The sequence below is a fragment of the Neophocaena asiaeorientalis genome, unplaced genomic scaffold, assembly GCF_003031525.2.
Source record: "Neophocaena asiaeorientalis asiaeorientalis breed wild unplaced genomic scaffold, Neophocaena_asiaeorientalis_V1.1 scaffold26, whole genome shotgun sequence".
Lineage (NCBI taxonomy): Eukaryota > Metazoa > Chordata > Mammalia > Artiodactyla > Phocoenidae > Neophocaena > Neophocaena asiaeorientalis.
The window spans coordinates 7986916-8059004 of record NW_020173108.1 but is presented as its reverse complement, the minus strand read 5'-3'; positions in this window follow the sequence as shown (position 1 = coordinate 8059004).

Genomic DNA, 72089 nt, shown 5'->3' with positions numbered 1-72089 from the left:
CTGCTTTCACAAGGCCCTTCCTAAAGAGAGGCTCTCGAGGTAACGCTCTAACACTGGTGTACTCTAGGATGCACCCAGCATCTCGGAGCACAAATCATGTTGGTAAATAGCGTTTAATATATAAATCAAATAACATGTTCATTATCTCCAAGGACCTTGAAATTAGCACTGGAAATTAAGTTGAGTTTCAGGCTGCCTCTGTTCTGCTTTGAGGAAAACAGCAGGGAATTGGAAATATTTTCATGGGCACCAATTATACTGTCATTTGGGAATGTTCACCCTAGTGAAACGAGTGATTTATACATCTTAAAAATCGTAATGATGATTAAAACAAAAAATAACTGTTACTTTTTTCTTTTTAACATCTTTATTGGAGTATAATTGCTTTACAATGGTGTGTTAGTTTCTGCTTTATAACAAAGTGAATCAGCTGTACATATACATATATTCCCATATCTCCTCCCTCTTGTGTCTCCCTCCCTCCCACCCTCCCTATCCCACCCCTCTAGGTGGTCACAAAGCACCGAGCTGATTTCCCTGTGCTATGCGGCTGCTTCCCACTAGCTGTCTATTTTACATTTGGTAGTGTATATATGTCCATACCACTCTCTCACTTTGTCCCAGCTTACCCTTCCCCCTCCCCATATCCTCAAGTCCATTCTCTAGTAGGTCTGCGTCTTTATTCTTGTCTTGCCCCTAGGTTCTTCATGACCTTTTGTTTTGTTTTGTTTTTTAGATTCCATATATATGTGTTAGCATACAGTATTTGTTTTTCTATTTCTGACTTACTTCACTCTGTATGACAGTCTCTAGGTCCATCCACGTCACTACAAATAACTCAATTTCGTTTCTTTTTATGAACTGTTACTCTTTTTTCAGTAATATTTACAATTGGACAGGTAGATCATATCAATGGAACTTAAATCATGAAGGAAGTTTTCTCATATGCTCTTTTTTCCTGGCACAGCAGGAGGAATATTCTAGGTTCAGTGCCTATTTCTCAGGAACTGATATACTCAGGACAGCTCACAGTAGGTACAAAGTGGGACGTGCTTTAAAACAGGCACATTTGCCGTTTTCCACTCCCATTTATTAGAATATTATTAAATTGTTCTATACCCATAGGCATTGTATTTGTGTGACAGGACCGTGTTCTAGATAATAATTTTTGTTTGATTTTCTGAAGTTTTTTCCAAGCAGGTAGGCAGCCTCTTAGTGTTTTCCCACTTCAGGATGTTTTCATAGAGCCCAAAGCAGAAGCCACCTAAAGGTTGTTTCTGTCCCTTTTGTAACAGCATAATTTCTTTGAAGGAATGATGGTTATGCTTCAGAGGGAAGAAGGAGAAAATGGGCCTCTCAGGAGAAACCAGTGCAAATCTTGTGTGTGCTGTGGCAGGGCAGATGACATTTGCAGAACCCTAGGGGAAGGGAGAGCTGCAATAAGGACTGCAATAGAACTCAGAATTGGATTTAAATGTACTCGTAAAGAATACATTTAATATCTCCTACACCCTAGGTTATGGGATAAGATTCATACCCTCTCATCTTTTATGTGTCCTAGCAATTATGTGATACCTTACATAATAGTTTGCTTAGGTCATTCTGCTAGAGTGTAAGCCGCAAGGGTGTACTAATTAGTAAGCCTCTATCTCAGCTTCAAATGTCCCCTTTCATGTTCTACCTTGTGCTGAGACTCTACAGTCAAGGATCTGCTTTGCCCTACCACCTCTCTGTTAGGCTCTGCCAGGAAGGAAACTGGAGGGAGATGGAAGCCTGGAAAAGGACGAAGGCGCACTTACCTTACTGCTTCCTTCATGTTCTTGTCAGTGTCACCCCAGGAACACTTCTGCATCTTAGCTGTGGTGGGTCATTCTAGCAGGAGCACTTGATTTACATTTGCACTTTCCCAGAACCAGTGGCATTGTGTCCTCGCAGAGATCCAGCTCCCGTCAGCCAAGCTTCCCTTGGCAGAAGTCTGGTCACCAGCCTCACACAGCCTTTCTCTGAGTTGAGACACTAGCACCTGCTGGCTGACCCCTCCTCAGAGGTCTGAGTGGCAAATCTGTGGGTCCGCATCTTCAAAATTCTAAGTTTTAAAAATTCTAAACTTTTTCCTCTGATCCTTCAGTTCTAGGGGCAGAATATGTGTCCTACTACTACATTTGTGATACTCAGACATTTATTTTATTATGATTTTTCGGTTCTTCAAGAGCTAGTTCACTATTCTATACACTGTTTATATGATATTCTCTCTGATAAAGTAACCCATGTGGTTTCCATCTCCTGACAGAATCCTGACAAGCACAAAGGGAATTTCTCCTGCATCCTCTACCTTTTCCCTTCTTGTCTAGAATGGTGTCTTACACTTACATGCTCAGTAGTTTTGCCTTGGTTTGATTTAATTTGCTGCCATAATATGGCAAGAAATTTGCCTTTAAAGCAGAATGGTGAAGACCAGGAGCTTTGGAATTTGATGGTGTTGGGTTCAAATCTTGGTTCTGCTACTTAGTAACTATTATTTTAAGTGAACTATTTCATCCTTCTAAGCCTTAATTTTCTCATCTGTGAAATGTACACAATAAAGTGTCCACCTCTTGGTGTTACGAACATCAAATGGGCCATTGAATGCAAACATCTGAGTAACTAGTAAGTGTTCAATAAATGATTGTTACTATTATTTGTAAAAAAAGAGGTGAAATTCAGAAGAAGAAGAAAAGTGAGTTTGCAAAGTACAGAGCCTTGGAGGAAGGTGAAAGAAGGGAATAAATGGGACAAAGTTAGGAAAACAGAAAAGAGCTGAGTGTGTGTTGGGGTTGGGGGAAGGGGAATAGGTGGTAACATAGGGAGGAAAGTGAGTAAATGTGTAAAGGTGCCTAAACTGATTTTTAGCCAAATTTTTCGTCCTATAATGAAGGGTCCATAGTGTGCTTCATTTTGTCCTTTGTCCATTTAAAAAACCATGACAAGTCACAATGATGTTTAATTTAGTCAGCTTAAGATAATTGAATTTTTGAACATCAAAATTTTTTTCATGTTTAACTGCTTATGGTAGAAACCTTTCTAATGGAGATTACATATTTCATTACCTTCTTTTATTCTTTTCACTGACTTACACTTTAGGAGAGAAATGTTACTTCATACCTTGATAACACGTCAAATGTTTCTTCTTATCTCTTCTCTAAACTGTTCCCTTTTTTTCCTGTTGAATTTAAGAGTCCATGTCCTTAAACATGGATCTCGTAGCAATTCTGTCACACCCTTAAATTGTACTGTGAAAGCATAACATTCTTATTTGCTCAAGCGGATGCTTGGAACCATCTCACTTTTGTGGAATGACAGGCTACAACTTGCGAACAGTGTTCACGAACCAATAATTGGGCTGAGCTCATGTCATGTGATCTTTCCCTGGTATGTTTTCTAGTATTTGTATGTTATGCTGGATGCCACGTATAAGTTAGTCTCTGCCCTTGCAGAGCATGCTGGTAAGTTGGACAATAACATTTCATGTCTTCAGAAGAGGTCTCATATGGACCAAACCACTCAGTGCATGTTGTTGTTGACAAGTTAAGTCAGTAAATGATGACACTAACTTGAGTTGACCTATAACAATTGCTCTGGTTTGTTTGTTTTTTTTAAAAAAGAAGCCACATGCTTGCTGTGACACATGCACACCATTAGTGCTGGTCAATATGCATGTTATACCGATTCGTTTGTCCCTACGCTGAGTGGTTCCAGGTTGCTGTGAGGTATGACAAGGTCGGTGGTGAGAGCAGACACAAAAAACTGTAAAATAAAACCCAGCTCATGTCGTATATATGGATCTATGTATGTATATACACATATACATGATAGATATAAAAATATATATGTGTGTGTATCACACACGTTTTCTTCACTTTTTTCTGTTGTTGTTTTTTAAGTGTTCATGGACTCCTTTCTCCCTGTTTGCCCATCAACTCTTTCTCTCTGTTGTAATCTGTTGTCCCCTACTGGAAAGAGAGGGAAAAAGTATGCTGACTGCTGTGGGTCCTGAGAAACTAAAACCAGAGATGGGGCTTTCTCTTATCTGCAGTCCTAGTGACTGTACAAGGAAAGGAAGCACCAAAATGGTGTGGGTGTAGGTGTGTGTGTTTGAGAAAAAGACAGAGAGAGAGAAAGAGAGGGGCGGGGGGAGATGTAATGGTCAATCCATAAGACTGTTAGAGGCACCAGGGCAACAGGAGATGGGTATCAGTATGGACAGAACCAGTGAAGATGTGAACTGAGGTAGCCTGGTTAAATGTAAGTGACTGTTGATGACATTGGCTGGTCATTTAAGAACAAAGGATAAGTTTGTGTGAATGGACACAAACAATTTAAAGGACCTAGGACAGAGCAGGGTGCATTTGCCAATCTGCCTTTTTCCAGAAGAACCCCCCAAACTCTCTTGAACTACAGTTTTCTGTTTAGAGTCTGCTAGGGATTAGAGATCTAGATAATAAAATTGTTAGACTGCTGTTCACATTAAAGATAAAACAGCTGTGAATGAGATTATGTTTGTAGAAGTGCATGGGATTTAACCCACAGATGGTTTGATATGTACAGTGAGTTCTCACAGGTTGTCATTTCATGTTCTTTCAGGAGAGTAAGGATTTTCAGGTATGTGACTTTCATATACGGAAATAGTGAATTATTATATATAATTATTAAAGATGTTTGTTGAACAAGACTGAGAGGACTGCGGAGAATTATGAAGCTTTCACAACACAAGTAAAGTATAATTTCATAATTACTTGGAAATTTTACATTCAAGAAGTTATAAAATAATGGCAGTGAGATAGTTAGGAAGAATATATATAACCACATGAAGAAAAAAGTACATTTAAAATAGTAGCCTTTATTAGAATTTTATGTGCAAATTATAGCAAACACGTAACTAAATATTTAATTAGAATTAAATAAAAGTATTATACTGTAAGAGCTCTGCACTAAGCAAGAGTTTAAAATTCAATATGTCAGTTAAAATAAATCAAAGGGTAAAAATTGCACTTATATGAAAATTATTAGGAATACATTTCCAATTAAGGAATCTATGAGTCCTTGCTCTGAATGTCACCTTCTCATTCCCTCTGGTTGTGCCCAAATTCACACTTAATAAATTTCATTTAATTTATTTATTAATTCATTCAAAAGACGTTAGTAAGGTGCCCACCATATGCCAGAACTAGTCTAGCCGCAGCTGATAGAGCTATTAACAAGGTAGACATGGTTTTGTCCTCCTGGAGTTTACATTCTTGTGGAGGAGACAGAAAATAACCTCGTAATCCAAGAAATACATCATATGTTTTCAAAATAAGATCTCGAGAAAAAATAAAGTAGAAAAAGGAAGTGGAGAGGGAACATACAGGGACTGGTCTGTTGTATATCAGAAATGGTGGTGAACAAAGGCCTCCCTGAGGAGATCAGAGTGGATCAGAGTCTTGAATGCAATGAGGAAGTGAACCGTGAAGCAATTGAAGCTTCCCAGGTGGAGGCAACACCCAATCAAAGGACCTGAGGCAGAAATAAGCCTGTCATGTTCAGGGAAGAGCAAGAAGACCTTAGGCAGACATGGAATGAGGGAAGGGAAAATGGAAGGAGATGAGTTTGGAGAGAAATATCAATGACCTCGTACTATCTATTACACACACTTAGTCTCCTAAAATGGCAGCCAAATGTTTGATCACAGTTCTGCAGTTGGGCTGGTTTAGCTGAGGGGTTCTTCTGCTACCTGTGTCTAGGCTACAGTCACCTGGTGGCTCAACAGTGACTGCTGGTCTGAGATGGTCTCACTCACATATCTGAAGGTTGGTGCTGGCCCTTGGCTGAGTTATATGTCCCCAGCCAAAGTTTCTTAACATGGTAGTGACAGTATTCCAAGAATATGAACCCCAATTCCCAAGCACTTTCCAAGCCTTTGTTTCTTGATGCCCCAAAGACCAAAGCAAATCACATTATCAGGCATAGAGTCAAGGTGAAAAGAGGATGTGCAGGGCTTAGGATACTTGGAGGCATAATTCATCGGAGTTATGAGTATGAAAATATACCACAGAAGGCGTGAAAGGGTCAGGGGACTTTATTCCTTCTTGTATTTTGACTCTTCTATTCCTTTTATCTTCTTTCTTTATGCTCTAGACTGTGTTATGATTTTCCCAAGAGTTTAGATGAAGTCCCTGCCACCCTCTAGCAATTAAAAATGATCCCAAGCCTTTCTACACAATGCAACACACAAAACGTGATTATATTTAAATGTACCACTAGGGTAATTAGATGAAGTATTTGATGCTAGAGGTTACCAGCCCTGGTCTCTGGGGGAGCAGCGACAGCCTATACCCCATGTGTGGCAAACTAATGTACTCTGGTATGCTACTTGGGAAGTCCTGAACCCCAAATTCTTCTTCTAATATCTTACTTAAGACCCACAAGTTTTAGATCCGTAATAATAGCTAACACTGATTTGGATGACACTTTATTCCTATCCAATATTCATTATCCTCTTCTCTCCTGCTTCATAGAAGACAGATGTTGTTTGGGAGAGCAATATGCTTTTCCCAAACAACGAAGCCTGATAGATCTAAGCCAATCATAGACATTGTTTCCTTCACTTTCTTAGTTTGTTTGAACTCGTAACATCTCATTATTACTGACCCAGCTAAGGAAGAGATAAGGGAAGCCTGCTAGAGAGATTCACTTAATTGAGAATTTTAACTTTCCTAATTAAAGGGACAAAGGGTATTTGAGACATTCTTTATTATTTTTTCTTGCACATAGACATGATATCTGGAGATGTGACACCCATCTTGACAGAAAGAGAGAAGTATTGGGAGGTTGCCAGAGATACTGGCCTTCAAATCTCTATTAGTTTCTTAAAGCTGCTGCAACACATTTACCACAGACTGTGTGACTTGCAACAGCAGACATCTATTCTCTCACAGTTCTAAAGGGCACAAGTCTGAAATTAATGTGTCAGCAGAGCCATGTTGCTCATGTATCCTTCCTTGCCATTTCAGCTCCTGGTGGCTCTGGGCAATCTTCAGCTTTCCTTGGGTAGCACACATGTCCCTCCAATCTCTGCCTCTGTCCTCACATCACCACTGGTACTTGACGCTCTAGCCTTGTGTTCTGCTGCTGGGTATCGTGGAAGCATGTGTTGATATCAAGGTGTCATAAGATCAAAAGAGCTGATGTTGGGCTAACACCTGGGGGACAGCTTCTCAGGAACTTGTCCGCAGAGCACATGTCTGCAGAGAACTTATGAAAGGGCTCTGTGAGAGTTGGAGGTTGTTTTGTATCATAGAAAACCTAACCTGTCTTGACTCATACACTGTCTTTGGTGGGTAAAGGAGGGGAAGAGGCTTTAATTATTTATATGTTAATATTCTTCACACATGTGTCTTCTCATTTAATCATATATCTGTTTGATAGACAAGGAGACAATGGCCCAGAGAAGTGAAGTTGCACAAGGGCACGCAGCTCCTAAGGTGGCAGGGCTGGGGCTTAAACTCGGGTCAGAGTCCACGCTCCTAGAGTTCATACTCCACTGTCCCCAGCAGTATTCGCTCACTCACTAGGTGGGACACTGAACTCTTTTCCTCACCAACATCGTGATCCTCCTATACCTGGTTAGTACCAGTTGTGTTCGTGGCCTCATCCCAGATGGTAATATGCCAAATTTAGCCATAGAAGAGGTGGTTTTCCTGATGTTATGGAACTTTTGTATTCTGCTGGTTATGACGATGTGAAAAAAACAATTAAAAGAACAATCAGCTTAGATTCACTTTGTTATACAGCAGCAACTAACACAACGATGTAAAGCAATTACACTCCAATAAAGATGTTAAAAAGACCCAATGCAGCCAAATAAATAAATAAATAAATAAATATATTTTTTTTAAAAAAGCAAAAAACCATGTGGTATGCCAGATTTGGTCTGCGCCATCATTTCTGGCCCTGCTGTACAACATTGCCCACTTCCTCCCTACCCTTAATTATTTTCAAGTAGGTCCAAGATATCATTTTTTATCTATAAATATTTCAGTATCTCTAAAAGATAAGGATCCTTTAACAATAATATAATATTGTTATGTATACTGTATTATATATTATAATATAATCATGACTCCGTGATACTTGAAGTTATTCCTTAATATTAAATATCCAGTTAATGTTCAAAAAAACAGCAATCAGCTTATAGTTAACAATACTGTATTTATTGTTACTGAGAAAATTGGTAACAGAGTAGATCTCATGTTACTTGCTACAATAAAATGTTCTTACTACAATAAAAACAAAAAACAAGAGAAATTGGCTTTCTCACAAAATATACACAGAAATGCAAATGCACACGTGCATAGTGTCATAGGCTAACTGCTCTGTCAAGTACCAAATAGGCACAATATTTATTCTAGTTATTTATAATGTATATGATTTTAATTTACAAAATGACATTGAGTGGCCACCTTATTTGTGGTTTAATTACATTCCAGTGATGTACACATAACGAATCTATGGAAGGCATGTAAAATGAGATTAGTCCATGTAGAATGAGGTACATTTAAATGACCCATTTCATTGCAATCCCCCTTCCACGCTGACTGGTTTAGCAGAAATTGTCGTTTGTCCAAACTACGCCAGTGATCCATTCTGCTGACTTCTCTCTCAGTTGCCTTTGGAAGTCACTACATTTCCCTTCAAACAACTCCAACTGTTGTAGCAACCACACTTCACAAAGCGTTGTGTAACACCAAGTTCTTGTCCCTGAAATAAAAGTCTGGTTACATTCCTCGCGAATGCCTTCCTTCAGCTGGGTGGAATTGAAACTTATCTGTTTTCATCTGTTCAAATAACTACCAGGTCACACACAGAGGCCACAAAGGAATCAACAGAAATAGTTGCTGCTCAACACTTCGGTGGCTCCAGCCAATGCCATTAGAAAGTAGAATGCATTTTCCTGCCATAAGCCACCTACTTTGTAATTTTCCCTGTGCCTTCCATATTCAAGAAGCTGTGATTCAAAAAACAAATGCAATTTCCATGTTTATATTAAAAGTCTACTCCAGATATTTTCATTGAATATTTTATCTTTTCTGAAGTGTAGGAGTTTCAGATGTAGATAAACAGGACTCTAGGCCAGGGTTCCCCAACCCCCGGGCCGTGGACCAGTACCGGTCCGTGGCCTGTTAGAAACTGGTCCGCAGAGCAGGAGGTGAGCGGCAGGTGAGCAAGCGAAGCTTCATCTGCCGCTCCCCATCGCTCACATTACTGCCTGAACCATCCCCTCCTCCGCCGTGGAAAAATTGTCTTCCACTAAACTGGTCCCTGGTGCCAAAAAGGTTGGGGACTGCTGCTCTAGTCTAAGACCTCTGGTCTCTAGACTTGGTTTGCATTTGATAAAAATTAGAGCAGTCAGATCTGTAGCAGTCAGATTTGACTCTAGTTCCTGATAAAGTAAGACTTTACCAGTTTAAATCCTACTTTAAAGGACATCAGGATAACCAACTAGAATTTGTAAAAATTATTAATGTTCTTACAAAATGAAAAAAGGAAACACTTCCCAAATTTCTTGGTGCTTTCACTCTAACATAGGCTCCTTAAGTTGTGCTTAACATATAAAGCATTGACTGATATTTGGAGACATCTGATTAAATGCTTACTGGCTTAGGGGTGGTGAGCATGAAATTAAAAGTAGCAGAAAATAGCAATGATGACTACATACTACCAAGAGAAATTTAAGTGGCTTTACGTTACATCCCGACACCAACTTTTTTCTAGTTGTGCGTTTCAACAGGATGTGCATTCAGCTTTACTCCTTTGTTAAGTAAAGTAAAGGATTCCTTCCCAATTCACATAGTGCCATGCCCTTGTTTTGCCTATGCCACCACAGAAAGGACCTAAAACTGAGTGTGAAATATTTTGGTCCTGGAATACTACCGAAAACTACATGTACGTGCTTCCTAGCAGAAGCCATGTACTTATCTCATCAGTAGATTATGAAATTGGCATTGTTTGTATATTTGAACATCTCAAAGCTCCCAAAGAGTCCAGTTTATATGAAAGATAATAAATCGTAGGACAGCTGCTATTCATAGAAATAAAATTATACTTTACATGATGTTAACAAGGGTTATTAATAGGAATCTTTTTTTTTTAATTCAGACTTTGATGTATGTTTTGGTACTTGATTGCTGCATAAAACCTATTCCAAAACTTAGTTATGTAGAATGAAAAACAGATAAAATAAGAGGAAATATTTGCAAACCATGTAGCTGATGAGGGGTTAATATCCAAAATATATAAGGTTCTCAAGTAACTCAATAGCAAGAAAACAAATATTGTCTAGGTCCATCCATGTTGCTGCAAATGGCAATTTTTTGTTCTTTTTTATGGCTGAGTAATATTCCATTGTATATGTATATGAACTTCTTAAGCCAATCATCTGTTGTTGAGCATTTGGGTGTTTCTATGTCTTGGCTATTGTAAATAGTGCTGCTATGAACATGGGGGTGCATGTACCTATTTGAATTAGTGTTTTCATCTTTTTCAGATGAAAAAGATAGAGTGGTATTGCTGGATCATGTGGTAGCTCTACTTTTAGTTTTTTAAGGAACCTCCATACTGTTTTCCCTAGTGGCTGCACCCTAGTAGGCTGCACCTACAACAGTGTAGGATGGTTTCCTTTTCTCCACACCCTCTCCAGTATTTATTATCAATATTTGTAGACTTTTTGATGATGGCCATTCTGACTGGTATGAGATGATACCTCATTGTGGTTTTGATTTGCATTTCTCTAATAGTTAGCAATGTCAAGCATCTTTTCATGTGCCTGTTGGCCATCTGGATATCTTCTTTAGAGGAATGCCTATTTAGGTCTTCTGCCCATTTTTTTTTTTTTTTTTTGAATATGTTGTTTGTTTCTGTGATATTGAGTTGTAGGAACTGTTTGTATATTTTGGATATTGACCCCTTGTTGGTTGCATCATTTGCAAATATTTTCTCCCATTCCATAGGTTGTTTCTTCGTTTTGTTGATGGTTTCCTTTGCTGTGTAGAAGATTTTAAGTGTGATTAGATACCATTTGTTTATTTTTTGCTTTTATTTCTTTTGCTTCAGAAGACAGATCTAAGAAAATATTGCTATGATTTACATCCGACAATGTTTTGCTTATGTACTCTTCTAGAAGTTTTATGGTGTCATGTCTTATATTTAAGTCTTTAAGCCACTTTGAGTTTATTTTTGTATATGGTGTGAGTGACTGTTCCAATTTCATTGATTTACATGTAGCTGGCCAGCTTTCTCAACACCACTTGCTCAAGAGACTGTTTTTCCTCACTGTATATTCTTGCCTCCTTTGTCATAGATTAATTTACTATAGGTGTGTGGGTTTATATCTGGGCTCTCTATTCTGTTCCATTGATCTGTATGTCTGTTTTTGTGCAAATACCATGCTGTTTTGATTACTGTAGCTTTGTAGTATACTTTGAAATCTGGAAGGGGTACTCCTCCAACTTTGTTCTTTTTCCTCAGGATTGCTTTGGCAGTTCTAGGTCTTTTGTGGTTCCATATAAATTTTAGGATTATTTGTTCTAGTTCTGTGAAAGATGTCATGGGTATTTTGATAGGGATCACATTAAATCTGTAGATTGCTTTGGGTAGTATGAACATTTTAACAATATTAATTTTTCCCATCCAAGAGCATGGGATATCTTTCCATCTCTTTAAATCCTCTTCACTTTCCTTTATCAATGTTTTATAGTTTTCAGCATATAGGTCTTTCACCTCCTTGGTTAAGTTTATTCCTAGGATTTTTTTTTTTTTTGGATATAATTTTAAAAGGGGTTTTTTTTTTTTTTTTTTTTAGTTTCTCTAAGAGAATAGATCTTAAATGTTCTCACCAAAGGGGCAGGGGGGAAACAGATAACTATATAAGGTGATGATATGTTAATTATCTTGGTTGTGGTAATTATTTCACAATGTATACATATATTAAAACATCCTTTAATATATGCAATTTTTTGGAAATTTTACCTCAATAATGCTCAAAAAAAGTAAAAATAAAACAATTATTTGCTCATGAGCTTGTAATTGGACAGGATTAGGTGTGGTCAGTTTGCTTCTATTCTGTGCTATGTCAGTTGGCCCAAATGATGCTGATAGATTCATTTATAAGCTGGCTTACTCATATGGTGAACAAATTGTTTGATGTCAGCTGGTAGGTCAGCTAGGGCTGTTGGTTAGAAGCCTTGATTCTTGTTCACATGAACTTCTCTGTGTAGCTGCTTGGGCATCCTCTGAGCATGGGGGCTGGGTTCTAAGAGGGAGAAAGCAGAAACCACTAGTCTTCCTAAAGATTCAGACTCAGCCTGGCACAACATCATTTCTGCTGTATTTTACCAGTCAAAGAAATCCCAGACCAGCTAAATTTCAAGAGGGTGAAGGAATAGACTGCATCTGTTAGGAAAGTGGCATGCATGTATAAGAAAGTAATAAATTGATAGTGTAAATCTTTGCATACAAGCCCTCACACCATAATTAATAGAGGACAATAGGTTTGAAAGGAGGAATGAGTAACATTAGACATTTGATTTCTGGTCAAATAGTCCCCTGTCTTTATTTCAGGAGATTTTAGAAACTCCCTTTTTAATTGTTGACTAGTCATTTTCTCCTTTGTAAATGTCAGCTACCAGTGTTTATTTGAAAGATAGAGAAGACTGATGTCTATCATGAAAGTCTATCAGACACAGAGAACACAACTAGTTTGAAGATGGGGTACTTGAAACCACAGCCTGGCTCTCCATTAATACCTTCTGATTTGATAGGGCTCAGGAGTGCCTGAAAATCTGACTAGTTTCCTGGATTGTAATATTTTTCAGTATGACTATAACTAATATTTGGTGCTTTTTTTGCTAGAGATTGAAAAGGAATATTTAGAAATCAACTTATGAAATAGTGATATAGGAAACACAAAATAGCTGAGTTTGCTGGATTATAACTCAGAATACAGGAATAAATGCCTGCATTCACAAAAGTAATATTTTTGCCTAATTCCTTTAGGGAATTTCATCTGAGAGGGTGGTTTCTCTCTAGGCAAAACTAAAATAAACATTTTGTGGTGAAGCTACTGCTCTCAATGTCAGCTTGAGTATTTCAAGCTCGGTATAATATGGTTAGTAGTCTTGAGAACATCATATCAGGGTTTGTCAGCCTTGGCAGTGTTGACATTTTATCCTGGATAATTTTATGTTATAGGGGGCTGTTCTGTGCCTTGTAGGATGATTAGCATCAACCCTGGCCTCTACCCACTAGATGCCAATAGTTCTCACCAGTTGTGACAACCAAAAATGGCTCCAAATATTGCCAAATGTTCTCTGGGATAAAATTGCACCTTTCTGAGACCACTGGGTTTTAATAAATTGATAATCAGAAAAAAATTTCCCTAAGGCTACTTTCTTTGTCTCAATAGTGTTCTTCTATCTGCCCTTTCATAGTTGGAGGTATCCTCTTGCCTGAGATTTGTCTTCCATTTAAATGAAAAAAAGCTTTCTTCAATTTAAAATTTAAATTGATATTTCAAGAAATATAAATGGATGTGTTTGCTTATTTTTATGCATTTACTCCAGTGCTATTTTTGGATGTCCCCAATAAGTGACTTTCTAATTTAATAATTTTAAGAAAGGAATTTATAAAGTAGAAAATATAAGCAAGACTTCATGTATCATAGTGCCAGAAAGAACCTTCACTATCACCTATCATAGACTCATATGACAGTAGAGCTAGAAGAGCTTTAGATAGCGTGCTGTTCAAAAAATTCTTATTGACAAAAAAAATCAAGGCTTAGAAAGTCATTTGACTTGGTCACATCTTCAGACTTACTCACAAATAGAATCAAAAGTAGAAGCCAAAACCTCTCTGTTTTGAGCCCAGCTCTCTTTTCACTATCCCATGGTGCTTTTCAAGGGAGTCCTCCCTTATTATCTTCACGGTGCAGTATTTTTACATAAACATATGCTGCAGTATTTTTAGACAGTACCCTATAGCACTGTGGGTGTAATATTGAAAAGCTGCAGGAAAGGAAGAGCTAGCAAGGAATGCTTATTTTAAGGAAATTTCATGTCTGTGGAGTCTGTTATGATGAGGTTTAACCATACTAATAATCACTTGGATATGTATTTTCTATTTCCAGTGTTTGGCTATAGATATACCTATATATGAAACCACCTCCTGCTCTGTTCTCCCACTCCCAATAGCGCTGAGAGGTTATTTGACATGCTCTTGAGAGTGTAATTTACCCACCTGTTTAAGAAACAGGCAAGTCTATTTCCAAAGTTTCTTCTTAGGGTGACATTCACACTGTAGCTTGAATATATTTTGACTGGTTTCCTGTAGAAACTAGGCCTGAGGAGCGAAATCAAAAGAGGGGCTAGCTGTAGCGTGTCTTGCCCAGATGGAGAGAAGAGTCCAGAGAAAAGGCTGCCTTGGAGAAGTCTCAGAGCCAGAACTCTCTTCTCCAAGGTTCTACTGTTTCTCCTTTCTAGAATCCTCCCAAAACTCTCTGCCCCTGTGCTGCCCTTTTGCTATTCCTGATGCTATAAAAATTTATTCTTTTAGTTCAGCCAATCCATTTTTCATTTGGCCTTTAAAAATTAGGATAACTCTTCTAAACACCCCTTTCTTGAGAGGCAGTTTACTGATGCTAGCAAGTGACTCAGGATGGGTACACTCTAAAGGAAGATAAGACATATTCATCTTATTCTATAGATGGGGAAATACAGGCGCAAGAAATGAGTGATGTGTCCGAAGACTCAAACATCTTAAGCCCTTAAGCAATAATGCTGATGATTCAGTGCTTTACACTAGACCCTACCCTTCCAATACTTCTTAATGCATGATCCTTAAGATGAACTAGAGAGGAGCAAAATACTCAGCATCTCGTCTGCTGAAAAAAAGAAAATCTGAGATATGGGAGTCAAAAGTAAATGTTCATAGTGTGAGAGGAAGTAGAAGGTATTCTTCACTATCTTTCTCCCTCTTCTCTTCAAACAGTATTTTTAAAGATAACTTATTTTAAAAATAGAGACTGTCATTGTTATTCTCAAATTTGATTCAAAAATATTGGTCAGGATCAGTGCTCTAGTAGAAAGATTGGTATTCATGAATTCTCACCAAGACAGTTTCTGTAACAGCCGGCAAGTGAACCACTTCAAATTCTTTGGGATATAGGCAAGGGATATATGCTTGGATGGGTAGGTGAATGGATAGGTGGATAGATAAACAGATGAACCATAGATAGACAGAAAACTTAGGATTCCTACTACATTATTAAGTATATAAATCTAGCTTTTGGTTGGTTAGAACATTCTTCTGAGGCTATATATGCCTTTTCTTACTCCTGTTTCTTCATTGGTACATAGTCTCCTTCCCCCTTCCCCCAAGTGTAATCAGTATCTATTTCCACTTGGGAAGGGGTGAAGACTTTGAGTTTCTAAACTCTTTACTTAGGACACCAAAGAATGATGCTGAACTCTGAAAAGGAGCAAAGGAAGATCACCAAAAAGAGGAAAGTACAGGTTTCTCTATTTTAACCATTGGTACTTTTTAGGGAGTCAAAGCAACTAGGTACTTAAAATTATTTAATGATTACAAAAAGTTTGAATGGATAATAAAGCGTATCTTACTGACCTTCTAATGTCACTGACCTATTCTCATTTGGTATCCATTATTTATGTTCATTTTAACTAATAATCCATTTACTGGTTTGAGTATATATACATATATTTAAGCCCAAAGCATAAAAGCTTCTTTTTTTCCAACAACTTTGAATAGTTACTAGTTAATATCTTCTCTGTAAAAGGCTTGTTTATGATTGGTACCAAGAGGTTCCCAAACATTAGTTCTCTATGTACTCTTTCCATTTTAAATTTTCTCTAAACACCAGAAACAATTCTGTTTAGGTCATTTAGAACAATGCATTGTATTTTTAACAGTTTACATAAGAAAAAAATTTGTTGTCAGTTGTCAGAATGCAACAAAATTGTTAGATCGTCTTCTGAAATGATGGGGGAAACATTTTTAAAGACTAATGTACATAGACATTTATCATAGTCTTATATATAAAGAAAAAAAAGTGGAAACACTCCAACACAGTAGATTAAATTGTGGTACATCCAAACAGTGGGACACTGTACCCTGAAAAAGCAAGCCTTCAAACATTCATTATTTGAGAAAATGCTCACCTAAAATGGCACATGTCGACTCTTGAGGTGAAAGGGGGTATGTGTACAAAGATTCTTCTCTACCCATAGGACAAGGCCGCTACTAGCCCACTGGCCATTCTGCTGGAGGCTGAAGTTTTGGGTATGGCCAAAGAAAGAGGCAGTAATTCTAGTGTCTACATAGAAGGCTTCTTTGAATTTTCACACTTGCTCTTGAAACTCTTGTCTCTCTAGATTCTCTCTCTTAAAAGTACATGGTAGGAAAAAAAAAAAAAAAAGTACATGGTGAGTGTAGGGGTCCAGGAGAAAGGGAACAACAAAACTGTTAGTCTAATCCTAAACCAGAGGGACTGACGTAGCCCCTTGTTGCCTATCAGATATGGTGAAATTCCCTGAGGATGGGATTCTACAAAGAAGCATAAAGCTAAAGGCTAATAGTAATAACAAGAGTAGCTGCTTTGAGGTTTTGGGAGTTTATGGTCCCTGCTGTCTGCCAATCTCATGCATGATACTTTTATATTAAAAAAAATCAGTCTACCAAACAGCATGCATGATACATATGAAATATCTCAACGATGTGATGGATATAACAAAACATTAAGAATGGTTATCTCTAAACGGAGAAAGCATGGGTAACTTTTATTAGTTTTTCTTTAATCTTTTCTGTATTTTCTATAATGATTTTTTTTATCAGAACAATCACATACATGCAGACGTTTACGCACAAACATACATGCCCGAAGAATAAAAAAGAAGTAAGTGTAGAGTATATTTCAAATTCTGTGGGTGTAAGTTTCAAGGCAAGATCAAAAAGCATAGCTCAAATATGTTCATTGCTTATCTGAGAAAATAACACACTGTGATTCTGTTGAATATTAGAGTAGATCAGTGTTCATCTGGTCGTAATTCTGTGTGACGGATATATCCTTAGAATTTCTAAACAAAGCATAGCTCATTGTTTTGGGTCTGCCCAACAGTATACTCTTCCTTAAAAAGGTTGTTTGTTTCCTGCTCAAGCATGAAAAGAGCAGCTCACTGAGCAAAGATAAAGATCTCTTTGCTCAGCTCAGTTCTCTCAGGGCCAATGATACAGGAACTGGAAGCCAAAATGTCAGGACCGCCAACATTTCTCCCAGTTCCTCACCTTAGTGAAGCCAAATGAGGATTTTTTCAGTTTGATTTGGAGGGGCATAGTCACAGGAGGTAGCAGCCACACACAATGAGAATAGATTAGGCTGGCCCATTGTGGGTGACAGATAATTGTCCCTGCAACAGCTCCTTCAGGGCCTGGAGGTGTTTTCAGCCAGATTCTTAGCATGTATGGCTTTCCATCTCCAAACTCCTGCCCATTAACTCTGTCCTTCCTCTCTTCAGGGGGATCTCAGTTGAGCTACTGATATAATTCTGCACAAAATACTAACCCTCTTAGTGTCCAGATGAAAAGCTGAGAACTGAGAGAAAGGAAAAAATGAGTAGAATTGGACCTTTTTGTGTCTCACCACTGAAAATTTCTGGTCTGTTTCCAGAAATGTGTGTCTACTAGTGCCAGATACTTCTGGGTGCTCAGTAACTGTTCATTTTGGTGCTCAGAAATCTAAGCACCAAATTCTATATTTTGGTGATTCTAAGTTGTCTCCAGATCAGTGATGTTTCTGAGGCAGTTACGGAAGTTTGGAGAGCTATGGATGTTGCTTTACAGATTCAGACCCCACTCCAGCCTCCCCAGGAACCTCTGAAGCATCACTCATCTGGAGATGGTCAGGTTGTCTCAGTCAGTACTGAGGCTAATGCCAGACTATAGAAGCAGCCCCAGGAGGCACACTTTGTTAACCCAGAAGACCTTTAATTTAGTGAGAATCTGTGGATGGTCATGTGACTTGAAATCTGGACTTTGTAGCTAGAAAACACATTGGAGTAGACAGAATTCTGAGATGGCCCCCAGGATTCCAGCCCTCCTTGTATACATGCCTTGTGTAATTCTCTCCCCTGAGTGTGGACAGAAACTGTAAACATAATGGGATATCATTCCCATGAAGAGGTTATGAATTAGTTGGCTTTGAGATAATCAAAAATGAAATGATCTGGATGGGACTGACCTAATCAAGTTAGCCTTAAAAGGTCCTAGGCCCTTCCTGAAAGGGAATATGAAGCATGAGAATGTGAGAGGGCCTAAAGTGAGTCACAGGGCAGGGACTTAAGAGTAGCCTGTGATAACTTAGAGTCACTCCTGGCCAATAACCAGCAAGAAGATGAGAACATAGTCCAAGAACTGCAAGGAACTGAATTCTGCTAATAGCCTGAATGCATTTGGAAGAGAACCCCAGGCATCAGATAAGACCCCAGAACTAGTTGACTCCATTCTTTTAACCTGGTGAGACCTACCTAACTCATACCCAGACTCCTGACCCATGAAAACTGTGAGATAATAAATTTGTGTTGATTTAAGCTGCTACTTTTGTGGTAACTTACTACAGAGCAATAGAAAACTAATATATGCCTCAAAGTTCATTTAGTTTATGATGTTAAAAACTACGCTGATAACATCCATGAAGGGGATCATGCAGCTTCTCTTTACTTACCTTCAGTTCAAAGAACTTATTCTCTTTCAAAGCAGCTCGTTCATTTGTTGGAAAGCTTTTATTTACTAGACACTATAGTCTTTTTCATATTGAGTTGAAACCCACTCTGTAATTTTTATTCATTGATCTTGGATCCATGTTCTGGAGTGTCATAAAAAATCCCTAATTCTTCTATCATATGTTAGTCTTTCAAGTATCTGAAGATTACTATCTTGATCTAACTAGTTCTAATGTACTATGTTTAAAACTCTCAACTCCTGAACTACCGTTATCTGATACTTTTCTAGATATTTCATCAACCTATGCACTCGAATTTGTCAGATACTCTTAAAATATGAGACCCAGACCATTGTCCAAGCTGTGTTCTTATGAGTACAGATCCTGTGCTTTCATGACCTCTTTAATTTGGGTATGGAGCAACTAACTAACAATGTAATAAAATGTATTTAAGTTAGGTGCCCTAGAAAACAGACCGTGACTCAGGGTTTCACTTGTAAACTGTTTAGTGGTGGGTGCTCTTGGGAACAATAAGAGTGAGGTACCGAGGGAAGCTCTTAGGCAGAGGAAATGTGGAAGTGCAATGCAGATACAGCACAGCCCTCAGCCTGCTCCACAGTGAGCTCTGGAACTCTGAGGCCTTGCAGAATGGGCCTAAATTGAGCCAAGAGGACTGGGCCTTTATACCTTGACATCGACCAATTATTGGATGTAGCTGGCTCCTGGGGAGGAGGTAAATGCCACTACCATCAACTGAGGCCAGTTTACAGGAAGGAACTAATCTATGGGCCCTTGGCTGCCAACAGCCTTGGCAGCTGTGGAAGGAGTGTTTCAGGGGGTCTGAGATGGCAACCAACAAGAGTTATTAGCATCCACTTATTGTGATACTCAGATCTGCTGGCTTCATATAAAATTTTCATCCCATCAGGGAACAACATTTCCAGGATTCTGGTTGGTTTCAGTTCCTGGGGAACTAAAGGGAAGAAGTTGAATGGCATGAACTATATAGCCTTCTGCCACTGATACTCATCTCAGGATGCAATTCATACTCATTTTTTGTCCTATATTGCTCAATTTAGATTCTCCCCACCCTCAGCTGTCATCTCTGCAGGTCTGGGTTGATTATTTGATAAAATGACTCAAATAGTCATCTCTGAAAGGTTGGAGCCCCTAGTCAACCTTGCCTTTTCAGGACACGTTTGTTGCAGTTGTCTCTTTACTGATCAAATTGGGCAAGGAGTAAAAAGAGATGCTCCCATGAATCACCTGGATGTCCAGGTGTTCTTCCCTCCCCCAACTGTGAAACAGATAACCTACCTCATCCTTATGATTAGGGTCAGTTGCCCTGACAGGATGTTAACTCTCCCTTGCTTATTTGTCTCTCTACACGAGGAACCTGAAATAATCTGGTGACACACATAGCTTAAAGTTTAACTTGTCTCTTTCTGTGTCTCCTGATAAAAGTATTTCCTCTTGAGACTAGGAGCCGAGATACAAAGCTTAGAATCGTGGGGAAAAATATCAAAAATTTCCAAGTAGGTCACTGGGAATAACGCTAAGTAGTCCTATTACTTCCATCTCTTGGTTCCTGGACCTGTGAATTTCACATACTGAGGACACAGTACTTTATAATGGCAGCTGATTCAGGGCATACATTCTGTTCTGATGGCTGGGTATCTCAGGGTATCATAACCAAGGTGGCACTTCGACTGTGTCTTCAAAAGGCCATTTGATTTCTCTGTCATACTGGCAGCTTCTGAGGGCTGATATACATGATAGGATTAGTGCTACCATAGTTATATGCCCACTGACATACTTCTTTTGCTGTAAAGCAGGACCCTTAGGCAGATGCTGTGTTATACAGGATCTTGCGTCAGTGAATCAAAACTCGGTAAGTCCTCAGATAAGCTAGCTAGCTAAGACCCTGTGGACAGAAAAGGTAACTCTATAACCAGAATATATGTCAATTTTAGTCAAGATGAAACGCTGACTCTTTAAGTGATTCCTCCAGAATGAAAGAGACTCAATGCTATAAACTTGCCACTGGTGACTGGCTTCTTGAGGGATAATGCTGTATCAGGGATACAGCATTAGTCTTTGTTTTTGGCAGGTTGGACATTTAGCAGTGGCAGAAACTAGATCGGCCTTTGTGAGTGGGAGTTGCATGTGTAGCCTACATTCCTGCCACCAAAGTGACTGCATTAACATACCTATGGTATAGGTACTGAAGCAGCTGGTAATGGATATAGGTGAAAGTCAACTGGCTAAATCATTCTGTCTGACTCACTCTCTTCCATAGTGGATAAAATCTGGTGGTCATCCACATGCAATAGGAAGGTTTTCACCTTTGTGCCTATTTCCATAGGTATATTCGCATGCCTCTTTTCAGATTTTCTTGTTACAATCTTTCAATCTTTCTCTATCCTGTTCCCAAATTAACAAACCAAGCCATTCACCACTGTCAATGAGTTAATGTATATTATTATATCAGGCTACTTTTCTATCTGTATATAAAGTGGGTGACCATGCTCACTCTTTGAAGCCTTGCCCCTGTTGGGAGGATTTCTTCTGACCAATATCTTTTAGCAACATACCACAGTAGGGCAATAGTGCAGCAGCAATTCATTTTTGGCTCGTACCAACATATGTAGCTAACCTATCCATGAATCAGTCTTACATGGATTCAGCCCCCCCCACCCCCTGCCCCTTTCTTAGCTGGTCGTACGTAAGGGCTCCTATGCAGCCATGTGAGGAGAGGGATAGAGAGTGTTCCAGTGGTAAATGTCATAGGGATTTTTAATACCTGCCTATGCAGCCAACTTCTGCCCTCTGGCCTTGTTCACACCAGTTTTCAAATGTGTTTTTTCCATCTTATGATGAATCACTGTTGGGCCCACCGAAATGTATGACTTGGTGGATCTGAGAGAAACCAGCTCACGATAGTTAATCTGGCTGCATGAGTCACTTATGTCTCATGACGTTGCTCTGCTTCCCCCAGGACTGGCTAACATGCCGAAAGCTATTTTTCAAAGAGCAAGACCCTGGCATAACCTTTCTCCAAACACTCAGGTTTTGTGTTGTGATTCTGCTACTGGGGCTTGTCATGTTATCAAAGGGCATTTTCTACCATAGTTGCCTCAAATGCCACTGGATCTACCAAGCTGCATAAGCAGAGCAGCAGGGCTACTGACCATATAGCCAGGACCTACATCAGAAGCCTTTCGTGGCCTGGACCCTAAAGCTGGCAGCCATCTGCACCTCTCAAAAATGATCAGAGAAGTATTCCTAAGAGTGAAATACACTGGCTCCAGAACCTAAAGAAGCCAACCAGTAATGAGTCTTTAAATGCAAAAATTTGTCTTCTACTTTGGATGGTGAAGTACTGGTATGTCCCTTGTTAATGAACCCCTAAAAAGGTAACTGATGTGACAGGACTGTAACTTTGTCAGGTTTATCTCCTACCATCTGGAGCATATGTGTCTTACTAAGGCCTTCAACATTTTGCCAATTCTTACTCATTCAGTTTGATTAATGTGATGTCATAGATATATGGACCAATGTAATTTGCTGCTGGATGTCCAAATAGTGTAGATCCCTGAGAATTATATTGTGCGGAGGGCAAGAGAATTAACAGGCTAAGGTGAGACTGTAGACGTATACTTTTGTAAATCTCACATGAATGCAAACTTCTTTAGGCCCTCCCTTCTGATTGGGATGGAAAATATCTCATTTGCCATATCAGAGATCATATACCAGCTACCTGAAGCCATGCCGATTTGCTCTACTAGACACCACAGCTGATACAGCAGCAGCAACTGAGGTTATAACTTGGGCGAATTTGACATTGTATGCTGTCATCCTCCAGGGTGTTTCTTATGTAGGTCACACTGGTGACGTAAAAGGATATTTGATGTGGTCACCACTCGGGCCATCTATGGGCCATTAAGAGTGGCCTTAATTTCTTCCATTCACCCCATATGCACTGTTTTCAACTTAACTATCTTGGTGGGGGATGTGTGGTGGTGGGTAGTTTCAGAGGCTTCCAATTAGCCTTTCCTCATGATAGCTCTCACCCTACTGGCTAGGGGAAAATTACAGCAAGCCATCAACTACGAAGTATGCCATTTTACATTCAGGGACTTGGGAAATGACCACTGGAAGGGTTTATGGATCTACTGTACCCACCGTGAGCTGTCCCCACCCAAGACTCCATTTACTTCCTTACTCCACAAAACCCACTCTAACAGGAGAGCTATAATGACACTTTGAGTCCCCAGGTATAAATGTCAACTTGATACCTGTTGAACCTGTATTGAACATTTTCTTTCACTAATGTATTATCTTAGTTTGGGCTGCTATAGCAAAATACCGTAAACTGGGTGGCTTATACACAAAGAAATTTGTCTTTTACAGTTTTGGAGGCTGGAAGTCTGAGATGAGGGTGCCAGTATGATCCAGTTCTGGTGAGAGCCCTCCTCCAGGTTTCACATGGACACCTTTTCACTGTCTCTTCACCTGGTAGCAGAAGGAAGGAACAAGCTGCCTGGTGACCCTCATAGAGCACTAATACCACTCATGACGGCTCCAATTTTATGATATCATCTAATTCTAATTACCTTTCCATCTCCTAATACCATCACATTGGGGGATAGGGTATCAGTATATTAATTGGGGGCAAACACTAACATTCAGTCCATAGCATCTACAATTAACAAAGTAAATGGTCATTGATTCCTTTGGGGAAGAATTTGGTAAATCATAGTCGTTACTGTGGTGTTACACAGTCCTTCTTCCAAGGACCAATCCTCTTCTTCACCCAGTGGGTTCTGGGTCTAAAAATGGGCTCACGTCTAGAATTTGGACAATGGATCATGAGTTTTTATTGAGGTGACTGCTTTCAGCTTCCTAATCTTCCACTTTTCTTTTATTTTGAATGTATAAATTAAACTATAAACTTCTTGGCTACCATCTCTTTTGTTCCTAGAATTCTACATTCCATACACCTCTGTGTTAGGTTACCCTGGATGCCTCTCATTTAAATAATTGTGTCTACCTTGTTTATGATGGATAAATATCATCATCTGACTTCTATTATTTTGAGATCTCTTTATCCCCATTAACTATCATGGAATAACAGCTTTTTATATCATCAGCTCTGAACCATAGGAGAAAGGCACAGCTGAATTTATCAATGATTTCCATTTCGTATTGTTTTTGTAAACAGGCTGGATTTGGGATATATTTTTAGGTATAACCAGAAGGATTTGCTGATGAATTTTGTATAGGGAATGAGAAAAAGAGAAATAATGATGACTACTAGATTTTTGGCTCAAACAATGAGATTAAGATGTAACTATTCACCACCACATTGAAATCTGCAAGAGTAGCAGGCTTGATGGAAGAGGAAATTGGAGGAGCACAGAAACTTGTATAATTGAAATTTATTTTTTGGCTAGAAGCTAAGACTTTGCATATAACCCTGGTACATTTCAGCAGCTTATTTTTGGTCTGCCTGGTTAGCCTGTCATATTAGGAAAATAATCATCTCTCTGTAATTGGAGCTTACTTACCAAGGTCTGACTCAGAATGAAACCAACATCTAGGGTGGTAAAACATGAAGTAAAGCAACAAGTCAGGATGCTTGGCACTCTTCCAGTTCTTCTTATTTCTCAGTATTCCATATGGCTCTGTTTCTTGGGCTGCTGGTAGCAGCTGCCTTTCAGAATTTAACATCTGCATGGGGGAATCATTTTGAGAAGGAGATGGAGGAAGAAGGTACCACCATTTCCATAAATCATGGATTTTCAAGGAAATTAGATAAGACACATCAGTGAAAAGCACACTTAACTGGAAATGGCTTTAATATTACTCAGGGGCTAGAAAATCTGACCTTCTCTGCTTGACTCATTAATGGGGTAGATGCTTCTCCCTACTGCACGGCTACAGCTTCCCTGAGAGAATTAACCATCAGATTGAAATGCTAGTTTGTCAGCAAGCTTCCTCACACTCTGATTATGGGGGAGACTGAGCCAGCTACCTCATTAAGAGCCTGGCTTTTAGACAGAGCAGATTATGTCAGAGAGCAGGAAATGGTCACACCATTTTACAAATGGGAAAATGAGGGAGTGAGAGCGAGTTTTGATTTTTCTAAATTCATATTGAAAAATGCCAAAACCGTGAAAGAGGGGTACTGGCCAGTGTGGGATTAGTTACAGGGAAATCTGTCTGTGACACAGAAAAGTACAGCAAGACATGGACTCTGGCAGCACCTGTGTTCATTGGCACGCTGATAAAATTATTGCAATTGGATTGAAAATAAGATCCTACCGGAGGAAGTGGTTTTTAATGGTCTAGCTCTTCACCTCTGAAAGGTTCATTTTAACCCACTTATAAAGGATTGCACAGGAAAGAGCCTGGAAGCCCTTCCAACCTCCCTCAGATAAATGTTGAGGCAACTTCCAACTTCAATTCAGGATACACTGATTTTATTTGTTTGTTTGTTTATTAACGCTCTCTTTTCTGGGGTACGAGAGACTTGAGTCTCAAATTTCTCTTACGCTTTGAATTCTCCTACATTTGGTGGTTTCTGGCATCATATGGTGATCCTTTCTAATTTAGGAAAATCCAAAACGGAAAAGAAATTCTCCCAAGCAGTCAAACTCAGAGCCTTGAGTTATCTGAGATGGTTAGTCAAAAAATACCATTCTCAGAGGATAAAGACCTCAATCAGTGAATACATTAGGAGGAAGAAATATGGTTGGCAACTAAACACTGGGATTTGGGCAATTAGGATTAGAAGAAATCTTTCCTCATTGCGTGCAGTGCTATTTACATACATCTTTACAAATCCTATGTTCAATAATTACATAGCAACTGAGAAACAGTTAAGTCAAGAAGTACGTTATCAGAAATGGTTTATTCCTTTGAAGTTGTGGTAGGGAAAATACTAGTTGTCCAAAGATGTCCACATCCCTATATCCAGAATTTGTGAATATACTACTTAACATGGCAAAAGGGACATTGCAGATATACTTAAGGTTGAGGACCTTGAGATGGGGAGATTATCCTGATTATCTGGGTGGATCCAATCTAATCACGAGTCCTTAAAGCAGAAACCTTTCTGGTTGGATCAGAGAGAGTTGTGACAATAGATGAAGAATCAGAGAGATGTTATTATGCTAGCTTTGAAGATGAAAGAAAGAGGCTATGATCCAAGGAATGCAAGTGGCCTCTAAACTCTGGAAAAGGCAAGTAAATGTATTTCTGTGTTCCAGAAAGGAACACAGCTTTGCACATACCCAGTGAGACCTCTAGAACTGTAAGATTATAAATGTGTACTGTTTAAGCTGCTACATTTCTGGCAATTTGTTACAGTGGTAACAAAGACTAATGCAGAAGTGTTACATCTTTGATAAATTTTACTATAACTGAAAATCTTTGACATGTACGAATATGCTATAATCACCAAGAGGTGAAGTACAAGAATGTGGGCAAATGGCCATAGAGAAGCCATTTCCTTTTAAAGAATAACTTTAAAAGATAAATTTACATATTTTGTTGTTTTTCTGATTCTAGAAATAATTTCTATTCAATATAGAAATTCTGGAAAATAAATAAAAAATATAAATAGAAGAAGAAAATATAATGACTTAAAACCACAACATTCTTTGTCACTACTGTCATCATATTGTCATAATCCTATTTAAACTCTTTCCATGTATGTGTGTGTATATATGTACATATACATACATATACATTTGTATTATGTACATATATGTATGAGTACACATATATACAAATGAACATATATACACATACTTCGAATAATTGGGATTTTATTGTGTACGTATATGTAAAGACAGAAAAACCTAATTAGAATCCTTACTCTGCTGCAGGAATGATAGATCCAATTAGTTGTAAAGGCTTTGTTTTCCTGAGTCTCTTAAAGGATTTGTGAAGGCACTTGTACACAATCAATATAGTTACCAAGCTAGAAACTTGGCAGTCATCCTAGACACCTCTTTCTCCCTCATTCCTCATCCCCCCATCCATCATCAACCTCTGCCAATGTTATTGTCTTAAGATGTTAAATTTCTTTCTTTCCTTTGCTATTACTACTACCCTCGTCTAAGCCACCATCATAGTCTACCTGGACTATAACATTAACCTCCTATGTTATCCCATTCTGGTTCTCCAAAGCATATCTTCACATGTAACCAGAGTGATATTTCCAAAATACATATCAAATATCATCGTGAGTGAAATATTTCAGTGATTTTCCATTGCTCTTAGGATCTGACCAAAATATCCTGAATTTGACCAAAAATGGTTTGCATCGTGTGCCTTCTTCCTACTTCTCCAATGTTTTCTTGAGTGGATGAATGCTTTGGGGGAAATTTAAAGAGGTTTTGAGATCTGGGTTTCAATCATCATGGTATATAGTATGGGGAAATGCAGGGAAAGGTTCCTATGAATTAATTTTAAGGAGGTTTTGGGCAGAGATGCCCCTGCTGAAAATTGGGCTCTATGTGGTTTGTAGTTCTCTTTCTTTAATGAAATATTATGTGGTAAACATATTTCTGTGTCATTAAAAGTTTTTTCAGATGTAGGAGAGGAGAGTTGGATAGACTTTGGAGGTGGTATAGTCCAAGGGATCTCCCATATGAGAGAGTAAATAATGATGGAATCTGTAGATCTTGTCAAAACAAACCCCAGGATTCTGCAGTTGCTGCAGCTGCTGGGGTTCATGGTAACCATTTCACCCACTGGTCCCATGGAAGTGTCTCCTCTGCATGCCTCAACAAAGTGAAAGAAAATAGGCTGACCTTCATTTAGAACTCATGCTATGCCAAGCATTGTGATGTTTAGAGACTACCTGAAATATGCAAGAAAAGTCAGGCAAATCTAATCTCAGTCACTCTGAAGAAGAGGAAGAGAAGTCCATATTTAGGCATTCCTCTGAAAGAAAAAGTCATGGAGAAGTCAAGGACCTAGGGGAAGATTTGTAGGGCAAACTTCCACATCCCAGACAAAGAACTGGATGCCTGTCTGCTTTGGAAAGAGATGGAAGGAGAAGCAAAGGGTGAAGAACAAAGGACAAATTGCTCAGGGTCATATACTGATAGTCTTAAGCCCATTTGCCAATAACACATTAATCTGGTGGGTATGGGTCCTTATTATTTTGAAATATTGATTGGTTTATCTCATCTTGTTCCAGAAATATTTTAAAGTAGACTGTAGGCTATATAAAGTACAATGAGATAACATTTATTGAAAGCAGGTGAAAAATTAGAAAGGAAATGGTCAGGGGTCATAAAGTATCAATAGAATGAAGAACAAAGTAGAGAAAAGTGATGCCTTTAGGATTGTTGTAGATTCTAAAGCATCAAACTCTGCTAATGTACTACCTGCAGGCAGTGGTGATTTAAGTCCTAGTAAGGTTACGGTAGTTGGGCTTAGCCAGCAGAGGCTGCAAGGTAGACAGATTTCCATTCTGTTTTCTCCTCAAGTATCTCTCACCACCTCTTTTGAAATATTCATCATACTTATGGTTACCTGTGCAGCATCTATCTTTAGTGTTTAACTGTAAGCTCCGTAAAAACTTGATCTAGAATGTTTAGTACTGTATTCTATTACCTAATACAGAGACTAGCATTTAGTAGTTAAGTTAATGAATACTGGATCAAGGCAAGAGAAACTAGAGAGAAACATGGGGAGAGTTAAAATGGATTCACTCAGAACTTCTTTCCCAAAAATGGCACCTTATGAATGTATAATAAGCAGTCATATGAATGGTGTCATGATACTTTTAAATAATCTCCCGCTGTTGGACATCCTGTCTGTTTCCAGTAGCACTCTGCTGAATATTTTCTTCACGAATCTTTACTACTGTCACAGTTCGACTGGATTTCTAAAGTATAATCATTGTATTGAAGGATGTGAACCTTCTCTTCAATATAGCCTTATAATACTAGCTGGAAGTCTATATCCCTCTATCTTTTGTTATTTAATCTCCACATTCAGGGATCAGTTTAAACTTGTAACTTCCCAGAAACTACTGCATATTTTAAAAGGCACTACACACAGACCCTCCCCAGTTTTGTGCCCACCAACATGACACATCTTTGGTAGGCAGAATGACCACCCCCTGCACCAAGATGTCCATGTCCTAATCCCCAAAAATCTGTGACTACGTTACGTTGCATGATAAGGGGGAATTAAGGTTACAGATGGAATTAAGGTTGCTAATCAGCTGATTTTAAAATGAAGAGATTATCCTAGATTACTCTAGTAAGCCTGATATAATGACAAAGGTCCTTTAAATGTGGAAGAGGTAGGCAGAAGAGTCAGTGTCAGAGTGACAGCATGTAAGAAAGACTCAAGTGGCCATTGCTAACTTTGCAGATAGAAGGGGGCCAAGAGCCAAGGAAAGCCAGCAGCCTCTAGGAGCTAGAAAAAGCAAGAAAGTGGATTCTCCCTTAGAGCCTCTAGAAGGAAAGAGCCCAGCCAACACATTGATCTTATCCCAGTGAGATCCGTGTTGGAATCCTAACTTTGAGAACTGTAAGATAATAAATCTGTGTTGGTTTAGGCCACCAAGTTTGTGGTAATTTATTACAGCAGCCATAGGAGGCCAATACAACACTCTTCAGCTTCCAAGCACCGAGCTCTGCCTAGCCTCAGTTATGCTCTCTTTAACTAGGAAAATAACTCTTCCCATTCAAGCAGCAAGTGCTTAGCCAGCTGTCCATGCTGCTCTACCTTCTGCTTTATGGTTGTACCCCATGAGACACAAAAATAAGTACAGAGGAATGGGATTGTCAGCTCTAAGCTCAAAACTCAAGTTTGGAATTTAAATTCATTGATGTCTGACCAGAAGATCAACTGATATTGACAAACACCATCGCTTGGCCATACCCCTACTTTTTTGGCTCTTGTCCTGAGCTCTGCCTCCTTTGACAGATGCTAATCAGCAAATATTCTCCAAAGGAGAGAACAGTCTATTAGTGAAACCTCTTAACTTATTTCAGAAGCCTGGTCCTTCTCCCTTACAGATTCCGAACTGAAAAATCTTTATACATTTTTAAGTACAAGCAGCAGACTTGGATATGGCAGATGATCTTAAACAAGGCGATTGCTTAGCCAATGTTTATTGCATCCTCTCTGTCAACAAATCCCAAAGAGGAGATCAATCTCTGTGTGAGTCTCACTGAGAAATAGATTATTGTTTTATGGGACTCCTGTTGCAAATCCCTGTGAACTCTAACATCAGTCATGGGCAGCAGTTGCAGTGTAGGAATTTAACAAATACACACAGTCCTTCCCTAAGAGCAGTGCTCATGGTTCGGTTGTTCAGTCAATGGTGCCAATGTCAGATCCAGATTCAACTAATGTTTGATGGGCACCCACAGTGCAACAGACACTGTGCCAGGAACTTTCACATTATCTCATCAATTCTCACAACAGCCTTCATTTTACAAAGGAGAAAACTGTGATTCATAAGGGTTAAACACATTTCCTGAAGCTCATACAAGCTAGTAAGTGACAGAGCCAGTACTTGAAACACCAGCCTTCTGATGTGGATTCAATGCTCTTTCCACTCTACACAGTCCCTACCTCACAGCATTTAGACTAGGAGGGTGGGAAGTGCAGGCATGAAGCCAGCACCCTCTGCAGCATAGCCCAATGGCCAGTGTCCCAGGTTGACACTTTCTATCGACCACCCTGCTCATGGGCTCCTGTTGTGGTTAACACACAGTAAGAGGCTGTTGGTTGAAGCCATGGGGAAGAAAACACAACTTCAGCAGCCTAGGAGCAGAAAGTGTGTCAAGGGAAAGAATATGGTATTTTCTAAAGGGGAATCTGGTTCTCCAAGTGCAGCCCCACAGAGAGAATCATACAAGTATTTTAATAATGGAAAAATTATTTGAATAAATGGGACTTAGAATCACAACATTCTAGAATTAGAGGGGACCTTAGACATCATCCACTTCTATTCCTCACTTCAAAGATGAGGAAATTAGGGGTAAGAAATATTAAGGTTCACGGGCAAAATCTTACATGAAGCAATCATGGAAGTTGAATTAAAACTTCTCGGAATGGAGCCCGCATTTCCACAGAGCTAGAACTCCTGGCTCGGGGTCTCTTCCCTCCACCATCACCGAACTGCCTAGGACCCTGAGGGGAGGGTGGCCTCACTGGGGCTGCCAGCTCTGGAGGGGCCCCAAGCAGCAGAAGCCACGACAGTCCTGGGGACCATGGGCCGGATCACTCATCCTAGGGTAAGTGAGCTGCCATGTCATGAGGACACTCAAGCAACCCTATGGAGAGATCCATGTGGCAAGGAACTGAGGCTTCCTACCTACAACCATGTGAGTGAGTCATCTCAGAAGTCAAAAGATTTAATTTTATTTATTTTTGGTTGCATTGGGTATTCGTTGCTGCACAGGGCTTCCCAACCTGGAGGTCCAGCAATGGGAGAAGGAATTCCTAGAGAATCAGACTTTGAAGCCTACTGGGATTTGATTGCAGGACTTCGACAGAACTAGGGGAAACAGAGACTCCACTCTTGGAGGGCACAAAGTAGTGTGTGCATCAGGACCCAGGGGAAGGAGCAGTGACCACAGGGGAAACTAAACCAGACCTACCTGCTAGTGTTGGGGGGTCTCCTGCAGAGGTGGGGTGTGGCTGTGGCTCACCGTGGGGACAAGGACACTGGCAGCAGAAGTTCTAGGAAGTACTCCTTGGCATGAGCCCTCCCAGAGTCTGCCATTAGCCACAACAAAGAGCCCAGGAAGGCGCCAGTGTTGGGTTGCCTCAGGCCAAACCACCAAAAGGGAGGGAACCCAGCCACACCCATCAATAGGCAGGAGGATTAAAATTTTACTGAGCTCTGCCCACCAGAGCAAACAGTCAGCTTTACCCACCACCAGTCCCTCCCATCAGGAAACTTGCATAAGCCTCTTAGATAGCCTCATCCACCAGAGGGCAGACAGTAGAAGCAAGAAGAACTACAATCCTGCAGCCTGTGGAACAAAAACCACATTCACAGAAAGATAGACAAGAAGAAAAGGCAGAGGGCTATGTACCAGATGAAGGGACAAGATAAAACCCCAGAAAAACAACTAAATGAAATGGAAATAGGCAACCTTCCAGAAAAAGAGTTCAGAATAATGATAGTGAAGATGATCCAGGTCCTCAGAAAAGGAATGGAGGCAAAGATTGAGAAGATGCAAGAAATGTTTAACAAGGAACTAGAAGAATTAAAGAACAAACAAACAGAGATGAACAATACAATAACTGAAATGAAAACTACACTAGAAGGAATCAATAGCAGAATAACTGAGGCAGAAGAATGGACAAGTGACCTGGAAGACAGAATGCGGGAATTCACTGCTGCAGAACAGAATAAAGAAAAAAAAATGAAAAGAAATGAAGACAGCTTAAGAGACCTCTGGGACAACATTAAACACAAGAACATTCGCATTATAGGGGTTCCAGAAGGAGAAGAGAGAGAGAAAGGACCCGAGAAAATACTTGAAGAGATTATAGTGGAAAACTTCCCTAACATGGGAAAGGAAATAGCCACCCAAGTCCAGGAAGCTCAGAGAGTCCCATACAGCATAAACCCAAGGAGAAACATGCCAGGTAATAGTAATAGTGATAGTAATAGTATTAAATTGTAATAGTAATAGTAGTGTGCTACTATAGTAGTAGTAGTAGTAGTAATAGGTTGGAGCATTCTCCAGGATAGATCACATCTTGAGTCACAAAGCAAGCCTCAGTAAATTTAAGAAAATTGAAATCATATCAAGCATCTTTTCTGACCACAATGCTATGAGATTAGAAATGAATTACAGGGACAAAAAGACAAACACATGGAAGCTAAACAATACATTACTAAAAGCCAAGAGATCACTGAAGAAATCAAAGAGGAAATAAAAAACTTCCTAGAGACAATTGACAATGAAAACACGACGATCCAAAACCTATGGGATGCGGCAGATGCAGTTCTACGAGGGAAGTTTATAGCTATACAAGCCTACTGAAGAAACAAGAAAAATATCAAATAAACAATGTAACCTTACACCTAAAGGAACTAGAGAAAGCAGAACAAACAAAACCCAAAGTTAGCAGAAGGAAAGAAATCATAAAGATCAGAGCAGAAATAAATGAAATAGAAACAAAGAAAACAATAGCAAAGATCAATAAAACTAAAAGCTGGTTCTTTGAGAAGATAAACAAAATTGATAAACCATTAGCCAGATGCATCAAGAAAAAGAGGGAGAGGACTCCAATCAACAAAATTAGAAATGAAAAAGGAGAACTTACATCAGACACCGCAGAAATACAAAGCATCCTAAGAGACTACTACAAGCAACTCTATGCCAATAAAATGGACAACCTGGAAGAAATGGCCAAATTCTTAGAAAGGTATAACCTTCCAAGGCTGAACCAGGAAGAAATAGAAAATATGAACATACTAATCACAAGTAATGAAATTGAAACTGTGATAAAAAATTTTCCAACAAACAAAAGTCCAGGACCAGATGGCTTCACAGGTGAATTCTACCAAACATTTAGAGAAGAGATAACACCCATCCTTCTCAAACTCTTCCAAAAAAATTGTGGAGGAAGGAACACTCCCAAACTCATTCTATGAGGCCACCATCACCCTGATACCAACAGCAGACAAAGATACTACAAAAAAAGAAAATTACAGACCAATATCACTGATGAATATAGATGCAAAAATCCTCAACAGAATACTAGCAAACAGAATCCAACAACACATTAAAAGGATCGTACACCATGATCAAGCGGGATTTATCACAGAGATGCAAGGATTCTTCAATATACGCAAGTCAATCAATGTGATACACCATATTAACAAATTGAAGAATAAAAACCATATGATCATCTCAATAGATGCAGAAAAATCTTTTGACAAAATTCAACCCCCATTTATGATAAAAACTCTGCAGAAAGAGGGCAAAGAGGGTACCTACCTCAACATAATAAAGGCCACATATGACAAACCCAGAGCAAACATCATTCTCAATGGTGAAAAACTGAAAGCATTTCTTCTAAGATCAGGAACAAGACAAAAACGTCCACTCTCGCCACTATTATTCCACATAGGTTTGGAAGTCCTAGCCACAGCAATCACAGAAGAAAAAGAAATAAAATGAATACAAATTGGAAAAGAAGAAGTAAAACTGCCACTGTTTGCAGATGACATGATACTATACATAGAGAATCCTAAAGATGCCACCAGAAAACTAGTAGAGCTAATCAATGAATTTGGTAAAGTTGCAGGATACAAAATTAATGCGCAGAAATCTCTTGCATTCCTATACACTAATGATGAAAAATCAGAAAGAGAAATTAAGGAAACACTCCCATTTACCATTGCAGCAAAAAGAATAAAGTCCCTAGGAATAAGCCTACCTAGGGAGACAAAAGACCTGTATGCAGAAAACTATAAGACACTGATGAAAGAAATTAAAGATGATGACAACAGATGGAGAGATATACCATGTTCTTGTAGTGGAAAAATCAATATTGTGAAAGTGACTATAGTACCCAAAGCAATCTACATATTCAGTGCAATCCCTATCAAATTACTAATGGCATTTTTTACGGAACTAGAACAAAAAATCTTAAAACTTGTATGGAGACACAAAAGACCCCAAATAGACAAAGCAATCTTGAGGGACAAAAATGAAGCTGGAGGAATCAGGCTCCCTGACTTCAGACACTACTACAAAGCTACAGTAATCAAGACAATATGGTACTTGCTCAAAAACAGAAATATAGATCAATGGAACAAGATAGGAAGCCCAGAGATAAACCCACGCACCTATGGGCGACCAATCTATGACAGAGGAGGCAAGGATATGGAATAGAGAAAAGACAGTCTCTTCAATAACTGGTGCTGTGAAAACTGGACAGCTACATGTAAAATAATGAAATGGGAACACTTAAACAAGATGAAAAGACAACCCTCATAATGGGAGAAAATATTCGCAAACAAATCAATGGACAAAGGATTAATCTCCAAAATATATAAACAGCTCATTCAGCTCAATATTAAAAAAACGGACAACCCAATCCAAAAATGGGCAGAAGACCTAAATAGACATTTCTCCAGAGAAGACACACTGCAGCACTATTTACAATAGCCAGGTCATGGAAGCTAAATGTCCATCGACAGACGAATGGATAAAGAAGTTGTGGTACATATATACAGTGGAATATTACTCAGCCATAAAAAGGAACGAAATTGTGTCATTTGTAGAAACATGGATGGATCTGGAGACTGTCATACAGAATGAAGTAAGAAAGAGAAAAACAAATATCGTATATTAACACATATATGTGGAACCTAGAAACATGGTAGAAATGAACCGGTTTGCAGGGCAGAAAATGAGACACAGATGTAGAGAACAAACGTATGGACACCAAGTGGGGAAAGCGGCAAGGTGGTAGAGGTGGTGGTGTGATGAATTGGGAGATTGAGATTGACATGTATACACTGCTATGTGGCTAATAAGAATCTGCTGTATAAAAAAATAAATTAAAAAAAACCTCACAATTTAGGACAATGTTTTTGTTTATGCATGTTGTTATCTCTTCTAAAGAATGATAATTGAATATAATAGCACTGTATGATTTGGCTATATAATTTTCACATATTTTTATGAAAAAGTGCCATTTCTTCATAGTAACAGGTCCTGTTAAAATGACTAAAAAGTACAGTAGAGCTCTAGTGAATTTTGCGGCCTCTTATTGCAAGACTCAGAGGTAAACCGTGAAAAGCAGACAGACATGATTTGTCTGCATGAGTGGAATCCTTTGATTGTGGCTTTTCTTCGAATAAAACAATTAAGGTAAAATAATGAGTTATATACTTAAAGAGAGATTTATCTTTCATTGAAATGTAAATCATCACTGTTAATAATGATAAAATATCAACTGAGGAAAGCATAAAATTTTTGTTTCCAAGGCAGCAAAATGACCAGTAACTTTATCCCCAGTGCTTATATTTGCTATATGTAAGTGTACTGTGAAAAAAATGTCAGAATAAGAACAGGCAATCCTGGAACAGCTTCTAGAATGACTCAGTGCAGCCATACGTCTTCTTAAATTGACTATGAAAATCCCCCACCATAGATTCCTTCATTGATCCTGATTAAGGACTCTGATGGTTTCTGATTGGAGGCAGTAAAAATAAAAAAACTCTGAGGAATGAGGAAAACGTTACATGGTATACTATATTCTCGTAAATTAAATTTGAGGAAGTTGACTACTGAGTCATCTTGTGATTTTGATTTACATGCCCATTAGAAAACTTCATCTTCTTTAGGCATACTACATAGAGTTGGTAAAATAGAATATTAATGGTAATTTTGATAAAGCTGTGGCAAACATTTGTTCGGAAATATTAACTCTCATTATGCCACTTTATTTTAATGAGAAAATCAATTTTCAACTCCACATAATTCTAATTTATAGTGCTTTATTTTAAATATATAATTTGCTTTAAGTTTGATAAACATTTGTACTAAGTAGAGTGCCAGGGTCCATTGTAAATAGTCCATTCAGAAAGTTTTGTCTATGTCATTGTAGAAGCCCCAAAATTTTTGTTCAGAATTTGCTTTAATCTAGATGACTTTTTTTTTTTTTTTTTTTTGCGGTACGCGGCCCTCTCACTGTTGTGGCCTCTCCCGCTGCGGAGCACAGGCTCCGGACGCGCAGGCTCAGCGGCCATGGCTCACGGGCCCAGCCGCTCCGCGGCATGCAGGATCTTCCCAGACCGGGGAATGAACCCATATGTCTTTCATCGGCAGGCGGACTCTCAACCACTGCGCCACCAGGGAAGCCCTAGATGACTTTTATAATCAAAAGTTCTCAGGATGGCAACATCCTTTCCTCTTTCTCTCTTTGGCTAACAGAATTTTCAACCCTATCCACGGGGATTATTATCTGCAATCAGAGTACATAATGCCCATTTATTAAGAGATTATGTGCTGAATTCCTTGGTTTAGAAATAAGCCAGCCTAAAACTTGATTCCGTGGAGAATTGTTCCTTTTTAGGTGGTCAGCCTAAGATCTGTTTTCTTTCATCTGGATCCATGGGAGACAACAGGCTATTACTATCCTCCCAAATCACTTTAATTCTCTCTAGATAAAATAGGCAACTGCATTTGTATTCATTTAATTAATACAGCTACATACAGATTCTTTTTGCCTAGTAAAAAAGTAGAAGATCGATTGCAAGGAAAACTAGTCCTATTCAAAGTCTAAAATATTTCTATCCAGAACTCAATAGCATTTTCCTTTTTAGTCTTAATGTTTCAATGATAACACAATTATATCCCTGCCACAGTGTTTACTATAGTTGGTGGAATATGCATGTGTGTGTGTGTGCATGTGCACGCGCGCACATGCACTGGAATGAATGTATATGTCTGCGTATTTGTACATGCTTGCAAACCTGGTAAGCATTAGTCTAAGATGGAAGAGGAACTAGAAAGTATGCTAGGTGTTTTCAAAATGAGTCCTGAGGATTTGGAGTCTCAGTAATCTAACCCTTCAAAGGGGGATCAGGAGTGATACCAATTTGATTCCAAATCACTTTGTAAGCTAGTAATTTGTTCTCTGCTATTTCCAGAAACTGTGTAATTTTTTTTTAACAGTTCCTTCAACATCCTGGTGAGGCTGCTGTTGTTTTCCATTTCATATAGGAAACAAACTAAATACGGAACGACTAAGGGAGGCAATTATGTTAAAGAAAAGGGAGGTGGGAAATGATGGCTCAAGATCTCTATGCTGGAAAGTCTTGGCAGTGCCAGGTTGAGTTCTAATTCTGGACCAAATGGAGACCTACTTGGCAAGGACCTGTCTTTATGGTGCCAGCACAGGAAGGCAAAGAGTGATAGTAGAGAGTGGACAAGCTCTTCTCTGGCAGTTCCATTCACTTTGATTCTTTTTTTGGCTGGCTCTGTTTGCTTGGCTCAAAATTTTGTTTTTATTTTGGCATCAATGACTTACTTCTTAGGGATCTTGAAGAGATTATTCTAAATTTAACAGAGTAGTTTAAGATGTTTTAAGTTTAGTAGAGAGAAAACAGTAGAAATCTCCATAAATAAAATATGAAAAAGACATATTCTTCAGCCACTGGAAAGAGAAAACAGGTTGTGCCTATGTATGTGTATTTATAGTCACTGGAAACATTTCTTGCCACGTTAACCTCAGAGTCATAGGTTATAGATGATGATCACCCAAACTAGAAAATATTCTGCAACATCTTGATTGGGATAGTATTAAAGTAAGAAGATTGGAAAGAAAATATCAGAAAAATACTGATAAAAAGTAATCCAAGTGACCATATTATAATAAAAATAAATAAATAAAATCACAGCATTCTGAATTTGCAGCATGGTAAGCTAAATAATGGGAATACATTTCCCATTAAAAGCATTTAAAAGAGCTGAGTATAATATAAAAACACAAAAGACAGTTTGGATAGTCATATTAAATTCAGAAAAAATAGCCTATAATAAAAATGTTATTAAGAGAGATAAAGAGTGTCACTTCATAATGATAGAAGAGTTAATTCACCAGGAATATATAACAGTTTAAATTTTTTATAAACTTACTAATGCCATTTCATATTTTTAAACCCCAAAGTGACAGAATTTTAAGAGAAAATATTCAAGAGAAATATTCAAGTCCACACTTTAATTGAGAGAGACTTTTAACATACCTGTCACAGGAACTGAAAGATCAAGCAGACAAAATAAATATGTAAGAATATAAAAAATTTTCATAGCACAATGAATAAGCTTGAAGTAATAAACATTTAAGGACATTTCCACCTAACAAAGGCTGAGGGCTCAATTTTTTCAAAAACAGGTGAGAAGTGTAAAAATTAGCCACATATTCATGTCTGTCATTTACTGGCTTTCTCTACTTTGTTTTTTTTGTCTGTTTGTTTTGTTTTTTAAAAACTCTCAAGTCTCAATTTCCTCAACTATAAAATGATACTAATAGCAGTTATCTTGTAAGGCTATTGTGAGGATTGCATTAAACAATGTATGTCAAACACTTAGAAGGTACGAACTACTCAGGAAATGTCTATGCATTATCCTAATATTGACTTTGCCCAGGTTTCAAAGAGGAGAGCCTTCATAAAGCTGTCCTAATATATCAAGGATTTGTAAAATAAGCTTATATTCAATTTGTCCCTAATTTTTATGGTTTTACATAATTTCAAGGTTTTTTTCTGTTTCTGTCCTGTGCTTTACAGTCCAATATTTAATAATAAATATTTAATTCCAAAAGATTCTATTCCTGCGCTTCAATCACTGTAATTTTCCCTTTCTGTAGTTGTATTCTATTTTTTGAGCATAATAATGCCAGTTTCTGCTGGACGGTAAGTGCTCTAAGGTTTTTGGAGTAGCTCTAAAATTCAGAAGAAACTGTTTTATTCAGAGGTCACAAATTCTTCCCCATATATATTCTCAGTGTCTACAACTTCCCACAGTAGCCAAATCGCATCCATGTAGTTTGTTCAAATGCTATCACTTTTGAAAAGTATTCATAGCAATTTCTTAATGTGTTCTGTCATTTTTTTTGTTTGCTTGCTTGTTTGCAGTGTATATATGTAACTTAGCCAGAATACAAACTCCTAGGAAGGCCCTAGGTTAATTCCTCGAATTCATCTACGATTCTTAGCAAGCGTTAAATATGGTCAGTGCTGAATAAATATATGCTGATCGGTAAAGGACTAGCCAGACTCTTAACAGATTAGAGAAAGGTCAAGAAAGAGGAAAGGAGCAAGTGAGAGCAAGAAGGTAGTGTATGGAGGAGAAGAAACTAAAACAGGCTTCAAAGGCTCAATGTTTTGGAAAATACTGCAAGTACAATAACATGAAGTCCATGATGGTGTGAGATTGCTCACAGGTCACTGATGATGTAGAGAGTATGTGCGCAGGCTGATTTAATTTTTCTTTAGCAGTGGCACAGACTATAAAATATTTATGTTCATATTCTAAATATGTATTCCTGGAGTAAGTAAATAATTTACTGTTCAGGCTATAAATTATTTACTAAGTTATTCTAAATATATATCCTATTTGCATTTTGCTGAAAGTAGAACAGGTAGATTGATGGTATTTTAGGGTCCTGAAAGAAAAAATGGAAGAAAAATGAATCAAGACTTAAGCTACAAAAGGAAGATTTCTATTAAAGAGAAAGAAAAAGCAGAAGAAAGCCCCCAAAACATTGCCTTCCTTGTAGGAAATATCAATTTTATCTGATATCCCCAGTGCCTAACCATGAATTATCTGGATTTTTTTTGAAATTTTTGAGTTGGGCTTCTGAATTAGAAAACTTGATATCACAAAACTTTTTTCTTTAAATTCCTTTCATTCCTTAAGGCTAGCTGTGACTTAAAGCAGTAAGCAAGATAATGTCCTGTTTGGGTTGGGTGCACCATAAAACGTGGCTCTTTGGCTGGTTCATTCTTTGGAATCACTCTGCCAAAGATTTCAAATCCCCAGCAATGATTTGGAAGAAAGCTTCTTCTAATACACTTGCTTTCTTCTTAAGCATATTACCTGTTCGTTGGACAAACAATTCAGACTCATTCCCTTGGCAAGCAGAATTCTGAGTCAGAGTCATTTGAGGACACATCTGTTCCCAATATCAAGCATGGAATCATGCCTTCTTGCCTTCCGCACACAGACCTGAATATACTCAACATGGCTTGTGGGAGTTAAGTCTGTGGTGATTAAGGGTGTGGTTCTGTTGCACAGAGTTCTCGTCTCAGTCCTTGAGACAAAGCATGAACGTTGATTTAGTAAAGAATGATTCCTCCCTATGTGCCCAAAGAACTTACTTCACACTGCATAATAACAAGACATTGGCTCTAGAGACCTCCCTATTTTATCTGGGTGATCTTGGGCAAGTCAACCTCTATGTGCCGCAGTTTTCTGATCTCTAAAATGGTAATAATAATATTACATACCTTATGGGCTTGTTATGAGGATTGGATGAGTTAAATCACACAAAACACTTGAATAATGCTTTACATATAGTAAGTGTTCAATGAGTGTTGTTATTATTATTGCTATTATTGATACATAATAGTTTTCTCTATTAAATTTTGAGCTTTTTTTTGAAAGCAATTTTCCTTATTCATTTTGGTAGCTAGCAGGATATTGTCATGTCATATGATCAATAAATACTTATTAAATGAATTAATAGGTGGGTATATATGAATAAATGAATTAACAAATGAGCAAATGTAGTGAGATAAATACTTCAGCACAGTGTGAATCCTGAATAGTTAAGAAATTTTTGTCCCAACTTTGGCTGGAAATTTGGCTCTGATTTCCCTATGCCATAGGCTAGAAATCTGTAAAACTGGTGTCCTCATAAAAGAGAATCCCTTGAACTTCTTGGCAACCTTCTTATATTACATTGTTGGGTCTCCCTTACAAGCTTCCTACTAGTGAACCCACATTACAGACAATGATCTTCGGGTGATAGAGTGGCGAACAGCAGGGCTCTTTCCTAAGAACAACTGTACTTACCTCTCTCCAGGAACTATGGAGTCACTGTGGTTTCCCAGTCCTTCACTGGAGTATAGTAACATTGCTACCAGGAAATCCTCTGAGAACATGGAGTCTGATGAAGGTAGAGCTGGTTAGAATTTGTGCCAATGAGGGGAAGCAATGGCAATATTTCTCTCTGGATTTTCCATAAACAACCCAGGGCCCAGATCTGGGCTTGGCTTAATCCAGTTGTCAACCTATGAATGGGCAGGTGAAGTGTTGCCTGGACTAGGGCCAGGTGGAAAACAACCTGTGTTACCATGTGCAGACCATTATGGTAGGGGGGAGGTAGCCTATCTTATCAATAGGCAACAGCATCCTCAACTTGAGTGGAAGAGCGGGGAATGGAAGCCACCAAGAAAAAATCTGTCCTATTAAGACTCAGAAGAGAGGCTTTCTAGTTCTGCTCATTTTTACATGTGTAAGAGGGGTGCAGAGAATAGTATTTATTTAAAGTTTTGATCTGGCCTAAAAATCATTCTTGGCAGTCACCCTCATTCCTTCCTTGATATTCAAGTTATCCCTGAGCCTTGCCAAGTCACTGTCATTTACATCAACATTGGACTATCAAAAAGGGAAAGCGTAATGGATGGAATAAAGGAGAGTGAGGCTCAGGGATATGATGGTAAGGACTTCCACTGTTTATAACAGTTGATCATAAAGCTATGTCAATATTTTCATGTAAATGACCACCATATCAAAATAACATTGTCTCAATTATTTTTAGCAATGGAGTTTCTAATAAGAACTTATGTGTTTCAATACATATTTACTAATAGAGATAATGCTTTATGTCTCTAAATTATTTGCCATCTACTTAGAGTTCAAAGTTCTTATAGCTTTTTAAAAAAATTTTTCTTTTCTTTTATTTTTTTGCTGTACTGTGTGGTTTGCGGTATCCTCGTTTCCCCACCAGGGATCGAACCCAGACTCTGGCATTGGAAGTGAGGAATCCTAACCCCTAAACTGCCAGGGAATTCCCTCAAAGTTCTCATAGCTTTTTGCCACTGCTTTCTTTCTTGTTTTTCTCTTAAAAAATTATTTGATCTGTAAGAGTTGAAATGTTAATAATGCTTTTCTTTAAGATAGTGAGTGGTTTTTATTTTCATTTGTGTGCTGTTGTGTACTTTCTAAATATTATACAAAGACCCTCCATCACTTTAGCAATCAGAAAAAACTATTAAAGTAATAATGGGATTGCAAAAGTAAAGCTCGCAATACTTCCCGTGAGGCCCTCCTCTGGCTTTCTTCCATGAAAACATTTTCTCTCTGCATGTGAGTCACAAGAAATTGCACAATGCTTTGTTATTCTTATTTCCATCAAGTCTCTTTTACAAGTCCCCACCTCATTCATCACCCCTGTTTCTACCCTTGTAATAAGACAGTTCATGGAGGGGAAAATAAAGATGCTATTTGTCAGTGAGGAAACACAAAATACTTCTTCCAAACTTGTAGCTTTGATTGTAAGTCTAGACGCTATACTGCACCTCCTTACCCTCCCCTATCTGCTCAATTAACATTTTGTGGCTGAACATGGACCTAAAAGAGGGAAGCCATGTGCCTTCTCCCACATTCCACACCTTTGGTGCCACCTCTAGTCTGGGTGTCAGTGATGCTCAGTTTCTTCCGGCCCTCACCAAAATACATGGGAAACACTTCTCAAGCTACCATAGCAAGGTCAACCTGCTTTTATTCAGGTCTAGCCACTAGCTCATAGCCACCAATTTCCTTCCTGTCTCTTATGTTTATTTCTTAACAATTCAAAAGAGAGCGAAGATGCCTTTTCTATCCTCCTTACGTTTTCTGTTTCCACTGCTGACTCAATGTCGGGGCTACTAGTTGCTTAGAGAATATTGCTGCCATGATAAGCTACTTCTCTGCTTTCTCCACCCTTGAGTCTTTCTTTGGGAATTGATGTTTGGCTTTACTGAACCTGGTACCTCAGTCTATGGAGCATCTGGGTGTGATTGAGGCTTCACTGGACCTGTTTCTTCCGTCTCTCCCATCCTTTCTTCCTCTTTACCTTTTAGAAATAGAACATTGCTTCATCCTTTCTCATTGAAGAATATTCACAGTGAGATTGCTAGAAAGAGATTTCACAGTCAGTTTCCTAGGAAGGAGAGGGAAAACAGCTGCCCATTTAGAAAGGGAAACGCTATGTATATTAGAGACCCAGACATTCCACATTGCAGTTCCTGCAAACCCCACTAAGGGAAGAACGTCCTGAGTCTGTTTAAACACTGCTTTCTCCCATTAGGCATGGCATGATCAATGAAGAGGCATCTCCTGTTCTCTCTTCTGGAACACCTTCCCCTTGTGCAACTGCCTGGCTAGTCTCTACTCATCCTTCAAGATTCAGCTCAAACACCTGTCTTCTTTGGAATTAACTTTTTTTTCCTGCCTTAACTCCAATGCATACCTTGCCCTGTGACCCCCTCCTCCTTAGCTAGATGACCATCCTCCAAACACCTGCAATACCCTCTTTGCCATAGTTCTCACTAGACAGTGAGCACGTTCGGGGAAAGTGTTGTGTCTTCCTTTTCTTTTTATCCTTGACACCTAGCATGAGCTTAGAGCACAGTAGAATCTCAGCAAGTACTTGTTGAATAGATGAAGTTTTGTGGCTCTGGCCCTTCTGTCGCAGTGTCAAAGACAGAACACAGGATAGGGGAGGTCACACTGTGTTGCAGAAATTCCTCCCTGTGATTCAAATGGCCAGTTACATCTTTTCCGTATTGGAAATATGAGATGCCAAGAGAGTCAAATTTTCCAGAAAATGAAGTCCCCATCTAGCCTCTGGGACTCCATGGCAAGGTTCCCATCCTGGAAAGGGCTAAACTGTACCACTGTGCTCTTCATCTCCAATTGCTAGCCGTTAGCCATCTGACACAACTTTCATTTTGCTCGTCTTTCTGATTCTTCATCTCTAGTGTTGACAAGAGAAGGGTGAGTAAGAAAAAAGTCTCTGATGTTCTACGGCAGTTTGGCAGTCACTCCCAGCTTTGGAAATCCGGAGACCATCCCAACTCGGTGCAGTGGCATCGGTCCAAGTGTTTTAGTCTAAAAACTGAGCTCAGTCTCTGTCTGAGTTAACACATGCACTTTGCACACACTCTGTTGTCAGCTCTGTGGAGAGACGTGTCCCAGAATAAGAATGCCAGAACTGCACAGGCTCCCTGAGATAATCTTGTTTTTCAAAAGAAGAATGTAACGGCCAGAGAAGTGTAGTGATTTGCTCAAGGTCACACTGCATTTAGTAATAAAAATGGGAGTAGAACTAGAAGCCAGGTTTCTTGCCCCCCATCTAGTCCTTGTTCTAAACACACTGGACTGAACTTTCTAGCCTGTGCTATGAGTGTTTACGGCTGAGAATGGAGTGGGGAAAAAAGAGCAACTTTCCCTTTACCCAAACAGAGGTGGAGGCCAGGAGAATTCCACAAACACTACTACGTGACCTTAGGCAGGTATGGAAACTCTCTGGACCTTAGTTTCCTTATCTTTAAAGTGGGAATGACAATAGCCACCCTACCAGCTGTTTGGGAGATTAGGTGACATCCTGTCCGCACAGTGCCTGGAACAGAGCCTGAGTTTGGGGGATTATGTTCAGTGAACAAGGTCATGCTCAGCGATCAAGGAGCATGTTGTCCAGCTCTGCTCCTTTTCCAGCTCCAGACAGCTTCCCAGGGAGCAATCAATGCAGGAACCCGCTGGCTGCCAAGCAGTGGCTCAGGACACATTTGTGAAGGGTTTGAGAGCAAGTCTAATGTTTGCAAAAACAACCAAATTCCCTTAAAGCCTAATTATCTGCACTGTTTATTAATAGCCCTGCTTCTCCTCCACTCCCCCAGCAACAAATTAGGATCTGACTTGAGGTATCGCTCTGGGAAGGCAGGGCCATGTGTATGTTTCTGCGTTGGGAGAGGGGGTATCTCATGCATAATGCATCCTGACATCCAAAGGGGTCCTGGATGGCCGCCCGCTCTCAGCTTCCCTTTGTATCTCCCATCATTATCCATAAAATCCTTCATTATGGTTCGAGTCCCCTTTATTGCATGTATAAATAAAATCTGACAAAATTGTAAGTAAATCCTTTAGTGGTAAAAGCTGATAGAAGAGGGCAAAAATTAATTTTATGCATGAAGAGTCTCATTAAGTAGCTTCATGGAAATAAAAGGAACTGGCATCAGAGACTGGCGGGCTGCGGGCTGCTCCAGTGTGCAGCTTCCACAGCCTTGTCAGAGGAGGTGGCATGCTCCCACTGCCCTGATGGCACCGAGGATCACGCTTGGTGCCAGAGCCACACCTTCAGGAAAGGCTTCAGTTTCGGTTTCAGAGGTGGGCAAAGCCTAGCCCCAAGGCTCCTCCATTCTGGCTCTCTCCTGAGGGGAGGGTTCACCAAAGAAGGGTCTTGTACTAGGCTGTGGGGCAAGGCAGGGGGCATGTTCCTGAGAAAATTACATTCCTGTTACTTGCAACCAGCCCTAGCTCCTGTTCTGTAGGACCATCCTGTGCTATAGTAACCCCCAGGCTACTGTCCCTGGAGGATGAAGGATAGGGTACAGACACAAGGACTCCAGTAGAACCAGGATTCATCTGCTGGGGACAGGACACGTACAGTAGGCTCTGATGCTCTGCCAGTGAGGCCCAGACATCAGTGACTGATTCCATATTAGTTCTTGATGGATTGATATTACGCATTTTTTTTTCTGGTTTTGATTTGTATTGTGTGGGATCAATGATCCACTTAAGGGGGTTTGTTTCCTCTCCTGGAAAAGAAGCTGTTGGCATAAAGACAAAAGTAATCTGTTTAGTCCATCTCCTCCCACCAGCTTTCTGCTTTGAGCCTTTGTATGTTCTAGTCTATGGCATTCATCAACACATGATGAGTTTGCTCTAGAATGTAAAATAACTCATTATCAGTTATTTGTGATTTCAGTGTACAAAGACCATTTCATGCACGAGTTGCTTATTGCTGATAGTTTTGATTGGTTGACAATGTGTGTAAATACTATAGATTTTAAACACATAGTGAAAGCATGCAGAAAAGATAAGGTTTATCTTCTTCACTTAGAGTGTCTTTGAGGATTATGGAAAGCTATGCAGTGCCTGTTCTACCAGAGGCTCTCCATAAATGACAGCTCTTCCGAGTCTTTATGGAGCTGAGATTGGATGTGTAAGGTGAACCAGATTGTAATCTCTGGGTCTTTTCCAACCATTTGCATCTGACTACTCCTTCATCTCACTGAATATCTTCTGTTCCATATGTCATGCCTTCACTTTAATGAAAGTACCACAGTGATTAGAATAAAGAGCAAATACGTTTTTGAAATGTCAGCCCCAGAGCATTGTTTGGATATGGTTTCCAAGTTCCCTTCCAAACTGTTTTCAAAGAATTCAGTTTTCTTTTTTAACTATGCTTGCTGATCAAGGCACCTGCTTCATTGGTTGGGAACGCCTTTGGCTTTATAAAACTACCTTCATCACAAGCCCCCACTTAATTGCTTGCTCTCAATCACTGGGTTTGCCTTTTGTTTGGCTGTGAGCAAAAAATAAATAAATAAAGTAATATTTTAGCTATTAATGCCTCATTTAAAATGAAAAGGCATCTAAAATCTAACTGTCATGACTACAAGTTATTAGAGAAGTATCCATTTGTGATTAAGTGAAGATAGTTTTGCTTGGTAGTAAGAGCATGACATTCTATGCAAGTGTTTGCTGCTTTTTATGCTTTAATGCAGACTTAACACTTTGAAAAATGTGAATTTACCTATTTATTTTTAGGTTCTTTTTCATGCTTGTCCACCTCATTGAACCATTGTTTGACAAAGGTGAAAGAAACCTCATGGTTTTCCAAACTAGCTGCACATTCTACCTTTTGTAAAAAAAATATAGAATCTTGGGACTCACCTCCAAACACCCAATATAGCTTGGGAATTGCTTAAATTACCCATGTGCAACTGTCCCATGAACTTGTATTTGGGGAACATTAATCTAGTCCAAATACCAAATTTCATAGTTAAGGAAGTTAAGGAACAAAGGAGTTAAAACAACTACCAGGGTAACACAGCTGGATAATGGCAGAACAGGCCTCTGACTACCAGGGCCATTCTGAATCCAGCACTTACATACTGCTCCTTGAAACAACTGGTTTCAATGCCATTATCTCTTTGGAATTTTTTAAATGATTTCTTTAACATGTGACTGAAAATTTAGACTCTGTAATGCTCATCCTAAATCACAGAAGAGAACATTTCAATATCAAAATGACAAAATATCCAGGTCACAGTGGAAGATGCTTCTCAAAGAATCCAAGAGATTCTGGAGAGAAAATGGACAAGACTTAGAAATTTCAAGACAAGAAATTTCAGTTTTGCTTTCTCATCAGTTCCTTGAATGCACCCCACTTATCTGACTGACATATTGGGCCTTGGGATGACCATCCAAGGTATCTTTGTTTATTTAACAACCACAGCTGACTCCTGCATTGATGGCTCAAGTACCATGGAACTTGTGCTGTAAGTAGTCAACCTTTGACATGGCTAGTTTAGCTGAGAGGCGGAACCAGGATGCCCTCGCACAAATCTTTGAGAAACCAGATCATGGCAGTTGAAGGAATCTGGCCACTCATTCCACGTCTTTTTCCATTTCTGCCTTGTCTTCTTCTCTTCAGACTGATTCTGGGAGAAGCAGTTGGGATAGGTTTACGTGCCATAAGCTTTCCAGTACCTGCAGAGTAGCTGGTGTTAGGGCTGATGGAAATTCTTGACCCTGTCCTCAGCCTCTTTTTATGCCCTCTGGGTGGGCAGCAGCAGACTCTTGTACTCTGTTCTTCTTCAGTTTGTCTTAGCTCTTCTTTTTCATGATGATGGCAGAAGTTAATTCCTTTGCGTATTTTCAAAGTTTGAATGGCTTGAGTTCCCCCGAAGAAATTTAATGTGAAGACAAGTTTAAGTCCTTATTAAATTCTTAGCCTCAATTTCCTCATGGGTAAAATGTGAGAACTTAACTATTAGCATAGTGTTTGGTCACCAGTACAAGTCAATAATAATAAACTAACATCTACTGAGGGCTCCTTATTACTCCTAACTAATGATATTAACAATTTTGATACAGAAGTGTTTTTCTTGTGAAAGATTCCAAGTCTCTCTGCCATATTCAAAAACAAATATGCTCAGCCTGCAGAATTAGCAGCTTTTTAATCTATGTTCCCAAAGCATCCTGTATTAGAAAAGCATATTTCTTCAGTGCATTTATCACAATATATTGTAATTAGTTGTTTTTAGGTCCTTCTCTTTACCAAATTTTGAGCTCCTCAAGGCCAAATGCCATGATTTATTCATTCACTTCTGCATCCTTGGGGGCCAGATGCAATGCCAAATGCACATAGTAGCTGTTCAGAAAATGCTTGTTAAATGAATGAAGAAAAGGTCTCAGGCTCAAGAAGACACTGGGTAGTCATGACAGCCAGCACAAGGCTCCCAGTTTAAAAATTCCAAGTACTCTGGCTCTGAGTTTTGGTTTTCCAAGTTACAAAGGAAAGATAAGTTTTGTCCTCCTCCTGTCTGCCTTGTGACTCACGCTGCTGTGGGTTAGAAACCTTGGCAGGGATAAGGCAAGATGCCATTCTGTCAAACTTGGCAACTTGCTTTAAATTTGAAAAACAGGTCTCAGTTAAAAAAAAAAAAAAAGAAAAATGAGGCAATCTGGGCTTCCTCTTCTCGTCATTGGAGTCAGATAGTTGCAACATTTTTTTCAGACTTCATTTTACTCCCCTCTGTTTTAAGAGAATAGGGAAATCCACTTTGACGGGGATTTATTTTAAGCTGGTGCTCTACAGCTATGTGGCCATTTGCTGCAGAGGGGATAGTTTGCAAAAAAACAAAAACACGTTCTGAAATTCAGACATACTACACGGGCTTTTTGGTTTAATGGTGGCTTCTATGAAGACACAACCAATCTATGAATTCATCCTAATTCAACAAATTAGGCTAAGATTTTCCTCTACAGTTACTTTTTTTTTTTTTTTGCAGTACACGGGCCTCTCACTGTTGTGGCCTCTCCCGTTGCAGAGCACAGGCTCCAGACACACAGGCCCAACAGCCATGGCTCACGGACCCAGCCGCTCTACAGCATGTGGGATCTTCCCAGACCGGGGAACGAACCCACGTCCCCTGCTTCGGCAGGCGGACTCTCAACCACTGCGCCACCAGGGAAGCCCCTACAGTTACTTTTGGAGATAAAGCACAAGGTAAGCAGAAAAAGCTTCCTGGTCTCTAGAGCTTTAGCAGGTATTTAATTTTCCTTTGCCATTGTAGAATCAGCAGATATTGCAGGTCAGACTCCTAGAATCCATCAGGGGTCACATCTTAAGGCCTTGGCAGGTAGGAGTGGGCTGCACTAGGTGATGTGGCTGAGGAGAAGCAAACTTCGCCCTCTGTACCAGACAAGCTCCACCCCAAACACATTTATGCTCATCTTGCTGACTCTGTAACTGAACTCAGATAAAGCCTGCCCACTTTGATTTGCTCCTTTCTCTTAATGATTTCCAAAAGGTAACAGGAGAATTGCAAATAAAGGAACAAATGAGGAAAAGAAGCTACACCCTAAGTAGTTTTTAAACAATTCATGTGGAAACTTTATGCACAGCTGCCTGTGTGTCTGAAGGCCATTACCAGTTCCTAGAAGGATAATATCCCTGCTTCCTATTCACTGCATTTATCTTCTCTGCTTGGCAGGAGAAAACCACTCTGCTTTGCCTTGCAGGAGATCAGGGACCAATTTTCATCTCACCTGCTTTCATTTGAGCTCATACCACCACCTAGTAGGGCACTGGGCATGTAGTGTTCAGTAAACATTTGTATACTTTTCTCAGTGGTGCTATTTTCCTGTGTATGAGTCAAAACAAGAGAAAGTCACTTGAGTCTGAGATATCTGCAGTAGGGTCCGTTTAGTGGCTAGGAGGATTCTAGGCATTTTTAGTTGAACAGCCCACCATACCAGGTCAGAGTCATCTTTTCACATTAAGTGTGACTCTTTCTAACCCCCAAATCAATACTCTTGCTCTAATGTTTACCATTCCTGCATGACTACTTGTAGAGCTTTGTAAGGAGTAGAGTGACTCATCAGGTTCCATCCTGCCACTATGTGACCTCAGAAAAATTACTTAACTTGGCTGGACATTTATTTCTTTATCTGTACAACAAGAAGGTTGGAACAGATCATCTCTAAGATTAGAATAGCTGAAGTTTTCTCTGGGTACCAATACTGCCCTGTCGGCAGGTCCTGCCTGGAGCACTGTGCTTATAAAAGTTGGGAGGCCACACTTTGGCTCAGAAAATGAATACGATGTCTGTTGTTTGGGTGGAAGGATGAGTTTGCAAATTGAGTGCTATGCATACACCAGCTATGTTCTGAATCTTATTAGCTGTGTGGCCATGGACAAGTTACTGAATTGGTTTTCTCATCTGTAAATGAGTATAACATTAGTACCTGCTTTGTAAAGCTGTAATGAGAATTAAATATGGTGATGCATATAAAGCACTTAGAACAGTGACTGGAACATGGTATACACTCAGTAAGCGTTACCTATTGTTATTTTTGTTGTTGTTAATGTTACATTTCAAAATGTGTATCTAAGATCTCTTTCAGCTCTGATATTTAATTATGGTAAGCCAATAGTTGAACTTGATGAAAAGTACAGGATCAGCCTAATGGTATGCACTGAAATACTTGATTTTGGAAAATCTGTTAAGTGTCATTAGTGATTTGACACTGGGGGTCAGGAGCAATCATTCTTCATAGGAGGCTGCAAATAGGTTAATCCTATTTCTGCATCAAGTGGACTGCCAGGTAATGATAAATGCAACTGGGATTCATTCTTACTTCTGCTTTTCATTTATTTATTTATTCTGTAATTAGTGAATATCTATCATGTGCTAGACGCTGTTGTAGACACTGGTGATGCAGTGACAATTAAAACAGACAAGATCCGTGTTCTCAGACAGCTTGATTCTAGTGGGGGCAACAGGCAAAAAATAAGTAAACAAATAAAGGTCAGTCTCAGATAGTGATAGGTGCTATGAAAACAATAACACAATCAGTGTGATAGAAGGTACTATACGCTGACTGCTCAGGAAAGGCTTCTGCAAGAACAAATATTTTTGAGTTGAATGCTGATTTGTAAGTAGGAATCAGCTACTTGAGGATATGAGAAAAATTGTTCCAGTTCCTGGGAACAGCAGGCCCTCCTGTAGGAACTTGGTATAATCAAAGAACAGATAGAAGCCCAGTGTGGCTGGTGTAGAGTTAGCACAGAGAAGAATGGTAAGGGCTGAGATGGTGTGTAAAGTAGGGTCCAGTGGTTTGGGGCATCATAAGTCCTGATAAGAAATTTAGATTTTATTCCAGATGTATTGAGAAGCCATTTGAATGTTGTAAGCGAGGAAATGCTCTCTGGTTTCTTTGTGCTAATGGATGCTAGTGGACAGAAGTGAAATCAGGTTAACCAGTTGCCACTAAGCCAGTAGGATCTGAAGGGGCTTGGAAGGTGAAGAGAATGGATAGATTTGGGGTATGTTTCAGAGGTGGAGGTGAAAAGATTTGCTTCCAAAAGTGCTTAACATCTTATCTAGTGTGACATTTGTCCCCTATCTGGAAACTTCTTTAGGGCCCCAAGCCCACTATTTCTTCAAGTATTTTCCTTAGTCTGTAAGGTGTTCTGGAAGTCTGAATGAGTTAATGCAACTTTTCTGAGTATTTGTCTTGGAAAAAAGTTTCTCCCATGCAACTCACACACTGAGAAACTGAACCAATGGGCAGCACCAAAATAAGTGTCACTGCTTGGTCTCTTAGACATGTTAGTATGATTTTTATCGTTCTTCTGCAAGAGATTACTTAAAGCTCACAGCAAGTGATTAAATGCCCATTGAAACACTCACTCGTTAGCAAAGGAACATGAACAAGCCTAGGTTCTCAAACAAAAGAACTCTCAAAACTTTCAACATTCCCCCTGCCTGGCTGACCCCAAGTGTGTGGGCTTCCTGCTTCCCACCTGCCTTTAGAGCACTAGAGATTATATTAGTCAATTTGCAGTGACTAACTTCCTCCAAAGAGACCAATCCTAATACTACCTTGCAGTGCCTTTGTCCCTGCTACATTGCTTTTAAGATATGATATCAGGTATTCCTGCCATTCTCCAGGAGGGGTTGAGAGCTCAAGCCCCTCTGCTTCCCATTCAAATGAATGATGCACCTCTACTGTTACTGACCTTTCTTATCTGGTCACTTGCACAACTATCTACAGACCTGTTTCTCCAGCCTAGTTTGACTTTCATCATGGACAAAGTTTGGCTGTTCATTTGTAAAGTATAGAATATATAACTGGAATTTTCTAGAATTGTGTGAAAATGTAGTCATACAATATGTACTGTCTTATATCTGACTTCTTTCACTCAGGATAATTAGTTTAGATTTATCCATTTGTATATTATTAGGTCTTTTTATTGCTGAGTAGTAGTTGAGTGTGTGTGTGTGTGTGTGTGTGTGTCTGTCTGTGTGTATGTGTATCACAATTCATCCATTCACCAGTTTATGGACATTTGGATTGTTTCTAGTTTTGGGCTGTTACAAGTAAAGATCTTATGAATATTTGTATACAAGTTTTTATGTGCACATATGCTTTTATTTCTCTTGAGTAAATACCCAGGAATAGAATGTCTGCATCATATTGTAGGAATATGTTTAACTTTTTACGAAACTAAAAAATATTTTCCAAAGCAGTTGTACCATTTACCATCAGTAGTGCATAAATGTTCCAATTGCTCCATGTCATCCCAAACACTCGATATATAGTCAGATTGTCCCAGCTCTGGTAACACATATTTACAGTTCATGATCCAGTGGAAAAGAGAAAGCAACTTCTCCTTTCTAATACCATAGATAAAATATTGGGAAATAATTCTACCAGTGTACCAATCATTGTCCTATGATGTTCTTGACCAAGAGAGGAGAAAAATAATGGAAAGTTCCATCATGGCCACAGAAAGTGGGGGAGGAAAATTTCCCCAAAGCTTGGAAGGGAATAGAGATAGGGAATCTGGGTAAAGAAAACACTAGATGATTTAGTATTTCCTGGAGTTTAAGGAGTTTGAGAGAAACCGTAGTACCAATAGCCAGTAAAGTTTATGAGTAATACGCAAATTTGACAGTATAAACCTGGCTTACTATGTCTGCAAGAATTAAGGCAAGAAGGGGAAGGGTGGTTATCAAGATAAAAGACCTGAAGTATATAAGGCCTGTATTCTGACCCAGAAGTGGTCAGTAGGAGGTAATAAATGGTCCTGGGAATAATTCTCTGAGCCAAGGGAAAAATCAATACAGTGGCTTTTTAGTATTTTCTGAAAGCTTGAGAGTGCCCGCTGGGAGTTCATACTTTATCAGTTAACGGATGACTTTTAGTTATGAATACAAGAATCTATCAATGGATCACTTACATAACATGGAAAACAATAAGTTCAAGAAGTGTTTTATTACCCCCAGATTAAAGCAGTCCTAGCCCTGACGTTCAGAAAGTTTCTGTGTGTCATCTCTGTATATTCCTTTTTTTTTTTTTTTAAGTCTGATGCTCCTTCAAGAACGTGCTCAGCTCATAGGGATATATTGAATGTTTAGTTTCCTCAGTACAACTGATGATTCCAGTGATTGAGTTAGTATTCAGATAGAAATATGGATTGTTATTTTGAGGTACTAATTTGTCTTCTGCTTCTGTAAGCCCGATCTTTCTTTGTATTTTTATCTTTAGTATGGAAATGACATTTTTAATGTTGAGATTAATGATACTATATAATTACAGATCTGCGATGCTTTACAGCAATAAAGAAGTTGAATGATTTGTATGGGATATTGATACCTCTCAAGTGTTTCTGAACCTAAACCAGTTACATTGTTTCCAATGGTTATGAGATTTGAGTAATTATCTTATGAAACTTATGAAGTTATTGCTGTTACTAGGAAGTATTTCATTGAGAGGTAATGCAGATGTTTGAATTCTGAAACAAAGATAGGAGGATCATTTGACTTGCAATGTTTCAAATGTGCTGGCTTGGCACTGAAATGTTTATTCTTTAGCTATACTTTACCCACCAGATTTCTCTCTCACTAAATTGCTGCACTAGACTTGGGAACTGGTTAAAGTATTGTCTGTAAATGTAAGCACTGCTCCTACGTTCTCCCAGGTATGAACACTCTTTAAAACCAGGCTCATGGGCCTTGGCTTTCATTGCTCATTCTTTCATTCCAAAACTCCAAGACCAGTGTTCTATCATTTGACTGAAACACTCTTCAGTTCCAGGTGCCATGTTGCATGGCTATATCAAGACCACAGGGACTAAAAGGGTGAAGACATTTTATTTTATGTAGGCTAACTTGCCTGACTGATTCACTCATATTCGTTGCACAAAAACAGAGTGGCTTCTTTGCTCTGAACTTTAGGCTGCTCTGAACAAGAAAAGCAAGTTAGGTCAGAAAAAAGAAAGTGCTCTGCAAACGGATTTCCTGAAGGAAATCTCTACAATGGCAATTACCAGGAGACTTCTAGGGAATCTCAGCAATACCTATGAGAACTCACAGAAAAAATGGTACTTCTAAGAGTTTGATAGTTTCTGGCCTTGCATTTAGATCTTTAATCCATTTTGAACTTATTTTTGTGTACGGTGTTAGGGAGTGTTCTAATCTCATACTTTTACATGTACCTGTCCAGTTTTCCCAGCACCACTTATTGAAGAGGCTGTCTTTTCTCCACTGTATATTCTTGCCTCCTTTATCAAAGATAAGGTGACCATATGTGCATGGGTTTATCTCTGGGCTTTCTATCCTGTTCCATTGATCTATCTTTCTGTTTTTGTGCCAGTACCATACTGTCTTGATTTCTGTAGCTTTGTAGTATAGTCTGAAGTCAGGGAGCCTGATTCCTCCAGCTCCATTTCTCTTTCTCAAGATTGCTTTGGCTATTTAGGGTCTTTTGTGTTTCCATACAAATTGCAAAATTTTTTGTTCTAGTTCTGTGAAAAATGCCAGTGGTAGTTTGATAGGGATTGCATTGAATCTGTAGATTGCTTTGGGTAGTAGAGTCATTTTCACAATGTTGATTCTTCCAATCCAAGAACATGGTATATCTCTCCATCTATTTGTATCATCTTTAATTTCTTTCATCAGTGTCTTATAATTTTCTGCATACAGGTCTTTTGTCTCCTTAGGTAGGTTTATTCCTAGATATTTTATTCTTTTTGTTGCAGTGGTAAATGGGAGTGTGGGAAGCAGCCACATGGCACAGGGAGATCAGCTTAGTGCTTTGTGACCACCTAGAGGGGTGGGATAGGGAGGGTGGGAGGGAGGGAGACGCAAGAGGGAGGAGATATGGGAATATATGTATACGTATAGCTGATTCACTTTGTTATACAGCAGCAGCTAACACACCATTGTAAAGCAATTATACTCCAATAAAGATGTTAAAAAAAAATGGTACTTCTAAATAAATCCATCCCAGGAACATTAGTGAGCAAGGTCTTTAAAGTAGATGCCTCAGGACTTGAATTTTCTCAGTGAACACCATCCAGTAGGTCATGGGAAATTTCCATATAAAAATTGAACATAGCTATGATACCTTTCTTTCATACATTTCATTAAATCATTGAGGGTTCTTGTTATCTTTATGATATGATTAATCAGCTAAATATTTGCTGAGGATATTCGTGTTCCAAACTATGGATAAAACTAGGGGAGCTGAAAAAGGGTAGAAAAAAGTCATTCCCTTATAGTCTAGGAGTAAAAGACAAGATAAAAACAATCAGAGATTAACAAGGAACAGAGCTCTTGCAGTGTGAAAGTAAGAGCACTAAACTGGGATTCAAGACACGTGGGTGGGTCTTCATGCTGTGCTAGTTTTTTGTGGGAGGCTTTAGGCAAATTATGTCACTTTCTGGACTACAAATTCCTCAGTATAAAATTATAGTGTTATACTAACATTGTGGCTTTGGTTTCCTCATGTAATCGTATTCCTGAAGGCAGAGATGATACAAAGGGAGGTTCTTTTACATGTTTGTTCCTATTTCATTTCTTATATGAATTACCAATAGCATCCTATATCCTGGGAGCTGATCCTCACACAGTTAGCTCCTATTTTAATATTCTCCAAATGACATTACAGATACAGGTGATAGTCACTGTTTATTACCTAGGCTGATGCATTTTGAATCTTCTCCTCCATTTCCATTTTCATTACAGTCTGGGAAACTGTATCATCGTTCTCAGCCTCCTCCATAGCAGATGTGGTTAAGTTATCCAAATCTGATTAATTAAATGTAACCGAAAGTTTAGTGGAGTTACCTGGGGAAGTTATTCTTTCCTTCTTGTGTTTCTCTCTCCCCTCTTACTGCTATTTTAAACACTCGCATGGTGGTACCCGAAGCTGAGGCAAGTGTCTGGTCTCTTTTCATGTTGAGCCACTGAACCTACCAGTAGCCACCTACTTCCAGACTTCCTGATGTGTGAAACAAACCAACAAAAAAGCCTAATCTTACAGTGCTGAAAATTGGGTTTCATGTTACTTGTATTTTAAAATATTCCTAATGGGTGTAGCGCACTATGAAGTAATATATACATATAAAACTTCTTGATTATTTGAGGATAATTGGTGCTGAAAAAGGCCACTTAAGGTGAAACCATATATAGCAAGGGCATCAACATCATAGTGAATAGGGACAAAGTGTTTAATTGGGATTTAATCTTGGAAAATGAAACTAAAATTGATGAAAATAATTTAATTAATCCTTAACATTTAGGTTATAATTATAACTTCAGGTGATAATACCATTGTGATTTTTTAAACAGCTTCATAGAGGTATAATTGACATGTCACAGAATTTGCCTATTATGAATGTACAGTTAGACAAATTTTAGTAAATTTACATAGTTGTGTAATTATCACCACAATCCTGTTTTAGAACATTTCTCTCACCCTAAAAAGTTCCCTCGTGCATGTTTTTGATCAATTTCTGCTCCTGCCTCCAGCCCCAGACAATCACTAATCAGCTTTCTGTATCTATAGACTGGCCTTTTATAGAAATTTCATGTAAGTGGAATCATACTATATGTAGTCTTTTGTATATGGCTTCTTTCATTTAGCATAGTATTTTTTGGTTTTTTTTAAACATCTTTATTGAAGTATAATTGCTTTACAATGATGTGTTAGTTTCTGCTTTATAACAAAGTGAATCAGCTATACTCACACGTATGTCCCCATATCTCTTCCCTCTTGTGCCTCCCTCCCTCCCACTCTCCCTATCCCACCCCTCCAGGCGGTCACAAAGCACCGAGCTGATCTCCCTGTGCTATAGCATAGTGTTTTTGAGGCACGTTCATGTTATTGCATGAATTAGTAATTTGATCTTTTGCTGAATAGTAATCCATTGTTTGAATAGTCTACATTTTGTTTATCCATTCACCAATTCATAGGTATTTGAATTGTTTTCATTTTTGAGTTATTATGAAAAATGCTGCTATAAACATTGGTGACAAAATCTTGATGTGATCATATGTTTTCTTTTCTCTTGTGTAAATACTCAGGAGTGAAATTACTGGATCACATGATATGTGTATGTTTAACAATTTAAAAAACTGCCTACCTGTTTTCCAAAGTGGCTTTATCAATTTGTATTTCCACCAGCAATGGATGAATCTTCTGGTTTTTTCACATGCTCCCCCAGTGCTTGTGATTGTCTGTCTTTTGGTTTATGGCCATTCTAGTGACTGTATAGTGTTGTCTCATTGTGGTTTTAATTTTCATTTCCCAAATGTCTAAAAGTATTGAGAAATCTTTCATGTGATTGCTCTCCATTTGTATGTAAATTTTTTCCCACTTTAAAATTGATTTTTTATTGAGTTGTAAGAGATCTTCGTACATTTATACAAGGAACACAACATTTACTAAATATGTGATTTAAAAATATTTTCTCCCATTCTGTGGCTTACCTTTTCATTTTCTTAGTGGTGTCTTTTACTGTGCTTATGTTTTTTTAATATTCAATTTATCAATAATTTCTTTTATAATTTACAATTAGTGTCATAACTAAGAAATATTTGTCTAACCTAAATTCACAAAGATTTTCTCCAATATTTTGTTTTAAAAATGTATAGTTTCAGCTTTTTCACTTAGGTCTATGATCCATTTGATCTTACTTTTGTGTGTTGTGTGAGATAAGCACTTAAGTTCTTACTTTAAAAATATGGATATCCAGTTGTTCCAGCAGTTTTCTGAAAATACAATTCTTTTCCCATTGAATTTGGCACCTTTGCAAAAATTAATTATTCACAAACATAAGGATATATTTCTAACCCTTAATGCTGTTTAATTAATGTAAGTGTCTGTTCTGATACCACCACTACCTGAAGTCAAGTGGTATATCCTTCAAAATTATTATTTTTCCAAATTATTTTACCTATTACAGGTCTTTTGCATTTCCATATAAGTTTTAAGACCAACTTGTTAATTTCTATAAGAAAGCCTGATAGGATTTTGATAGGGATTGAATTGAATTATAGATCAATTTGGGGAGAATTGTCTTCCTAGAGCTATTTGGTCTTCTTATTCTCTAATATGGTATGTCTCTCAATTTATATAAATCTTTAAACTTTTCTCTCAGCAGTATTTTATAGTTTTCAATGTACATGTTTTGCACTTTTTTGTTAAAAGTTTTCATAAGCACTTAAATCCTTTTGATGTTATTTTGAATGTAGTTTTCTTAATTGAACTTTTGGATTTTTCTTTCCTAGTATATAATGTAATATGCACTGATCTTATATCTTGATATCTTCTTGAATTTGGTTGGGGGCTCTAGTGGGTTTATGATCAATTCTTTAGAGTATTATGCATACAGGATCCGTTGTTTGTAAATAAAGACAGTTTTACTTGTTCCTTTTCACAATATATGCCTACAATGCATTACATGATCTGACCTCTGAAAAGCTCCCCAGTGTCATCTCTGTCCACTGTACTCTTCATTCATTACGTTCTGACCTCACTGACCTTTCTTTCCACATAGCTCATCTCCCCTCATTTCTGTCTTAGGACACTTGCACATGTTATCCCTTTGTCCTGCAACATTCTTCACCCAAATATTTCAAGGCTGCCTCCTTTCATCATTTTCATCCTTCACATCTCAAGTCAGAAATCATCACTTCAAAGTGAACGTCCCTGGCCATCCTGAGAAAGTCTCCCACCACTGTAACTATTCTGTAAACTATTTTATTCAGAACATTTACAACCCCAAAATAATCTTATCTTTTTACATATTTATTTTGTTTCCCAGCCCTCAGCCTGAATGCGATTTCCTTAAAGGCAGTGACCTTGTCTCTTTTCCATTGTTCAATCCCAGTGCTTAGATTAGTGGCTGCCTCATAGTAGGTGTACTTTTTTTCTTTTTCTTTTTACTGTATGATTGACAGAAGAAAGAGAAAAAATTTAAAGCATGCAATCAAAAACTGTTCAAGAGAGTGAATGTCATATTTTAGTTATTGCTGTAAAATGGACTGGAAATTATCACAGGGATTAACTATTCTAAAGGGAAGAAAGGGCATTAAATAAAAGTAAACTGACACATTCTGATTATGTGTTGGAGCCTTGAAACACTACAGGATATAATACCTCAGTGCACTCATGCCGGGTCCTGGGGACTGTCTATCACATCTTGGAGTTTGAGGGAGGAATATTCAATTGCATCTGTGCAGATTCTTTCTGTGAGTTAATTTGAGAATTAAGAGTGCAAGCTCTCAAAAAAAAAAAAAAAAGAGTGCAAGCTCTCAATCTGGAAATCTCTGTAAAGCCCAAACCAGCTCATGATATATGGGCCTGTGGCTTGAACTTTGTTTCTATGACCCACTCCCCCATCATCTCCTGGCTGCTCAGCCTGAAGCTCAAGCAAAGTATCACTATCACAGGATGAGATGCTTCAGGGCTAATGGTGCTGACACAGAGCCTTGGGGACAACTCTCGCACATCGTAGCATCCACCGCTGGACCCGCCAGATTATTTACTAGTTTCCTTGGTGTCATTGTCTTGACAAGTAACTCTGGGAATTCAGTGCATTCTTCCCCTTCAGCTAGACGCCACTAGAATATTTGACTCTCCGGATGTGTCAGGCAGGCTCTGTAATTAAATGGCTCAGCATTTCTGTTTGTCAGGATGATATAAAATAAGGCGAAAAAATGTTTGCTTTGTGAAGCCCTGCCATAAAAACCTTCAGGAAGGATTATACATCATCAGGCCTTTGGCTCCCAAAGGAAAATGCTCTGAAAGACAAAACATCTTTAGTGTCAATTTTCAACCAGGAGAAAATTGAATGAAATGAAGTTTGACATGTGGAACAGTTTTCATAAGTTGTTTCAAATGTGAGTCACAAGAAAGGTCACTTTGAGGACATGGTAGAAGATCAGCAGAGATGCTGCTAATAACTTGAATAGAGCCCAGAGCTGACTTACCTTTCTGTGCTGGCGGGCCATGCAGTGGACCACACTCAGTCAAGGAGGAACTCGACCCATTATGCATTTATGATTGAAGAATTTGTACTTGTGCCTGACAGTTGCTTCTATAGAAAGGGAGGCTGAAACTAGCTTGGAAAACACTTAGGAAGACAATCTCTACCTTCATTTACTTAAGCCCATCACTTGAAAACAGTCCTTTCGCCAAACTCTCCCTCACCAGCAACTGTCATATATACAGCTAAAAACACAATGCAATATGGCCACCACAATTGCACCTTCAAGTCATGTTAGAAACTCAGCCTATAAAATTAACACCAATATGCTGTGATGAAACATAGTTACTGCACAAAACTAAACACTGTAAGAAGAGTGTATTTCTCAGAAATTTTGGTCATATATACATTTTTGGGTGTTGATAAATTAATGTGCTTAAGATACAATCTCATAAAGTATTCCTAGTTGGCCAGCCTGGGTTCTAGATTCAGAGATAGCATAGAAGAGTTATTTCAGGTTCATTCTTTAAAGTAATTAGGATTTCCTTGTACCATGTGTTTCTTTGTGCAGTCATGGATTAAACTAATATGCCTTCCTTCTCATTGCCGCCCCTGCCATTCAGTCTCCAGTTTCCTTAAACATACAATAATATGTAGATTCATTCCTGTTGTCTGAAAGTTCATGCAAAGTTAAATTAAAGGAGATGACAAAGCCAGAATAGCATCTCTCACTCCTGACTCACAACCTCAGCAAAAGCAAAAAAATGAGTAAATCAGCCTTCCCCTGGAGTGGGATGGCTAGTAGCTGAAAGGGCAAAATTTCTTCTCATATGCTGGACATTAGAAAATAAAAGGGAGCTTTTCATTTTATATTTATGAACGTGTGTCACTGTCCCCTCCCCTAACATCTGAGCCATTATAGTAAGTACAGCAATGGATTGTACTTCCTCTTTTGATTGATAGCATGTCAACCTGAGATTCATAGAGGATAACTGGTCCTCCAGGTGAGAACAGCCTATCATCACAACTAGCAGCTAGAAACATGCAAAGATACTGAAGTGGACTGGCTTCTTATCTGAGTTCCCTGCACCCCATTTCCTGGGGCTTTTCCTGTAGTATCTAGGGCAATTCCGTGTGAGAGCTTCTGTGGTTGTGTTTCGGCCTCCCACATGACCCAAATGTTAATCCTTAGTGGATTTAAAGCACCAGGCCCTTTGGTATTAGTCATGCTGATCAGTTTTAATTGAAAAAGAGAAAGCACATATTTTGCACAGTATGGCACAAGGTACATCCATTAATAGAGCTGCTGGTAGGGAGGCCAGAGCAGTTCCTCCACGTTTCTTTCCTAAGAAGCTTTTCCTCTTTTAACGGAGTCTACATTCTGCAAGGAATGTGCATAGAGTGGAGAGGGAGGAAAGGGACCACTTGTCTGCTGGCCATCCAGGTTGTTAACATGGAGAGGATGTCACAGCCATATCACACTCCCTGGTGCACCCCTTGAGAGAAACCAGGTTGTTGAACAGCAGCTTTATTGTGTCTATAAAAACTAAATGGCAGTGATAGGATTCGAAGCCAGGTTTGCTTAGATTAGCTCTAGTTGTGTAGGATAACTGCAGAGCTAGGATCCTCCTTTCCCTTGGAATTACCTTGCAATTTCTCCAGGAAATTTAATCCATTCATGTAGCTTCTCTGGTTTAAAGAAAAAAAAAAATCTGATCAGCAGCTAATCATTTATCTAGACAATTTCTTTCCAAATTCTCAGAGCTCTGTTTCAACAGTTTTTTTCCTCCTAAGAACTTACCATTTAAAAAAATAAGCAAATGAATTAAAAAAAAGAAAAACAGAAAAAAACCCTCCCCTCTTAAATTTTTCTTCTAGGACTTGTAAAGCCCAAACTATTGCTTTTGTTGTTGTTTTATTTTTAATAACAACTCTGTTGATACATAGTTCACACACAATGAAATCTACCCTTTAAAAATGTATAATTCAGTGGTTTTTAGTCTATTCAAAGAGTTGTGCAATCATCACCACTATCTAATTCCAGAATACTTTCATCATCCGCCAAAGAAATCCCATCCCCATTAGCAGTCTCTCCCATTTGCCTTACCCCCAGTCCCTGGCAACCATTAGTATACTTTCTGACTCAGTTCTGAACATTTAACATAAATTGAATCATAAAATATGGGTATTTTGGGCTTCCCTGGTGGTGCAGCGGTTGAGAGTCTGCCTGCTAATGCAGGGGACACGGGTTTGAGCCCTGGTCTGGGAGTATCCCACATGCCGTGGAGCAACTGGGCCCGTGAGCCACAACTACTGAGCCTGTGCTCTGCAAGAAGCGAGGCCGCGATAGTGAGAGGCCCATTTATATATATATATATATATGGGTATTTTAAAAAAAATAAAATATGCGTATTTTGTGTCTGGCTTCTTTCACGTAGTATGTTGTCAACGTTTATCCATGTTTTAGCAGATGTCAATACTTCATTCCTTTCATATAAACAAATAATATTCCCTAGATCACATTTTGTTTATCCACTTATTAGTTGATGGACATTTAGATTGTTTCCATTTTTTAAAATAAATTTTATTTATTTATTTTTGTCTGTGTTGGGTCTTTGTTGCTGCACGCAGGCTTTCTCTAGTTGCGACAAGCAGGGGCTACTGTTCATTGTTGTGTGTGGGCTTCTCTTTGCTATGGCTTCTCTTGTTATGGAGCATGGGCTCTAGGCACATGGGCTACAGTAGTTGTGGCTCATGGGCTCTAGAGCACAGGCTCAGTTGTTGTGGCACACGGGCTTAGTTGCTCCACAGCATGTGGAATCTTCCCGGACCAGGGATTGAACCTGTGTCCCCTGCATTGGCAGGCATGTTGTTAATCACTGTGCCACCAGGGAAGCCCAGATTATTTCCATTTTTTTGGATATTATGGGTAATGGTGCTATGAACACTTGTGTACAAGTTTTTGCAAGGACATATATTTACAATTTTCTTAAGTATATACCTAGAAATGGAATTTCTGGGTCATATAACCCTATGTTTAAATTTGGAGGAAAATGACAAACCATTTTCTAAGGTGACTGTACCATTTTACATTTCTACCAATAATGAATAATGGTTTCATTTTCTCCACATCCTCACCACATATTTATCATTCATCATCTTGATTCTAGTCATACTTGTGGATATGAAGAGGTATCTCATTGTGGTTTTGATTTGCATTTCCCTAGTGACTAATGATTTTGAGAAATTTTTGTTGAGATATAGTTGATATACCCTATTATATAAGTTTCAGGTGTACAACATAGTGTTCACAATTTTTAAAGGTTATTCTCCATTTATAGTTATAAAATGTTGTCTATATTCCCTGTGTTATACAATATATCTTTGTAGCTTATTTATTTTATACATAGTAGTTTATACTTCTTAATTCCCTACCCCTATCTTGCCTGTCCTTCTTTCCCTCTCCCCACTAGTATCCACTCATTTGTTCTCTGTATTTATGTCTCTTTCTTTTTGTTATATTCACTGGTTTGTTTTATTTTTTAGATTCCACATATAAGTGATATCATACAGTGTTTGTCTTTCTCTGTCTGACTTATTTAGCATAACACTCTCATTTGCCATGTTGTTGCAAATGGCAAAATTTCATTCTTTTTCATGGCTAAGTAGTATTCCTCTCTCTCTCTCTCTGTGTGTGTGTGTGTGTGTGTGTGTGTGTGTGTGTCTGTGTCTGTGTCTGTGTATCACATCTTCTTTATCCATTCATCTATTAATGAACACTTAGGTTGTTTCCAAATCTTGGCAATTGTAAATAATGCTGCTCTGAACATTGGGGCGCAATTTTGAGCATCTTTTCATGTGCTTATTGGATATTTGTATATCTTTTTGGGAGAAATATCTGTTAAATCCTTTGCCCATTTTTAAGTTGGGTTATTTATCTTTTAAATTTTGAGTTGTAAGAATTATTTATAAACTCTGAATAAAAGTGTCTTATCAGATATATTATGTGCAAATATTTTCTCCCATTCTGTGACCTGTCTTTACTTTCTTGATGGCGTTCTTTGAAGCACAAAAGTTTTTCCTTTTTTAAAATTTTGATTAAGTCTAATTTATCTATTTTTAATTTTGCTGCTTATGATTTTAGTGTCATATCTAATAAACCATTGCTCAATTCAAAATCACAAAGATTTATAATTATGTTTTCTTCTAAAGTTTTTTATAGTTTTAACTCTTCCACTTACATCTAGGACCCATTTTGTATTAATTTCTGTATATGGTATGTGGTAGGGGGGCAATTTATTTTCTTTCCTTCCTTCCTTTCTTCCTTTCTCATATGGATATCTAGTAGATCCAACATCATTTGTTAAAAATATTATTCTTTCTCCATTGAATTGTCTTGATACCCTTGTCAAAAATCATTTGACCATAGGAGTAAGGGCTTATTTCTGGTATAAAACTATTTCTTACCCCTTTATCTTCTGAAAACATCTTGATTTTGGAGTAATAAGTTCAAGGTGCCTATCCTGAAAAATCTCAAACCACATTCTCTGGACTAGAAATTCTTTATTTCTGCTTCTCAAGCCTTGTTTTAGGTTGTATTCTCCTAGAAGTAGATTCTAAGACTGGAACCCAAGTGTGAGTTGCTTACTTAGGAAGTGTCAGAAACATTGGTTGAGAGTGGAGAAGAGACACATGGAAGGGAAAGAAGACAATAAAGAATGTACTATTAAGTCATCCCCCAGAGTGGGCAACTGGAGTCCAATCTTATGGAGAAACAGTGAGAAGTGACCAAAGCATTCCTCCAAGTTATGCTACCTGAGAGATGAGGGACCTCCAGCGTTTTATATAACTTCTGATCATTGTTCCTGAAGATGTTAATTCTCTAGAACTTCCAGCTGGGGTGTATACAAGAGCGACTCTCTGCAGTGGTTGAGGGAGATTTTAGGCACAGAGATGTAGATACTGGCAGTTAGAAGAGGCTGGAACACACCAAAACAGCAAGGTCAGAGGGACAGGGGAAAGGCATTGGCAGTGTCTGCTATGTGAACAAAAAGATTTTCTTTCTCAGTGGGTGCTTAAAACTCAGGCCCTACCCAAACACACTCAGCCTTTACCCCAGCCACCATTTCCAGAGACAGCCAGCAAAAACACTAAGCAAGAGAATAATACCAAGATATTACACTTGCAACAATATACCATTCTGAGTTGATATGCTAGACAAAATAAAACTTAATTCACATACAAAGCAGCAGGAGGGTGAGCCACTTTCTTATTTGAAGTTATTGTTTTGGTCAGGAGTCTTTGGTTGCAAGTGACAAAAACTACATTTTCTTAAATGAAAGAGAACTGTATTTGCTCATATAATTGAACTATAGAAAGAGGAGGGGGCAGCTGGCCATTGGGATATCTGGAACTAGGAGGTCAGATACATTTATAAATCTGTCTCTACCCTGTGGATTTTTTTTTTTTTTGTGGTAAGCGGGCCTCTCACTGTTGTGGCCTCTCCCGTTGCAGAGCACAGACTCTGGACGCGCAGGCTCAGCGGCCATGGCTCACGGGCCCAGCCGCTCCGCGGCATGTGGGATCCTCCCGGTCCGGGGCACGAACCTGTGTCCCCTGCATCGGCAGGCGGACTCTCAACCACTGTGCCACCAGGGAAGCCCCGCTGTGGCCTTTTTAATCTTCAGCTCCTCTAAGCAGAAGGAACATGGCTTTCTGCTATTCTTGGCTCACTTCCTTTTAGCTGCCCATTTGGAAAGAAATGGGCACTTTTCTGGCAACTACAATTTAAAACATTCCCAGGGAACACTCCAATTTCGCTTACTTTGATACCATATCCTATGCTGACCATTCTGTCCAGAAGGATGTTACTCTGACTTGGTTCATGGCCACACCCCTGTAGCCAGGGGGTAGAGGCTGTTATCAGATGAAGAGGAATAATGATGGGCAGAAGTAAACAATCATTGATCTCTAGGGCTGTGGGGTGTGGGAATCAAGGGCCACACAAAAACATACAAAGAAGACAAAAAACTTCTTGTTCCCTGAGTCCTTTGTGTACTTCTGTAATATATTGGGAACCTCAGCTCACCATGGGATACTATTTCAAGAGCTTATAGAGAAACTCCTCCTTCTTGCAATTCTCATCTTCCGTTGGATGTAACCTGTCAAATCACAGCTCCCATGAGGTTACATCATGCTGTGGGATAGCTGATTTCCTTGTTTGTAAGTATAAGGGGGGTAATAAAAAATCTGAATCAATCTTAACTATTTTTCTCTTTTTTAAATCCTCAAGTATTAGTTCATTAGGAAAGAAGTTACAAATTTCAATGGTGCCTTTAGCAGGAGCCATTCAGCTGTTTTAGAAATAAGTGAGTGACATCAAATTTCAAATAATCAGTCTTCAGCAAAGATTAGAATGAGAAAGAGTTTTTAAATGCTTGGGAAATTTTGAAGTGGTTTCTAGATTGTTTCCAAATAATTTATCACCATTTGTATTCCTTAGGAATCCTCCAGACTGCAACAAGATCCACCAGCCTTTTCTGGGAAGGGAGAGCTGAGGCTCTTTGCTTGTGAGGGAGCAATCTCTTTAAGCAAGAAAAGAACACTGAAACTACTTTTACTAGTGATGTGACAAACATAGCAAGTAGTTACATGCTAATTCAGGCTATCACCTTTAATTAGAACTTGGGGAGGCTGAATTCTGCTGTCTTCAGTCTTTGGAAATAAGCACTCATGATCAAAGAACCACCTCCTTTAAATAATTTAGATATCCATTTTAATTAAAGTAGATATTGAATACTGGTTATGAAAATGACTGCTTCTTTTTTTTTTAACCTTTAGATTTGGTGACTGGCAAATAGGTCCCTGTACAGAAGGAAAGGGCATCTGGCTTAGTCCCTCTTTAGGGCTAAGGATCAAGCACACAGTTGGCTGGAGGCCTTCTGTGACCCCAGCACTTCCCTGGGATGGAACAGGTGGGAGGGAGCCTCTTTCAGAGTCCCCTGGTGGGTTACCATACAGGTGTCAACAGCTACCTGAGGACAAACCAACCTGATTCTGGTCTTCTGAGAAGGAGATATATGAATCCCTGCCCCCAAACAAGAGTGGCTTGGAGTGCAGCAAAACATCTGATGAATCATTAGACATATCCTCAGAATTTCATGAAAAGGTCCCTGCAGAAAAGATACAGTATTCACCCTATTCAGAGACCTGAATGTAGCCCATGTATACCATCATAAGCAATAAGCCTGCCCTGTTCTGCCTTTTATTAGTGAGTAAAGATGCTCATAAGAAAACTCTGGCAAAGTACCATTAGGTTGCAAGACTTCAACTGTCCCAAAATTCTTCAGTAGTTCCATCTTACTTCTGCCTCATTTTCCCTTTTCTCTCAGCTGTCTTGTACCTTCTCCTTTTCTCCAAGATCCCTAGGCCAGTAGAATACAAAAGATGTCATCAGCAAATCAATTAATAATCACTTTCAAAAGAAAGAGAGAGAGGGAGAAAAGAATCATGAGAGACTAGATAGCATAGTACAAAGTTCATTTAATTATATTTCCTGTTTCCATATGCCTACAGTATTCCTCCCTGGCTTCTGGCGGGGGGAAAAGCCATGCTCTTTTTCTTCATCCTCCTCCCCTTCCTCTTCCTCCTTCTCTTTAAATACTTACAGATCCAGATTAAACTCACCAGTCCAGGGTGATTTTATTTATTTCACATTCTATTGAAGTGAAAAGGATTGGTTAAATTCCACTGCCACTCATTTTACAGATGGTCTTCATTAATCAATGAAAATACCCATAAAAGTCAATCTAGAATAATATCCTCCTATGTGCTTATGAAAACCCAGCAGCATACTGTGGCCCAGCTCCTGTGCTCATTCTCCTTGAGCTCCCATTTACTGGGTCAGATTTGCATCTTATCCCTTTTACACTCTCCGACTTCAACATCTCCTCGGATCTAAAGGTCAAACTCCCTTGCTTTGAAGAACGTTTAGGCCATCCATCACAAATATGACTTTTGGAAGCTTCTCTGAGATGGGCTTTGACAGTTTTCTTCTGGCTTCATGCGCTAAACTTATGTGCAAGAGTCACTACATCTTTCAATCACAGGTTTCAAAAATCCATGTAGTCTACTTCACTGCCCTACTTGGCTTTTACTTCCATAGAAGAAGCATCTTATACAAAGGGCGTGGAGACAATGTAGACAATAGTTTTTTTTAAAGGAGAATAAAAATAAATAGAAGCCAAGACTTCCAGGCAGTAGTAGTTGAGGTAGTGCATGGAGAATATGGATGGGGCAGGCAGAGGCAGAGGATGGCCTATACGGTGAAGGTGAGCGAGGGGTTTTAAGGATGGCAGTGATTTGGAGTGGCTGCTGTCATACTGAATGAGTCAGGGTGTAGTGTGAGCTTAATCTTGATGGAGGAGAGAACTGTAAAGGAGGTGATGGAAGATATCTCAAAGCAGAAGAGTGTTCAACGTCAGAAACATTAAAAAAAAAAGATTTTCAAGACATCCAGGAGGTTAAGATACAGTTTGATTGGTCATGTGTTTTTCCTAACAACAACAAAGACCAAACCAGTATGTGGCTGAGCAAAGAAGTCTTACATCCCTGGCCACAGGATGATGAGTTTGAAAACATTCTCTTTTGAGACAAACCCAAGGCACTTGATAATTCTGGATGCAAAGTTTGTGCTGAAGTAAAAGTAGAGTTTGTTTTAACAATGGCATTGGAGTTTGAAATGAAGCTCAGCTGCCATAGAAATTCAACATCAATTGCACACAAACATACTGCATGACCTTGCATTAAAATAAGTCTTTCAAAGGACTGGATGTACTATAAATTGAGCAAGAAGCAGGCTCTTTTTGAAATGCTAATATCAGACAGGTATCAAGATTACCATGTTTCTACTGGAGCTCAGGAAATGAGTGACACTAAAAATAAATAGGCCATTGACTACCACTGCTAAGAAGCTCAGGTTCGTCCTTTCCATTGCCACAGTGAAATTCATAATAAAATGCCCACAGAAGTAAACAGCAAGTCAGACCTATCCATAGCAGGTACAGAATAAATATCTGCTAAGACAATCCTACCCCCCAAAACACTGGCAATCCTGGTACATTTGTATATCTGTCAGAGAAGCATCCACCCTGTGAGGGAGAAGGACTGACTTGTGCAGAATCTTACCTCCTGTCCTTGGGGGAATATTAAGAAATAAAAGATGACTGTTCTTCCTTGACTTTTCCCATAGCGAACTGAACTTTTTATGTCTTAAACCGCTTTGTCTCTTCCTCACTTTCCTTGCTACTTCCCTCTCCCACATTTCATGACCATTGTATCTCTGTTAAACATCAGAAAGTAACAATGGAAACTGTAGGGATTTAATGATGTCATCCCTCTGCAGGAGAGTACTGCCTAATAGAAGAAATAATTACTTATTTGGTTTAAAGTGTTTTCTCTAACCCCTGCAATTGAGAAGGTTTGGAATACATCACAGTCCGCCACCTCGTACACTTTGCAGAGTAACCCTTTATTACCGCTCTCTGGGGATGGATCAACCTTGGCTTGGTGTTGCGTCCAGTCCCAAATCACATCTCTTGCATGAAGATTCTGAGCAGAATCTAGCATGTCAGATTTTATTAATCTCTCTTTCATTCTCTTTACACCCTGGCATGTCTTTTTTTTTTTTTTTTTTGCCTCTAAGGAACATTTTGAAGCATACAGGACCAAATGATGGGTGATAGGTGGCCAAGGGAACATTGAGATAGTCCCTTGTGAGCACCTCACCCGTATGACACAGGAAAGCCAAAGTAACACTGTGGATATTAGAACCTGGTTATATATAACATGAGCAAACTTCCATTTACTCTGCTGGCCTCAGAACTCTGAATTCCTCTTAAAATGCACTGTTTTGATCATGTGCTATTTTAGTAATAATGTTCTCTGGTGATAGTAATGTGATAGCACAAAGGCCATGACCTTGATTAAAGCAGAGAATTTGAATACTGGCAATGCTCACCCTTGGGAAGATTCAGCTGTCATTTGCATGTTAACAGTTTCAAAGAACTGGCCACAGTTCTCCCCAGCTCTGTTACAGCACACACACCACAGACATTCATTGCCTCTGACAGGAGTTAGAACCAGTGGAATGTCTTCAAAACACTGCTGTCACAATGAGGCACAGAACCTTAGACCTTTTGTTTATTAGCTTGTGTATATGTAGCACTAGATGCTTCCTTTTTTTAATCCCCTCTGTTTTGCAATAAACTATCATGACAGGGATAGCCATTTTTTGGCTGCATTGCTTATAAGTATGCCCTGAGGCCAATAAGCATTGGTGTATCTGATGAATATGATGAGATAACTGTGTCAAATGCTGCTAGAGAAAGCCTGGTACGTGTCTATTAGCAGAGAAGTCTGAGGCTCCCATATCGTGTGTGTGTGTGTGTGTGTGTGTGTGTGTGTGTGTGTGAAGAGAGACAGAGAGAGAAACATCTGTGGGATGTATCCTGCATTCATTCATTCATGCAACTGATATTTACTGCGCCAATGTGCCCAGATGCTGGGAACAAAATAAGGAGAAAAAAAAAAGTGACTATCCATGCCCTTATAGAGCTTATCATCTAATTGGAAAAAAAGATGTTACTCAATAACAAATAAATGATCAGCAGCATCAATTGGAAAGGAGATATAGTGTGATGGAGAATGCTCAGATCTTAGGTTAAATAATAATAATGAAATGAATTTGGTTAAAGGTTTTGGAAAAAAGTTAAAACTATGTGCTCAAGCATAATTAGCAATATTGTACATATTGTATTTTCTTGATAAAAGTAGAATCTATTGATTCAGTAGAATTAGAAGAATTGGATTTTGTCAGAGGAAGAACATATCTTGATCATCAAGATATTTAGACATCAAGTCAAGATAAAAGTATGCAAATTGTACTGCACTTATGATCACAAAAGCACAGGCATTACTCAGGTGGAGTTTACAGGAGTTTGGGCAGGGGTAGAGTGATAAATCAAATGTTGAAGGGCTTGGTGGATGGATGAAAGAAACATGTCGAGCTTGCATGTTTAAGGATATATTGAGCTTGGTGCATGTCATGTGTCTCCTCCATGTGCATCACATGGCATGT